The sequence below is a fragment of the Leuresthes tenuis genome, unplaced genomic scaffold (assembly GCF_036924035.1).
Source record: "Leuresthes tenuis unplaced genomic scaffold, fLeuTen1.0.hap1 SCAF_13, whole genome shotgun sequence".
In the NCBI taxonomy this organism is placed as follows: domain Eukaryota; kingdom Metazoa; phylum Chordata; class Actinopteri; order Atheriniformes; family Atherinopsidae; genus Leuresthes; species Leuresthes tenuis.
Window position 1 is genome coordinate 15966383 of NW_027325367.1, and position 68980 is coordinate 16035362.

General features: G+C 44.8%; 6 protein-coding genes across 9 annotated transcripts; 2 read left to right on the plus strand and 4 right to left on the minus strand.

Annotated features, from left to right (window-relative positions):
• Nucleotides 1–6302: 6302 nt before the first annotated feature.
• ppp2r5cb (protein phosphatase 2, regulatory subunit B', gamma b) lies at nt 6303–27229 on the minus strand. Of its 3 annotated transcripts, XM_072362248.1 has the most exons (16): nt 27126–27229; nt 26555–26611; nt 23299–23461; nt 13789–13988; nt 11159–11269; nt 10927–11019; nt 10710–10840; nt 10571–10630; nt 10383–10491; nt 10216–10269; nt 9603–9773; nt 9373–9500; nt 9198–9299; nt 8982–9054; nt 8683–8799; nt 6303–7405 (listed from the first exon to the last, which is right to left on the minus strand). In XM_072362248.1, exons 1-16 carry the CDS (start codon nt 27150–27152, stop codon nt 7271–7273), a joined length of 1731 nt encoding a protein of 576 aa, XP_072218349.1. In that variant the 5' UTR covers nt 27153–27229; the 3' UTR covers nt 6303–7270. The 3 variants fall into 3 exon arrangements, with proteins under 3 accessions (XP_072218349.1, XP_072218350.1, XP_072218351.1); XM_072362249.1 differs by lacking the exon at nt 26555–26611; XM_072362250.1 differs by lacking the exons at nt 23299–23461; nt 26555–26611; nt 27126–27229 and adding an exon at nt 17518–17739.
• An 815-nt stretch (nt 27230–28044) lies between these two features.
• Nucleotides 28045–33360, minus strand: hsp90aa1.2 (heat shock protein 90, alpha (cytosolic), class A member 1, tandem duplicate 2). Its single transcript, XM_072362251.1, has 11 exons — nt 33191–33360; nt 31650–31799; nt 31177–31543; nt 30955–31088; nt 30397–30735; nt 30113–30278; nt 29819–30009; nt 29424–29571; nt 29040–29308; nt 28606–28939; nt 28045–28484 (listed from the first exon to the last, which is right to left on the minus strand). Exons 2-11 carry the CDS (start codon nt 31797–31799, stop codon nt 28375–28377), a joined length of 2208 nt encoding a protein of 735 aa, XP_072218352.1. The 5' UTR covers nt 33191–33360; the 3' UTR covers nt 28045–28374.
• A 345-nt stretch (nt 33361–33705) lies between these two features.
• hsp90aa1.1 (heat shock protein 90, alpha (cytosolic), class A member 1, tandem duplicate 1) lies at nt 33706–38101 on the minus strand. The gene is made up of 11 exons (XM_072362252.1): nt 37930–38101; nt 37034–37180; nt 36580–36946; nt 36337–36470; nt 35928–36233; nt 35654–35819; nt 35304–35494; nt 35054–35201; nt 34677–34945; nt 34229–34562; nt 33706–34127 (listed from the first exon to the last, which is right to left on the minus strand). Exons 2-11 carry the CDS (start codon nt 37178–37180, stop codon nt 34018–34020), a joined length of 2172 nt encoding a protein of 723 aa, XP_072218353.1. The 5' UTR covers nt 37930–38101; the 3' UTR covers nt 33706–34017.
• A 2032-nt stretch (nt 38102–40133) lies between these two features.
• wdr20b (WD repeat domain 20b) lies at nt 40134–45572 on the plus strand. The gene is made up of 4 exons (XM_072362254.1): nt 40134–40405; nt 42155–42337; nt 42710–44095; nt 44359–45572. The coding sequence occupies exons 1-4, from the start codon at nt 40157–40159 to the stop codon at nt 44413–44415; spliced, it is 1875 nt and encodes a 624-aa protein (XP_072218355.1). The 5' UTR covers nt 40134–40156; the 3' UTR covers nt 44416–45572.
• A 2911-nt stretch (nt 45573–48483) lies between these two features.
• On the minus strand, nt 48484–53539 carry mgat2 (alpha-1,6-mannosyl-glycoprotein 2-beta-N-acetylglucosaminyltransferase). Of its 2 annotated transcripts, none has more exons than XM_072362259.1 (2): nt 53388–53539; nt 48484–50298 (listed from the first exon to the last, which is right to left on the minus strand). In XM_072362259.1, exon 2 carries the CDS (start codon nt 50030–50032, stop codon nt 48629–48631), a length of 1404 nt encoding a protein of 467 aa, XP_072218360.1. In that variant the 5' UTR covers nt 50033–50298; nt 53388–53539; the 3' UTR covers nt 48484–48628. The 2 variants fall into 2 exon arrangements, with proteins under 2 accessions (XP_072218360.1, XP_072218361.1); XM_072362260.1 differs by having other exon boundaries at nt 53383–53539.
• A 1199-nt stretch (nt 53540–54738) lies between these two features.
• On the plus strand, nt 54739–55724 carry rps29 (ribosomal protein S29). The gene is made up of 3 exons (XM_072362261.1): nt 54739–54849; nt 55293–55392; nt 55619–55724. Exons 1-3 carry the CDS (start codon nt 54788–54790, stop codon nt 55625–55627), a joined length of 171 nt encoding a protein of 56 aa, XP_072218362.1. The 5' UTR covers nt 54739–54787; the 3' UTR covers nt 55628–55724.
• Nucleotides 55725–68980: the final 13256 nt, after the last annotated feature.

Genomic DNA, 68980 nt, shown 5'->3' on the forward strand with positions numbered 1-68980 from the left:
ACTTAAATCTCTACACCAAACCCGCCTAATCGGTTATCACCCAGGCCGAAAAAACCTTTGAGGACAACGAAGTGCAAACTCCTCAATTATGAAACGGAACCACTGAATGCAATATTAGAAAATACGAAACAGCGGAGGAGCATAAAATCATGTAAATGTTCGGTAACGTCACTGCAAAAATGACTTTTTCTTTTCTCTCCACGAATCTTGCCCCTTGCCAGAACACACACACAGACACACACACTTCTCCATGCATTTGCTGAGGAAAAAAAAAAAAAGAAGCATTTTCCAGGGCTGCTCAGACAAAGAAACCTCAAATGAACATCTCGCTCTGCAAAGCCTCCTGCATATCCGTGTGTCGCTCAGCCAAGTGGAAAAAAGAGCAAAAGAGTATGTAAGAGCCCCTCAGCCCCTCTCCCTCAAGCCTTCCTCTTGCTTGCCTTTTCTTTCCCCGACACTGCTCTCAGAGTTTTCTGTCCACCGTGTCCCTCAAATGTGCGCTGACCGCAAGCTGCGAGCCTCCAGACGGTCAGGTGAGTTCGCCCCCCCCCCCTCTGCACTGTTCTGGTTCATGTGCCCCACACACACACACACACTCAGACGGTTACCTGTGTCTCTTGTGCGGAACGAGCCTCTGTGCGTTCGCTCGGCCTTCGGCAGACAATGGCGTCGTCCCCAGGTGCCCCAGATACTGCAAGATAATAAAGGTTTGGAGCGCACATGTTCCAGACTGCCACAGAGGAGGGCTGTCCTGGCATGACTTTGCCGTGCCCAGACTGACAGGCAGCAGTATTACTGCAGTTTGTGTGTGCAGAGGGGGTGAAAGCACGCAATCTCTTTGGAGGGGAGCAAACTAATGATTTCAACGCTCCAAAGCATTCAACCCGAGATGCTCCTTGATCAGAGGGACATGGTGGGACATGGTTTTGTTTGTTAACCTCAGACCTGAGCAGTCTGCATCATCGTCATGGGAAGATTCACATGCAAAACGGCATCCCAGATATCAATGACCGTATGTTGTTTAACTACGTTGTTGTTAAAGGGAGGTTACTGCATCGTAATGAAGCTGTGTGTAATTATAGATCATTGGAAACGATCAGCGTGCTCTCCAGGCTGCCCTGTGATTTGCACGTGTGTGTGTGCTGAAAAATGATGTCGTCTTTGTGTGTTATCCTCCCCATCGTGTCAAGTGACTTGTTTTATGAATCACCAGCCCCCCCTCCCCGTTATATTTTGATCCCATATTTGAGTCACAGATTTTTCAGTATGTCCCTTATGACCACATTGATATAAAAAAAAACACTGAATAGTCAGAAAAACTCAGTTTTTTCCAGACTAAATTGACCAGTTATTCAGGTTACGACTGATATTTGAGCAAAAACCTTCTCAATACCAGCATGAATGAATCTGAAAGGTTTGTTTTTAAAAAGTGCAATGAGTTCAATTAAAGGCTTTTAGCCTATTAGGATATGCTGAAATTGTCATTTTTGCAGCTGTCGCGTCACATTTCTTCTCTGCTTGAAAATAAATAACCGTTTTACCAGCTTTGTCTTGCATCCCCTGTAAGGAAGTTAGGTTTCCCCTTAAGGGGATATCGCTCTGTGTTTGTGTGTGTGTGTGTGTGTGTGTGTGTGTGTGTGTTCATAACAGGATGCCGGGCCGCTGCTGGGCCTGATCCCAAGTCCTCTGCTTTGATGCAGAGGACTTTGAAGCCGAGTGTGAAGCATCAAAGAAAGCAGTACTGGGCTGCATCCCAGCAAGGGCCGAGGTGGAAGGTGTGACTCGTCACTTCACTCGAGGAGGGGGGGGAAATGAAGCAGCGGATACAAGACCCCGGTGCTTAGCTGGATCTCAGACCCCCTTGTGTGGTGTGATGAGTCACTTTCTGGCTACCGCTCCTCACAATCCCCACACGATCCTCCCTCAGACGCAGTCTCAGGTCCACACAGATGCACCCACCACAGACTGAAGTAATGCAGCACTGAAAGCTTTCCCTAAAATCTGATTGGATGTAGTCACAATAGGGGTCGACGCTTGAAACTTTTGAGCTGTTTCCATGGCAATAGGATCTGACATCTCCTGTCGTGACATGTTTTTTCTTTTTTTTCGTAGCAGCGGACCGGGAGGGGTGGCAGTAGGGGGGGGGTGCACACAGTAAGATTTGAACACCGGCAGTCAGGGAAGAGCTGTTAGATCATCCTGATCTAAAAAGAAAAAACACGCATCATGTTTGATGGTTAGCTGGTCTAAACTAGATGAACCCATGTGACCCTGTCTGAGGGGAGAGAGAGAGAGAGAGGGATACACAGAGTCTTTTAGCCACCCTTTGGAGGAGGAGGGCAGTGTAGCATCCTCATTAGAGGAGTCATGTAAGGACAAGGGCTGTTGTGTGTGTGCTAGGTTTTGTTCTTTCGCGGTAAATATAGAAACCGATGTTTGATCCCGGCAGCAAGAGTGAATCCATCAAAGAGAACATGCACTAGGGGAAGATTTTTGCATGATCAAAGGCCAAATCAATGAGCTGACTCGCTTTATCGTATCCCTATCTCAACAACAGGCCCACAATTTGTGCTTTAGGGGGGGAAAAAAAAAGGAAAGAAATAAGAAGAAAAACAAACAAGCGAGCCCATTTGTTTTCTAAATCCCCGCGGGTTCATTTGGGTTCAGCGGAGATCCCAGCAGGGGTGCCAGACACAAGAGGGTGGGCGGAGCACAAAACATCACTGTTGTCCTCACATGAATAGAGAAACTTAAGTGACCTCGGATGAGCCAATTTCGAGAGCGTCGGGGCAGTTGTGAATGGCAGCACCCAGCAACATCGGAGGAAAAAAGCAAAGCAGTGTCCTTCAAATGATACTGTACGAAAATACGGGCTCTGTGGGATTCAGGCCAGAACACGAGGCCGGTTTAGTCAGGACTGCGTTACGATGCCAAACCGCAAACACGAGCAGATGCAGACGAGAACATAAGATAAGCTACTCAGAAGAAATGCTACAAGGTTGGTCTTTATAAGGTCTATAAGGAGACACTGACCGGATTTGTGTAAAACGGGTTAAATGTTCCAACAGCACATGAGCTTCATTCCTTTTAATTAGATCTGACATCACAGGTGATGTTTATCTATCATCATTTCTTAATTAAATGCAACGAGAATGCTTCTAAAGTGCCCAATAAGCTTTGAGAAGACTCATGAAAGGTTTGTCTGCACATAGACTGGATTTAAAAAAAATAAAAAGTTAGTGAACTTAGGAATACGTCGAGTAACGGACCGACACAGCTCACCACAATGCGGTGACAATTATTAGATTAAGACAAATGAGACCATATCAATCATGGGGTTTCAAATATTGAATGTTCGCCCTCTTTAAGCCAGCAGGTGGCAGCAGAGAATCGCATTTTCATTCCCACCTTTTGACAAGAGAGACAGATCACATGGGCAAATTACTGTTAGGGAAAAGTAATGGGTCCTCTGTTAATGTGTTTGATTTTTTCCCCCCAAAGACAAGTTATTAGTAAGAGTGATGTGTTAAAAATTAAATGAAGAAAATCAGCATAGTGAACCAGCTGCGTAAAATGTTTTGTTACGTTTCTTTTAAGCATTTAAAGTGATGACTTGCTTCGTCACACTGAGGCGTTGACGTACCTCCTGTGAAAAAAAAACGATCCGAGGTCAAAATTTACCGTAGTCTACTCGTCTTGGATCAGTTTCCTGAAAGCACAATGCGAGCAACTCTCTACAATAGGCTCATTTGGAAGGACCTTGGCCGGTTTTCCCGCACAGATTTACAGAGTTGATTTCAATAACACGGGAAAGATGACAGAAAGTGAGACAGTCTGCCGTTTCATCAAAAAAACATCAGCCCAACAGGGAATTCGAGGCCAGCGACGCATCTGTAGAGTTGGGACAGGTGAGGAGAGGACTGGAAAGGTCAGCGGTCCTAAAAAAAGAAACTTCAGCAGGCAACGGGTCAGTAACGTGACTGGAAAGAGCACCTTAGAGAGGCAGAGTCTCTCAGAAGTAAAGACGGGCAAAGGTTCAGTAATCAGCAAAAAGTGGCAATTCCAGCATAATGATCCTCAACATAAGGTAGAGAAGACCCTACATTCAGGAAGATCTCATTTTTCATGAAATAAGTCATTTGATGGAGTTTTTTATGATCATTTGTCAATAAAATATTGGTTTGTGAGGGTCGCATTTGATTGGACTGTGTCTAATGCAGATTTCCCACAGTGACCCATCCTTTTGGAATGAGGGGTTGAAAAGAGGAAGTGACTGACCGAGCTATAGGATCAGTTTAAGCTCAAAGTTGGGTCGTTAGTTGCCATAACTACAACAAACGCTGTTGATGACTCAATGCTCCACAGGTAGAAAAAAAAATCTGAAGCGATCTTTTGAAAGGCCTTTCAAAAAAGTTTCCATCGACTGGTTTGAAGCAAGTCGATAGCCAGAGAGTGGCGGTACGGGTGCGTTGCCAGTCGCTGTAACCAGTAGAAGAAGTAGCTCGCCTAACCCTGAAACAACAACAACTGCGGTGGACATCCACACGAGGGAAAGGTCACTCATGTCTGGGAATATCTGGGATATTAGATCCGATCCAAGAAGGTCAGTCACGGAAATGTACTGCTCACTGGCTCAGATGAGAAGGAGCTGCTGTGTCACGTCATTCTGATCTTTTGTGAAGTGCGACACCTCAGAAGCAGCATAGAAACATTTTTTGTTTGATTTTTAAACGTTTCCATTGACATTTTGTCATTCGTACCCAAATGCGAATCGAGAACAGCACTGGAAACCCGGCTAATAACCCGAAACCCAACCGAATGTGACCAATAATAACTCACAGGAGTCTCTTTTTCTTTTTTTATAGGATGAAAATATAAAACTCACAAGTTCTCTTTATTTGTTGTATATAGATAGATGTACACCACTGGAGATTTGGATAAAAGCACACACAAAAAGCTAACGTATGTGGGATCAACACATGTTGAAACAAACGGGGACAAAAAAGAAAAAAAAACTGCCAAGGTGTGGAATTACAAAGATAAAAAACTATCCAAACTCTATTTCTAAATGTAAATCGTTACATGTGTTGAACTTTGTGCCACATACCAACCGTCTGCAGTTGCTAATATCCTCGGAATTCTGTACACGGCGTATTTTGTACAAAATATGAAATCTACCATTCAATAATAGATATAACGTAAAAGTACATCATATGTACAATATTAGATGAAGCCATTTAGTACGAGTTATATACTAAAGGACACTTGCAATAATAACTCTTTTAAAAGAAAAGGAAAACAAAGCTTATGTCAAATGAAGAAAGCTCCAAAGAAGCCAGTATTAAAGCCATTTTGAGAACAAAAGTCACCAACGTTGCCGCAGCAGCACAACAAGACCATTATTGAAGGGATGGAGACGCCTCTCCCATCATTAAATCCGAAGTGGGAGGCAGGAGTCGAGCTGGGTGGGGTTTTGGTACGAGCCTTTGGTGACTGTTGTTCCTCTAGACCGACGTGGAGAGAACAGAACAAGTGCGACTGCAGTACAATTTACAATTTACACATTCAGTTGCCGACAAAAAGAGGTTTCAGCCGGCGAAGGAAGAGTAAAAGCACAACCAAAAGAACCCGCAGGCGTCCAGAAGCAGAACGGATCAAATGACGAGAGAAGGGGTGGGGCGGGGAGATTAAGATGTGGGCAGACGTGGAAGGGGACAGCGGGGAAGAGACGGACAGCATCGCGGATTTGAACTCTGCACAACTTTGCTTTTTTGTTCTTGTTGTTGTTTTTTTTCAGTTGCGTTTCTGTTTTTCTTTCAAGTTTTATCAGGAAGTGCTTAATTGCTGAAGTGGCTCGAGGGGAGGGGAAAAAAAAAACCAAAACCCCGCGCTGCCTCGACTCTCCTGGCTACAAAAACGACGGCGCAGCTCCAACCTGTGCTGGAGTCCAGATGAGCGACGAACAGAAACCGGAGCACAACTGACTTCATGTCTTTTGGTTGTGGTTTTTTTTTTTTTTTTTTTGAGGATGAAGATGAGATCTTCCAATCAATCTGGCTTTTTCTTTTTCTTTTTTTTTTTAACTCATGCTAATCTTCCCTTCTCCCAAATGTCCCCCTTACGCTCCAAAAGGCACTGTGAAAAAGAAAGGCTTACGTTTGACCTCCTCAAACTAAACACACTTCCTCTACCAAGCAACATATTCTCTAGCAAGTGTCCCGTAAATACAAAGAGTGTTGGTTGAAAGGAGCAGATTAAAAACAACCCCCCCCCATCGGGAAAGCGTGTTTTCTTTTTTCCATTTCTTTCACTTCTCCCGACACAGTGTGCAACTCCTCCGCGATCTCCTTAACGCCACATGAGCCTCACATGAATGACAGCGACCTGTTCTGAATGCCGGCGACCGCGTTCAACGCGCTCCAGCGATGGCTTGACGTGAGCGGCGGGCTAAAAATAAACCCCACAATCGGCTCTCGTGCGTCTGAAGCAGGGACCACACTGTGACCTGTTCTGAGTTATTGCCTACACGGTCAAAAAATGCGAAACGGAGCGGGTAGAACGTGAGGAGTTGGCACCGAGACCGTTTTATTCCAGAAAGTCCACCGGTGAGTCCTCTGTGCACCCCGTCTGTAGAGAGAATACCAATGAATCCTCACTAATGGCGGCAACAAAACAGCTGGACACAAGCGCTCTTACAATGCTATGTATGCAAAAATATAAACAGCTGTCTTATTTAGAAGGTATGAGAAAAAATGGCTAATACTGAATACACAGACAAAGCTGAAAATGTCTCATCCATGTTTGGTTTTTTTTTTCTCATCGTTAACACCGAAGATGTTCTCCGTGGAGGTTACGGCTGGGGCCTCGTGTTTGTGCAAGCACCTGACGTCTCTAAAGAGGCGAGAGGAACAGAGAACACCTGAGAGGAATGACCAGAAGGGGGCGGCACAGTACCCCAGAAAAACACAAACGAGAGAGAGAGGGGGGGGACAGAAAAAGAGAAAAACTCGAGAGGAGAGGAAGATAAAAGTTGTTCTTGGGTAAAGTTTAACAAGTGGTGCGTGTCTCGGTCATGTAGGAGCGCCCGAATGAGTGGCTTTAGACATTTTGGGTGTCAGGCGGTACTGGGATAGCTCTGTTCTGCGTGGTGCTGGGCTGGACTGAGATACCAGAGTTGTGTTGCTGTGCTGGGCCTCTGTGGGCCTGTGGTTCCTCTGTGGATGCTGCTGCTGCTGCTGCTGCTGGTTTACACTGGATCTGGGCTGCTCCGTTAATGGCCGTCATGCGTTGTCAACATTTCCTCAGCTCTTCGGTGCAACTCCAACGCTGTGACGGTGGAGATGTCTTTGGGAAGCTCAGATTTCCTCCTCACAAGTGGGCGTTCCCTCCGCTGCTCTTTTAGGACCTGCACACAAGGCAAGGCAAGGCAAGTTTATTTGTATAGCACAATTCAACAACAAGGTGATTCAAAGTGCTTCACAGAGACATTAAAACAGAAGAAATAAAAACCATGATTTAAAATTTAAACAAAAGAAGGAAATAAGAACAATAGATAAAATCAGAAAAAATTATATATATGAAAGATAAAATCAATAGTTAAAACATGATTCCGTTTTGAAACTCAAGCTTATTCAAATGCAGCTGAAAATAGGTGTGTCTTCAACCTGGACTTAAATACACTGAGTGTTTCAGCTGATCTGAGGCTTTCTGGGAGTTTGTTCCAGACATGTGGAGCATAGAAGCTGAATGCAGCTTCTCCATGTCTGGTTCTGACTCTGGGAACTGATAAAAAAAAAAAAAAAAAAACACGGAGATCAGTAACCCACACACACACACACACACACACAGATTAGATTAAAGTGATGCATTTTTCCTGATTCAAGCCTTTTCCTCTTGCATTTTGGGCAGCTAGGCATAGAATAAGCAAGAATAGCAGCTAGAATAAAGACGTGTAAATCACAATGTCTGTTTCAATAATCTGAGTGGAAATTACTTAGGAGACAAAGTGCAGCGCATAACGTGACTTGAAATAGCCTCCGATGTCTGAGCGGTGCGTGCCGCTAAAACATTTCCATCTGGTGCCCAGTTGCATCTAGTTGGATCGCTCTCTGTGTGCCGTTCAGATGTGGAATGTAATAAATGCATATGCTGAGTGTCATGTTGTCAAACTGTGCGTACAAACAGTGGATGGAAGAAAAAAACAACTGTACATTAGGTTGAGTCGCGTGCTGCATGTGTGGAGATCAGTGCCAGGAAAAAAAGATTCATGAAAACAAACAACAAAAACCAAAAGCAGGCAAACATCTGGCGATCAGCTGAAAAAGCCAGAACACAGATGGGAAAACGGTTTCTGAGTTTGATGCGAATTCAGCCTTGAAAATCAACTTGCGCGTCTCCTGGTGTGCGAGGGGCTGAAAGTGTGCAGCGTGACTGCGGCCTGGACAGAAAACGGTGAGCGATCCGGCACATTCAGTCACTCCTCCATCACATATATATCTACTACTGGTCTATGGATTTTATTGATTTCTACCATTGTGTTTTTATAGGATGCTGCTCTACTTTGTTGTTTTAAAGGGGCAACATGAGTAAGCCTGACACCGACACAACTCCGTAACTTCAACCGCGCCGGGTGCCGCTTCCTCCTCATTAAACCGCATCGTCATTGCTTCACTGCTCACTGACCTGTGTGGCTTCCTCCTCGACCTTTTTCTTTAGTATGTTGACATCGTCTAGCGCCGGCCCATCCGTCTCCACGTCCATCGGGCTGCCCGATCCTATGGAGTCGACGTGAATCAGAAACTGAACGGTGGAAACACAAAGAGAGGAACTGTGTAAGGAACTCCATTTCCATTCAACTGAAAACGACCGTGCTAATAGTTTCATCTTCTATCAGAGCAAAAAAACCTCAGCCCTTGTGCGAGCATCTGTGGGTGAAGCATCCGTAGCGCTGCCTCAGCTACCTGCCGGGCCGTTTTGCTCACCTGTGGGTTTGACTTTGCGAGGTTCTCAATCTTCACCCAAGCTTCTTCTCGTTCTTTCCATTTGGCTTTCTCTCTGACAGACAAAACAAAGACACACGAAGCATTTCCACTGTGAGTCAGAGGTGCTGATCGGTTTACTCATCCCCCCCCCCCCTTCTGATCGCTTTGCATGGCTGCGCTGGAAATATCGACGGCACGTCTCGCTCGATGACTTACTTGCTTTTCTCTGCCCTGAACTGTTGGGTGCAGTCATCGAACAGCTTCTGGTTCATCTCCATGAAGAGTTTCAGAGCATTGTAAATCAAACCGTGGATCGTCCTGCAAACAGAGACGGCTTATTCGTTTCATCTCCTAAAAACCGCCGCCGACACAGTCCTGTGCAAAGACTCACTTGTTCCAGTGGGTCTTGGAGTTGCGGTAAAGTGCTGGAAACATGATGGGCAGGATCTTGGCGGCGTTGTCGCTGATCAGGCTCATGATGTACTCGTTGTTCCAGTAGTACAGCGCTCGCTCGGCCACCTGAGGGCGCAGCATGGAGCAGAGTTACACGTGCGCACAGGCAACCAACGAGAGAGACAGACAGAGCGAACACGCCCGAGTCAACATGGACGGGATTCCGACCTGAAAGTGCGGGCTCGACACACACTTGGCCAGCTGTCGGAAGAGGGGCTCCATGACTTTAACGAACTCCGAGGGCTCGATAACGTCGAGTATCTCCTCCAGCTCGTTGAGGAACATCACCTCTTTCGGACTGTGGGTCTTGGGCCAATACTTTAACAAAGCCATAACCGTCTGCACGCACACACACACACACACACACACACACACACACACACACACACACACACACAGGGCTTAATATAGATTAATATAGATTGTTTGTTTAACTGCTAATCTGCCGATTACAGGAGATCAAAACAAAGACCAATGAGCAAACGCACATATCCAGAGACAAAATCGGATCTTTTTCTATGACATTAACATCATTTCAGTTCTTCTTTACATTGGAACCCAATAACATCTAATAATTCTTGTTCTCCTTTCCGCTGTGGTTTAAAAAAGCTTCAGCTGACAAATTTCCTGCACATAATTTTCGTCTCTTCTTGCCCTGCTGTGGTTTCTATCTAACTCTCTCGCTTACACCTTTCCTGCCCCTTATTCCGGCTGCACTGTAAGACAGCAAGAGACCAACCAGCGATATGGGGAAAAGAAAAGAAAAAAAAAGAGATCTTACCGGTTCTGTGAGGGTGCTATCCTTCTCTAAGAACTGTACCACACAGTAGGCCAGCTAATACAAAGAAAAGCAGAATTTCTTTCACAATTTCACCAGAACACTGATGTCATAATGCTTTATCTACAGCAGGAGAGAGGAAAGTGGAGCACAACGCTGACAGTAGTTACCTGTGGGTGATACACACTCAGAGACTTGACTTTGTGCAAAGGCAGCAGGACTTTCAGGAGGAAGATTTTGTGCTCTTCCTTCAGTGGCAATGCAAATCCATTGATTATGCTGTGAGGAGATGATAACTGTGGTTATTAACGAAAAACACTGCTCCATTTCACTGGGAATCGGCCAGAGCAAGTATTACCTGCCAAGTATTTCCAGTAATTCAGCTATTCCGTTATGATGCTCCGTCTCATAAATGAACCTGAAAAAAAAAGGAGCATTTCAGCCACACGAAAAAGACTTTGCAAACACTAAAACGAAACAAAACAAAATATACTCACGCGTAAAATATGTTATTAATCTGTTTCCTAATGTACGCTCGCAGCCCCAGGAATTTGCCGTAGATGCGGTGCAGAGTGGTCTTTAAAAAATCTCGCTCTCTGGGGTCTTCGCTGTCGAACAGATCAAGGAGCTGAAAGCATAGAAAAAGGTTACGGAGACACTGCTCAGGTCAAACATCTACAGCCGTACGCGCAGACTTAAGTCTGAGGAGCTCACCTGCATTACAAACTTCTGGTCAATATACTTTTTGGCAATGTTGGGCTGAAAGTCGGGAGACTCCAAGAACCTCAGGAAGAATTCATACACGAGCTGTGGGAGAAGAGCAGAAGCTCCACATCTTTAGACGTAATATTCGTGTGGATTTGTTCTCAGCAGCTTAGAGAGGCTGCATGTGTGTGTGTGTGTGTGTGTGTGTGTGTGTGTGTGTGTGTGTGTGTGTTCTGTGCACCTGTAGATGCGGCCACGCCGCCTCTAGCGTGGGCTCATCCTCCTCTGGGTCAAACTCGGCGCCGGTGGGGTTGGATGACGGCGGCAGCGTCCGGAACATATTCACAGCAAACTGGGGGACAAAGGAGAACGAGATCTGGTCAATGTTTCGATTGAAAGAGTTGGGTTTTTTTTTTTTTTTTTTTTTTATATCTAATGACATTTCCATTTCTGAGACACAAAGCGAAACATTTAGAAACCCGGGGGCCGATCTAGACAAAGGATGAGTAATTTAGCAGCTTGTGGGCAGGCGTCTGTTTCGTCTCTCCCTTCATCCTTAAAGGGGAAAGGTTCAGCCAGTATACAGTGTTTGAGTTTAAAAAAAGCTCCCATTCTGTCCAAACGTCAGCCGACTAATCGTGTGTCCGAGTCGAGGTTAAATCTGTTCATTTTACAGAGTAACGGATATATTTTGGTTGCCACGATGCAAGAGTTTCATGGTGTTTCCCAGGAAAAGAATCACCCCCGGCCTCCCAGGTCGTCTGCCCTATATATTTCCAAAAATAGGTTCCTTAAACCAGAACGGAACGCACCTATCGGAGGCGGCGGCCTTTTAAACACGAAGGACACCTACTTCCGAACAGCTTTCTGCACTGGCCTACAATTGCATTTGTGGCCTGATAAACCAAGTCGTTGAATGAATACAACTTTAAAAAACTCCCCTTTAATGGTCGATTGTGCTGGTAAGAAATAACAGCACATGTCAGTGGACATCCAACACACACACACACACACACCATGGGTCCATGGGTGAAAACGCAGCCACTCACTGACATGTTTATATTCTGAGCAGAAACCATTTCTTAGTTCCCTCCAGAGAAAGAGAGACTAATGGAACAGCGACTATCGTGTCATCCAAACTAAAATATCGCTGCAGAACTTGAACACTGAGGCGGCGGGGGTTGGGTGGGGGGGGGGGGGTGGTGCACCGTGAATGGACACGGGCTCGTGAGAAAACTCCATGCACAGTGTTAACATTAGAATACAGTCTTTATTGTCACAGAGGAGTTTGTCGTGTCCGTCTCGGCACTTTGATGATAAAAAGCCATTAACGGACTTCAAAGCGCCCTCGTCTTTAAGGGGGTCAGAGAAAAAGGGCTGCCAGGAATAAGAGCATATTTTCATGCTGATTTGGCAGCTCGGGTCGCATTTTGTGATCAAATAGAACGTCGACGAGGAGGAAAATTTGCACCTTGATCATCTGCAGTGTACCGCGTGGCACGGAGGCTGGGCTTTGATTAACATCAAAGGCTTTTTTTCTTTTTTTTTTTTTATTTGTGGCGCCGTGCACGGAGCCAGACCGCGACCCTCAGAGGAACATGTTTCTGGTGAAGGCGGCACGAGCTTCACGGCAGGTACGCGGCCTTTCAGGCAAAATGCTGCAAAGTGATGGAACAAAAGACAAAAAAAAAAAAACCTTTGAATTCGGTTTGTGTTGCAGTTCGAGCCGACATCGATGAGGTCATGCCTCGCACCACCTGGCGCCGCAGAGAAGACGACTCCACGGTGTGTTTACACCTCGTAAGTTCGGTGATCTACGCCCCTTCTCTGAGACTTCATGGTGCATTCAAGTACACCGATTAAAACCCAGAAATATGTACATATATAAACGAATGACTGTTTAAAAGACCACATCTTTCATTTTTATCATTAATCTTTGCTGGAAAAAAAAAAAGGAAGCGGTTATGTTCTTCTTGTTCCTTTATTCAGAAATGTCTCATACCAGCGATGCCAGAACTGCTCTCTATCACTAAAAAGAAAAAAACTGACTAGATGGATTACTGTGAGACTTTATTTGGAGGATTTTTCCAAACAATCAGCAGGACGACTTGCACTCCACTCCGCTGGCTTCCTGTTCAGCACAGAATCCCGTTTAAGAACCTCTTACGAAGCACTCAGCGGTTTGGCACAGCGGAGCATCTCTGACTTGCCCGCTGCGCATTACCCGATTGGATCTCTCAGGTCATCTCTTGAAAGTTGTTCCCAGAATTAAATCCAAATCTGCTGAGGGGGCTTTTTGTTACTGTGGTCCGCGTCTCTGGAACAAACTGCCTTCTAACGTGTGCTCCATCAGAAACTAAACTCAAAACATCTATTCTCTCAAGCCTACGAAGAATAACTCTGTGTGTGAGAAATATTGTTTAAATTCATGAGTTTAGACTTACCTTTTAAACTGAAATTCTACTCTTGTCACTATCGAGAAGCTAAAATACCCCAAATGTAATATAATTTCGGCCACATCAAGACCTGGAAATAGTGCGTTAAGTTAAGCAAACTAAGCTAGCAGGGTGAAAATCCTGAATACAAATACTGACTCCATCCAGGCCACACTGCTGTTCGAGTGCTTGAGAGACACTAATCGAGTAATGCTGTGTCTGTTTGGGAAAATGTCGCTTTTCACGGCACAAAACAGCCCAATAAAACCCAACGATCGCACTGTGTTACGTGCGGGGGCCACATTCCCAGGAGCTCAAACTCCTGGCACACACAAGTCATTTCATTCTCTGGTCGGGAACATTTAAATCATGTTGCTGCCTGCTTGACGTTTACGATACGTCCAAAGTTGCTACTTTCCCCCGTTTCCACACTGACCATATGAACCACCTCTGGGTAGATGGGTTCGGTGATGACGTTCCGGTTGTGGGTGATGTACTCCACCATCTCGCTGAGCGCCGCTCGCTTCACCTCCTTCCATTTCAGGTCGCTCAGTGGGTCCAAGACGAAGTCGAAGAGGACGCAGCACTGACGCAGCTTCTGGATGAACAGCTTCTCCTGCTCTGCGGGGGGGACGTCTGGGAAACAAAGGGACGACAGGCTGGAATCAACAGGTCTGCATTTTTAACCTTCACCAGAGAGAACAGAAACACCAGAGTGCTGACGTTGTATCAGAGAAACTGACAATCTAATAAACACAAAAGGCTAAAACTGTTCGATCGACTTCATTTTTATTTTGGTGGGTTATCAAAGTTGTTGGCGCTTTTTCTTTGATCTCTGTTGCAGTTGACAGGGTAATGACTTGCACGCTGCCATGGGAATCGTTAGCTAAATTCAAATGTAAATGCTAAATCAATCATTTAGCATTTCAAAGACTGTGCCATCAATGATGCAGAGGCTCTAAATCAGCCCCAGGGAATATGGAGCCACACCTGTCTGTGCATCATCATTAACCTCCAGTTTGGGAAAAAAAAAAAAGACTTTCCAGCAATGTTTCTACAGAATCAGTTTTAAAATATGTTCTTAAAAAAAAAAAGCACAGCCAAGAGTCAGAGGGGAAGAAGCTTTTTTGTTCTGCACTTTGGAAGCTTTTCAAGTGAGTTCTCAGGGCTCCTGAAGGGCTTTCCCAGAGCATACATCAAATCCTTTGCACGTATAAAGAAGATATAAAGCCATGTGAGGCTTTAAAAGCAAGTAAAAGAAACCTAATGCTGAGAGCCGCAGGCTTTGTGCAGCCGTCGTTGTGATTTTAAAGTAGCTCAAATGTGCCTCCGTCCTTTCAGCTCCTGTCACGAAGCCCTTTGCGCAAAATGTAATTGACGTGCAGCGTTTTTTTGGGGGTTTTTTTTCCGGGGAAGACCAGATGCAACGCCGTGATAAGAATTAGAAAATGCTGCAGAGAGCGACCAGAAATGATGCACTTTGGTGCAACAGTGACGCGCCTCTTTCAAATAAGGAACAACAAATTGCTTTCGCTTTCCAAAAAAACGTCAGCGGTTTATGAGAAATGAGATTAGCCACAGAAGCAGCTCATTTGGATTGATTCGAAAGCTATAAAGTGAAGCATGAAATCAACAGAAACGCTCGCTCCCTTTCATCCAACACGGGCTACGGCGATGAACATTAACCCTATAAAACCTGCCTCTGGGGTAGCGTTTATGTACACGTCACAGCCTGCGAGTCATGACTCAGTCTCCACTTACAGTGCAAGTGCATCACACGTCACCATGGTAACTATAGGCACAGAGAGGACTTTGGACAAGAGGCGACCGCTGCTAATTAGACATGCAACTGCTGCCGATTCCATCAGCTGAGGGACGAAATAATTCTAATGTGGAGTGAAGAGACTCACAGTTCATGATGTCCACCTCTTAGAGAATCTTATCAATCTTGTTATTGGGAAAGGAGTTTGTGTGGATATTCACAAATGAAGATCCCCGACTGATTCCTCGTCAGAGCTGAGCCCAGTCAAAATCCTATTACTTGAGACCGATAAGAAATCTCAAGGTTGTGCGCACGGTCACGGACCTGAACACAAATGTGAGCCATCGTAAGGACTGCCTGTGCATTTCCAGGCGGGTCACAGCAGCGCAGCCGCTATTCCACATGAAAAGAAGCTCCCACTTCAGAATGCTCCGTTCTCCATTTTTCTGTCAATCATTCATCGATTGGTTTGAAAAACGGAAGACGAAACATCTGCTTTGCAATCGCTCGTTATAAATTAAGTCTGCAGAGTGTTAAAGAGAATTTATAACTGGAGTTTCTATGAAGTGCTCACAAAACTTGCCCGTGTGCAGACCTTTGAGTTAATCCTCTTGGCGGGGAGCTGTGTTTGTTGTCCGATTCCTTACGGAGTACGATACCTTGTCACAGCAACTCAACAGTCCGAATTAAAACTACCAGCGACAAACAGGACCCAGCTGACCACATTATGGGATAGAAGGCTGGGAATCTGCTTCCCCTCTGAGCTTTGGCAACCACATCCGTGGAAAACCACGGTGTTGACCTGTTTTATGTTCATGTGAGACAGAGGGAAGTGGATTGTTGCAGTTTTCACCTTAGAAAGAAACCCTAAATGTCAACATGAAAGCCCAATAATGACGTTAGAGAAGCTCTAACTTCTTGGATCAACTCTGACCCGTGATTGGCCGAGTTACTCCTCGGAGGCATCTATTTCGGTGCCGGTTAAATTTACACAGGAACCTCTGGGAGGTTCAATCGGCGACGTTGCAGCCATGTTAATAGAGATAAAGCTTCCGCCTGCAAGATAAAACAACACAAAGCTTAAAGTTTATTCGACTCTGTTGAACTCCGTTTGGCAGACGCAGAAAAAAACAGAGAGCCGCGAGAAAGAGCAGCCTTTGTCCCTGAGGCGTGAAGCGCGCCACGCTTCCTTCAAAAATATTAAGATAAGGGAATCCCAGATAAACCATTCAGAAACAAAACTGAAAACACGGTGACGCATCTTTCCAAATGTCACAGCAGACCATGAGCTACAACTCGTTCTCATCTTAACGGTCCACCCTCCGAGGATGCCTCTTTCCATGCGAGATCGAGCAAAAACAACACTGGTTGTTGATTTCATTTGAGCAACAAAAAAGCTCTGAGCAGGAACACTGAACACAGAAAAAGTTCAGTTAACTTATGGGATTTGCAACAAGATTGGGGGAGGGGGGGGGCATCTCAACACATCTCAACTATAGAAACTTTTTTACCCCCCAAAGAATACCAAACCGTTTCAGGACTGCTACGTCTGTGTGTTGAGGGTTTGTGTTTACTCCTCAGAAGCTAAAACACAGCACCTTGAGCACCTCGTTTCCTCTCATCTCGCAGGCGGTGCCAGCAGAGCCGGCAGCTCCTGTTACACAACAGCACTGGGGTTTCTGAGCGGGCCTAAAATATTAAGAGACGTGCTGTGCGACGGCAGACTTCACACACGGGCAACTCTGCATGGATAGGAACGTAACCTTTACTCTTCTAAAGGCTCCAGCTTGCACACAGGAAGCAGGTCACGAACACAGACTGCTCCCGAGTACAGATCTCCAATCTCAACTACTACTGAAAATGTGTCACATTTATCAGGAATGTGTCACCAGTGGCAACAACGGGCGCACCAACCCCGTTACAAGGCTGACACGGGCTGACTGATGCAAGGTAAAGCAGAGGGAGGGGGGGGGGGCATTTTCTACAGACCCAGATTCCCAAACACCTCACAATACAGACAGACAAGAAACAAGCTTTGACCTCACTTCCTACATATGACATCAATAGTAAAGATGGGGGGAGGGGAGATATTTAACTAACACTCCCCCCCCCTCACTCTCCTGACTGACGCGAGCTCTGCAGCGTCTTGGCAAAAGCTTTCCTCGTTGACATACAAACACAGTCACCCGCCTCCCTCTCCCAAACAAGCCAACAGATGATAAAAACTCAGCTGATAAATGCTCTCTGTCCCCTGCACTAACTTTATCACAAGTCACATGATACTGTTCATTGTAACAAACCAAAGAAAGTCAATAGGCAGCTGCTGAACGACAAAATTTTTTACCAAGCTCCTCTTGAAACACAAACACAATACAGCAGAGGAGGCAAATTTCCTACTCTCACCTCTAAAATGCATGAGGGCCACAGGCTGGAAAGGCCCGTTAGAGCTCGGTGCTTCCAGAACCATCCCGCTGGCAGGTCTAGTACATGCCAACATCGGTGTGCCGAGGCAGGAGGCAGAGGAGAAGAGGGCAGCCCAGGCTAAGGCGAGGAGCCAGCCTCCATTTTAGCACGAAGACTGAGCAGAAAATGAAGCTCCCCTGCTGCTGGAGGGAACCAGCTAGTTAGTGATGTCATCCCCCACAGCAGCCACCTGGTTGGCTGGCCTCGATCACATGGGCGGGATGTCAGCATAAACAAACAGGAGGGAAGGGATTGGCTGGTGGACTGAAAGGGAAGGGGTGGGAGAGTTATTGTGATTGGGGCAAAAGTAGCTAGATCTGTGGAGAGTTTTAAAGCTCAAACCACAGTATAACAAATAGATTAATACCAGAAAACACATTGTATCATCCAACACATAGGCGACTTGTAAAAGCCACCAGGAGGGGTTCAATATTTTCATTCAGTGCAACTCGACTCAACACAACAAATAAAGACGCCGCGAGCGATGAAAACACTTAAAAAACAACATGCATCGGTCCCCGAAGCAGTGGAAGGAGCAAAGCCAGGGGGGCAAGCATATACTTAATGATTTTCTCTCTTTTTTTCTCTGTTCAAAAACCTGCTCAGACACAAGTATGCTGCGCGTGCCACCCTTCAGCGTGTCTGCGTTTGCGTGACAGATGGCTCTCGAGGAGCGCGGCCCGAGCCCAGGTGTGTGCGACTGAGAAACAGGAAGGCAGGAAGTCTCGGTGCGAGCAGCACAGGATGTGGAATGGCAGTTAGCTGCACTCTTGCCTCTGCAGAAACCCGAGGACTGTGCAGGAAAAGGGCAGGTCGACGATGATGCAGACAGCTCAACGCTACAAAAACACACTCGTAATTACATCAGCAAATCAAGTGGCACCGAGATGGTTCCTCTCTCCAACTGCACTTGAAAACGCAGCCGACTTTGCACCGTCACTAAGCAGTAGGGTTGAGTCAAGAGTGTGAACCCACATATTACACTATCTTGATACTACTAACACAGCCTCAATTGGACCGCAGGCGTCATCACACACACACACACACACACGCATACACACACACACATACACGCTTTAGCCTGAATGCTTTCTACTTTTTGACCTGTGATCTGAATCGGCCAGTTTTCAGCTCGATATGTTGAATTCAAACTTAAAGACGAGCCCAAAGATGGTTAAAGTCACACCCATGAGAACTCTTTTCTGCAACAGCAGGGGAGCAAACGTTATTTGTACTTTGTTTCTGAGCAGAATTGCTGAGAGAAAAAGAAGTGTTTCCAGCACATGACAGCGTGTCACAGATCATCCCCGTGGGTTTGCACTTCTGCTCTGGTGGTGCCTGCGGTGGCTCGAGTGCGGACTCTCACAGCTGGTGTTAAACTCCCACAGGTCTCTGATATTACCAACGCCCAATCTGTCACACCGCCTCCGGCGTGTAATCCGTGTTCGCCAAGAAGTCCGAAGGTTTTATTCTCTGCGGTCGAAGGAGGCTCACGTCAGTGGAGCTGGTTCGGTGTCATTTCAGCAACGGGACCGAGTCTAAGAACACGGAGCGCTCTTTCGTGCCATTCTGCTCCCCGGTCACGGGGGAAACCCTCTCATGAAACGATGCATTTTCTGGCAAGAGAGGCGTAAAAATGGGGCCTGTTCAGGATGGATCGCTGAGTGCGCGTTTGCTTTTACTTATCAGTGATAGCATTTGGAAGAGTGTGAAATACACAGATGAGTGGGCCCTTTACAGGTCTGCTGAGCCTCAATGTCACCATCTTCTGTGAGTGCTTAAGGCTCAGATCTATAAAGAGAGAAACGGGCGAATCAGGGCAGCGGATCTCTCCGGACTATAGATGGATAGATTCACCTTTATCGGTTTACCCCCGACACAAAGCGCAGAGCAATGCTTTTTTTTTTTTTTTATTAAGGAGACCAGGTTCATGTTAAGAGGTGCTTCCGGAGACTTGCTCAAAAGACTCAAAATGTCGGAAATATTAAGTTGGACAAAGTTGCATCAAAAGGTGCAAAATGACATTCGACTCATCTGTCAATGGCAAACTCACACATGCATTCATGAGGCTGACGGCAGTCTTCTGATTACTGAATATTAGAACTTTTTCAGACTCAGTGAATATCCCCATAAATACTGGCAGTAAAACTACGTTACACCACAGCTGGAGGGATGTCTTTACACATCAATATTCATAATGATGTCATGTGCGCATGACATCACGCCAAAATGTCCATTTTCCAGATAAGTCGAGCATTAAGCATTCTTGTCCAGAAGGATTATCGCTGCCTGTGTGCAGACTGCACATCATTAGCCTCAATCACTATCCTACACTCGCTGCCTTAAACAAACAGCGTTACCGACACACTGTTCTATAGCGAGTTACGCAACTTTCAACTGATACAGCATGGAGGTCGTTCCCTGCAAAGTGCAGGAATCTGCAGCATTTTTATCTTGCGTACAAAGACCGCCTCCTCTGCCCCCTTAAACGTACCCTCCAAAAGCTTTTGGAAAATACAACTTTTCCTCTAACAAACCTTTAGAAACTTAAAAAAGAACATTGTCCTTTAATGTTGGACGTTATTGGACGTTATTGACCGTATCCCCCCCCCCCCCCCCCCCCCCCCCCCCCCCCCCTTGTCGGGGCTATTGACAGCAGCAGTCAGGGAAAAAAATTAATCAGTTTGCCACATCGAGCGAGGTTTATCCTTCAAAACGGAGGGGACTGGACACCAACTGACCACAGCTGTTGGTCTTTGGAGCGCAAACTCGGCAAGAACAGACAATGAAAGATCTCTGGATCGTCAGTTACTCCCTCACAATAAGGTTAAATCAGGTTTATATACCTGTCCATTTCTCTTAGCTCAAGATTGATTGTTCGCTTCCATTCCAGACTGTTGCATTCGCTGTTAAACAAAAACCTGAATGCATCTGCCCTTCCCTGTGGCTTCTAGGCTTTTTCCGGAATCTTCCTATTTATCTTAAGCTGGCTGTATGTTCTTAGAGCCTTTCAAGTGAAAATAACACGTTAATCCAAACTATCTAATATCACAGCAAAATAAAGTAAATATGATACATTCCTGTCAATAATAATAAAAAAAAGAAGCCAAAGACTCCACCCTGCCTGCCTCCACCCAAATGTTCTTGACTTGATTAAATGTAGTGAAGAAACTGAGGGAGAATTCTGCCGCTGCACGTGTTGTGCTCCAGGCCTGTGATGTTCCAGGACTTTTTACATTCAAGAAATGAACCAAACTGCTGCTTCAGCCATTCCTTCAGTTTCTAAACAGTTTGTTCAGCCCAAAACGACTTCCGCTACAAGGTTAGATTAAAATGTTTGTGTCGCGTCACTAAAAATGAACCTCAGTTGATGTTTCGGTGCCATTTCAACTCTAACACGTTATCCTTTAACCAGCAGATGGCAGCAAACCCTGGGACACCGACACTCGTGGCTGCTTCCAAAGCTCCAGCTCAGAAACAGAACACATACAGAGGCGACAACTGTCGCGCTCCTGCTCGTGCTGGCATGTGCATTTTGAAATGAGACCGCAAAGACATGGACACTTGTAGGGAATTTACCCTAGATTGCAGCCATTTGTTCGACACCATCTGACTGCGGCATGCAGTCAAAAGTCTGGCGAATGCGTGTTTGATTTGTTTTTCCTTCTCTGAAACGACAGAAACAACACTGAGGAAAACCAGATCGCAACACAAGGTCTCCCACAGAAAGAAAATGTCACTGTTTTTAAACAGATGCGGAGGCTGGAACAGTCCAAAAAAGAGAGAAAGACTAAAGCGCACGTGGGATTTGGGGTGAGTTCATGGGAAAGGGCCGCTTTTGGTCAGGGTTTTTAGTCTGGCCTCAACTTTGTGGCTCTGCAGGACAGGCTTGTGGACATGTGTTTCCATCAGGAGGTGGCAAACATGCCTGGAATGAAAACAGGCCAGAGCGAGGAGGCTGTTTGCACAGAACCGAGAGACAACATCTCCGAGGCCACTGTGGAATAGCGTTTAGCAGAATGTCATCGTCGCTCACGTTGGGGTGTGGGAAGTGAGCGGGGTCTATCAGAAATTCGGTTTGCCGTATTGCTTTCCTGACACAGCACATAAGTCATTTTTTCCCCTCTTTTTTTGGAACGACAGACTTGCCAATCTTCCTCAAAGACTGACCAGAGAGTAAACTGTGCATGAAGACCACAACAACTGCAGCTGTTCTGCAGGTTGGCACTCAGCTTTAATCCAATCTGCCAAGTCCTTCCAAGTGACCAACGCGATCATAAAAGTTCGAGCCGAAAAGAAAGGCTCCGTTTCTTCAAGTGCAAATTTCTCACTGTAACGCAAAGAACTGAGACTAACAGCCTCAGAAAGGCCAAATCAAACACAAAACTGCCAGACATTTTATTTAGTAGCTAAAACCAAAGTGTCTCTTGAGAGAAGTCAGCTCTTAAATGTTTCCTTTCTAAGTCACAGGACAATTTATCCTCTAAACCGATGTGCTGATGACGTTCTGCTGGTTCCACCACGCGTGCTGCAACAGTGTTTCAGCGTGCAGAATACTGACAAGCACAAGACAAACTGCACAGAACAATGCCTCCGACCATGCAAACACTCCCATATAGACCCAGCTGTTAATCATACTGATCAGCGAGATTACAATCAGCACAGTTCAGGTTATAAGAGTCCCATAAAGTCATCACTTCATTTGAAAATCAAGGCCTTATCTGTTTATTGGGGGAAGTGTGCAAATTCTCCCCCACTCCCTCTTTATGCTGCCAGGCATAACTCCAATGTGACAACTTTGGATCATGAGTCGGGATCAAGAGTCACTTCAGGACATCTCTGTTGTTACCATAAGCCTTTTTCTTGTTCCCTATCAGAACGCTGTCTCGGATCTTTTTCGTCCTTCGTTTTTTTTTTACTAAAGTTTGAAAAATTCCCAGGCTGTTCTAACCCTCTGCGTTGGACGGGGTCACCTTTAATTTGCGGCTCAGCGAGGAGTCAACTCTCGTCGGTCTTACCGCCAAAAACCCGTTTTGTCTGTCCACGCGCAACAATGAGCTAATATATCTGTTTGGGTCGTTTCTAAAGCAGCGAGGCGGCGGGCAGAGCTGTTGTGGGTGTCCATGCATGCATAAACGGAAACATGCACTGACAATGTGCCCACAGGCCTGTGTCCACGCCTTCCTTTTCCATCTGGTAATACGCTGGCATTTCGCTTAGCCTTTACAGTACATGTCAATGTACCTCTATGCAGTTCAGGAGAAAAGACGGCAAAGGGAGGTGTGGTGAAGTACCAGGCATTTCTTTTGCTTTTTTTCTTTTCATCCGGTCAGTGCCAGCATTGTAGAACAGAGGGACCGTGGAATTAAAGCTTTATCTCTGGATTACGACTAAATATAGACACTTGGGTTAAATCCAGCACAAAATCCATGGCATGTATGTCCTCTGTTTGCTTCTGCTTATTGCGTAACCTCGTGCTCGGCTTAGTATTAAAAGGAGGCCGATGCAGCCAGGGATGTTCCCGGGGAAAGTGTGAGTAGATGACTGCGTGTAAACAAATTCGAACACAACCAGGCAGTGAATTCGCCTGTTTATCACCTGAACCACATACAAAAACCCACCTGTATGGAAACAGCTGAGTTCTATACGTGGACCCGGCTGTGTGTCAGTTCGTTATGTGATTAAGCAAAAGGATTCTTGAGTTGTTGTGCATGGAAATACCTTTAAAAGGAGGCAGTTTCTGCAGCTCCCTGTTGTTGCTCAAGCTGAAGCGAGAGGAGCTCTGCCTCTTGTCCTTTTTCACAGGTGTCTGGGAACCTGGCTGCTTCCCCTTCAGCAGCTGAGTGGTGGGAGGAACGCTATTGCTGGTCTTCCTGTTAGAGCTCTGCCGAAATGAGAGAATAAACTGCATTAGTTACGCTGCACTAAGGGGGAGCACATGCTAAACAGAAATGGACAGAGTGTAAAAGAGACTGCATGCAACCCTTTAGGAGCCTCATAAAATGCCTCGCAAGCAGCTCTTAGTTAAGCCACACACGAGATGGGTACATGTTATCACAAACGGTATGTTACTGCTCCCTCAACAAGATGGATTCTCCGAAGTGATAAAAAACACAATTGGCTCATTGTTCGGACGCCATGAACAGCATTGCACATATCAGAACACATCGAGTTCACAAGAGGAAAAAAATAAAAAAAGGTCTCCTCTGCTCATCGAGCTAACCGGCTGTAAATCCAATCAGGGTAATAAAAAATTAATTAATTAATTTAAAAGGTACGAGCAAAAGATTAGCAAGGTTTGATCTAAACCTGCACCCCGAATGCAACACGTCCATCCGTTAACACACGTCTGATGGCACAGGAGCTGCCTCCAGCACATTAAAGTGTGAACTTAGATTTCTGAAATTCAATCCCAGACCCGGCTAAAGTCAGCCACCGTCTGTGTGGCACTGCGAAACAAAAAGAAGGAGACCGTGCCGCCAGAAAGCTGTCGAGGAAAGTGGAAAATAAAAGCGGAGCTAACCTCTGCTATGAACCACATTACACATAACCGCACGACAAAGATTGGAATTAACTTCTGCTCCGGGTAAACCGAAGCGGAAACATCTGTCGTCTATTATTTACACATCTATCTGATTCAACCCGAGACCTCTCTCAACCAAATCCAGCCCGTCTTTACATCACATGAACGCCTTCAACTGTAAGGCAACTCTGGCTACAGTGTATTGGAAACGGTAACAGATGATTTTAATATGACACAATGTCTGAGTGCACGCAGATCTGCCACATGGCTGCCGACACCGACAGCAACAGCATTTTAAACCAGTAATAGGTTGGTGGGACGCGAGAAGCACCAGCTTGACATCTTTATTTCCAGTGAGCGAGCAGAAGAGACCTGTGCCATCTAAATTATGAATAAACAGCTTGCATTTAGGCAAATATTCAATTATGCACGCGTTACTTGGAATACTTTTAAGAGACATTCAAATGAAACGCAGTTTGGTTTTAAACAGGTCAGAAAAAAACAAAACTCTTGTCCAGAAAAGCATTAAAGTACTTGAGCCTTTATTCAACCAACACAAGCCTGAAGAAATGATTCATTTAGAGTCTTGACTGACAAACTCTAACTGTGTTCAAATGGTATCCTACTTCAAATGTGATGCCAGAACAAACTGAAGTAACATTTGATTTGAACAGATTGTTTTGGTACTCTCTAAAGGGTGTCAGGATTGGGTGATAGAGTGTGAGAAATCGTCACCGTGGTGAATATACCAAAGAGAGACTTTTATTCATTTATTTTTACTCAACACAGTCAACTTCTGCATCCAGAAATGTAATGTGACGGTATTATTACACGAGGAGGAACTCTGCGAAGAAACGCTACAGATTTCTCATCTAGAATGATCGTATTCTGTGCTGAGGCCAGTTCACAGTTCAGCCGGTCTTTGAGAAAAGCTGACATCTGGCTCTATGAGCCCGTGATGAGAAAGACTATCCAGTCTGGGGCAGTTGGGGGTGCCATCAGTGTCCATGGCATTGATGCGGGGGCATATTTGGTCATTTTGACTCCATCGAGGTGACAACTCTTCCGGAGATTCCTCTTGCAAAAACAACAACAATTAGTAAACTCCGTTCCAAAATAATTAAAACGTGTAACTGAAAAGAAGTATGATGATAAACGAGCCTGCATCCCAACATTTTCTTTGGGGTGGGTGGAAGGAAGAATCGACTTTTCAATTTCTTTATATTTTCTAAATGCAACAAAACCTGTCAAAGAAGACTAAAAGTTATAAATGAATAATAATAAAAACATGTTTACGTGTTAAAGACTTTCACTTAAGTTATTTTTGCATGTTTAAACATTTCCCAACTCATCTGGAAATGGGGGTTTGCGGTTGGAAGGGTTTAAGAAAAAACATTGTTTCAGGTATGTTAGGGCATCCCTTTAACCCGGTATTGTGCATCACCGCCGCAGCCAGCAAGATACAAAGAAGTGAAGTTGACGATCTAGTTAAGAATAGAGCTACTTAGAGCACCACAAAGCGCTGTCAGCTGGGATACCAGACCCAAAATGAGAAAAATCAACATGTTTGGAAAGAGAGAAGCTTCCAGGTTTCTACTGACTAAAGGAAGTTGGAACTTTCTGTAATGGCTCAATGTTCATTTGTGGTGTTTGGAGGTCAATGGAGCAGGTTTATCTCGTTTCTGAAGTACTCCCTCCTCCACCCCCTACTCACAGGTGCCCTCAGACTGGAAGAACACTCCATCAACCATAATGCGTTTGGATACATTCAATGCCCTTGTGTTTTTTTCTCTTATACTGATGTGGTTCGTGACCATTTAGCAGTGTGACATAATGATCCACACCAGATGTCTGCGTGATAGCAGATTCAACGCAATCTGACGTGTGGGCCAAAGGACTTTACTTCCAGATGCGACCCAATCCAGATGTAAGCCAAAAGTCAAAAAGCAAGTCTTTCTGTATTACTATTTTTAATTTGATTTGTGGCACACCATGACACACTCGCAGATGGCGCAATAGCTTCTGAGACAAGCGGTTTCTACATACCTCTCAGCACTTTGCCTTTACAGGCCACATTACAGGGACTTTCAATTCAATCGATGCATTATGTCTTTAAAACATTTTATAACAAGTCAAGAGTCCAAACTGGGGAGAAACACGTTGATGAACTCCACTTATATGTACGTGCCCTAAAGCAATCAACAAGTTTGCACTGTGCTGCCCTCAAACAAGGATCAGGATCCACGTGCAACCAAATTTGCTGTCATAGTGTGAATAAAAAACACTGAATCTATAATAAGTCTATGAACTGTAACAAGAGAAGAATATATATATATATATATATATATATATATATATACCATGCTCCAAATATCTGCTGGCTTTACCACGTCTTGTTTATCACTCTGTGTTAATTCACTGATTGTGTGATGGTACTCTTCTGATTTTCCTTACCTCATGCTCCGAATTTTCCTGTCCTCCGCCCTTGCCCATTTTACCAGACTTGGACTCCTGCAAAAATAAAGTTTATTAACTCGAGTCGCATTGATATTGACGAGTATGCCGGCAACACCAGTGGGCAGGCATCAAGAGAATGCTGCCATGGTAAGCACCGAGGCTTCCAATCATCTATGAACGCACCAAGTCCCCTGTTAGCTGGCTAATGTTAAATTACCATCACTGTCATTCACACGAGCCTAGATTTTAGACATAAAAGTCCTGCTTCTTTACAATGAAATAAACACACATGTCTGGAGAGGCACGTGCCTCTTAAGTGCACGGTCTCTTTTCACGTTAACGTCCCTGTATTCAAACAAGACAGCAAGGCGTACCAAGTGCTAACATGTTGGCAGGATAGCGGCTAGCTTGTAATGATTGCTGCTTGGCTAATGTTAATATGATGGCACACTGCGCTGATAGCTAGATGTCTAGTTATGCGACCGGCTTATCGATAAATGCACTATTATGCACCTAATGCAAAGTTCATTAATAACCAATACGACCGCTTCATAGTTCTCGAACTCACCTTGTCTTTTTTCGGTTTATTCGGCATTGTACAACCGTGGCCGCCCTTGCTCCCCTCTCGGATAGTCCACAACCAAAACCTTGACAACTCTCTGGGCACCACACAGCAAGGCGGCTCAGCCCGTTCTCAACACCTGATTGGCTGCTGTCTGTCAGCTGACTCTCGCGTCTCAGACAAAGGGTTTTGGGAGCTCCCTGCTGGCGACAGCTGGGCTACTACAACGCAAGAGACAACAGGAACGAAACGGGTTGAACTGGCAGTGTCCTCTCAGTTTCATATCATTCACTTTTTTTTTCTATTGGACTCGTCATAGTTTCCTTTCATCCGCTTTGGACTCTTTTTGCAGGAGCTACAGTGACGGAAAAAAAAAACACGGATTTGTACTACAACGAAAAACCATCCAGTCAGTTAGGCCAATGAAAACTATGGACAGTTTTTTTTTTTCTGAATAGGACTATTTACACGATATTTGACAGACTGCATGCATGTTTTTTTGTGGCTCTACATTCTATAAATGTGTGAAGCAGACTGGTTGGACTGATTGATATTTGTGTCCCGTCTTCATCGTAAGTGTGTGAGACTTGAGACTTTCTCTTTACATTCCCTGTAGCAGTTCTAGCTGGTCACCACCCTTTGCCACAGAAACTTTGTGGAACATTTGATAGACCCTTGCAGAGCCTGAAGCGTCCTTATCGCTGCCATCTACTTAATAGTTTTAGCCTTCATGTTGCTCCATTTCCCCTTAAAACAGTCATTTTCAGATCATTTTCTTGATCAGTGAGCAGCTTGATGCTTACAACCCCTCTTACAGGCCTCTTATATTGAGACTGTGACTTATGATTAATTTGGTGACTTTGAGGCAGTGTTTGCTCCTAAAAAAACAAAACAAAAAACAAAATGAATTGTTCAACCGTTTATTTATTTCCCTTGTTCAAAATGACAGTATCAGCTCTGATATTTACATTTACAGAACACAGACACGTTGGAATGTCAATAAATACAAAAACAAAAGCAGGGTTATGACAAAATACAAAAAAAAGAAAAAGAAACTAAGAACAAAGAAGAGGACAACTTGGAAGAATTAAGTTCAAAGCAAAGAATCTTAACAGCATGTGCGCGACGCAAAGTCAAACAGAAGCTGGTGGGAATGGATATGAATGGAGCGACATTCCAAGCTCATTTACATTTATTTCAACTTTGAACTGTACAATAAACTGCTTCTGAACGCCAGCAGGAAGTGGGCAGAGGCTCAGTCCACCTCCTCCATTCTGGAGGTGTCATCGTCCCCTTCAAGGGGAGGCATGTCCTCCGTGGGAGCAACGGGGTTTTCTTCTGTCATCACGTCGTCTTCGTCGATACCTGGAAAAGTGGAAAAAAAAAAAGAGCATGCGTCTGGGTCATTTTGATCATCTTGCACAGATATGGACAAGAGGAGCTGGTTTGAATTATTACAGTCAGCCCAAACACCCCAAACACTCACCGAGACCCAGTTTGATCATCCTGTAGATGCGGTTGGCGTGCGTTTGTGGGTCCTCCAGCGTGAATCCTGAGGACAGCAGGGCGGTCTCGAACAGGAGGATGACCAGGTCCTTCACCGACTTGTCGTTCTTGTCGGCCTCGGCCTTCTGCCGCAGAGTCTCCATGATGTGATGGTCAGGGTTGATCTCCAGGTGTTTCTTGGCAGCCATGTATCCCATGGTGGAGCTATCCCTCAGTGCCTGAGCCTTCATGATCCTCTCCATGTTGGCCGTCCAGCCGTAGGTGCTGGTGACGATGCAGCAGGGGGAAGAGACCAAGCGGTTGGAGACAGTGACCTGAAGACACAAGAATTCAGATCAGTCTCCATCAGGGAGTTCTACAGGGTGTGAAGCTGTTAACATCCTCGTGGGTTGATTCAATTCACGATCAGCTCACCTTTTCCACCTTCTTCTCCAAGATATCTTTCATGATCTTGCAGAGGTTCTCAAACTGAGCCTTCTTCTCCTCCTGCTTCTTCTTCTCTTCCTCATCCTCAGGCAGCTCCAGGCCTTCCTTTGTCACAGAGACCAGGTTCTTTCCCTCAAACTCCTTCAGCTGCTGCACGCAGTACTCGTCAATGGGCTCGATCATGTAAATGACCTCAAGGCCGGCTTTGCGAAGGCGCTCCACGAAGGCAGAGTTGGCCACCTGGTCCTTAGTTTCACCTGCTCACAGGGAGTGAAATTTTGTCAGAACTCATGCGTTTCACAGCACGTCAAAATGACTAATTTTGACTTTCGTCTCACGTCGACAGGCTCCAAGTTGGAAAAGGATTCTCACCGGTGATGTAGTAGATGTGTTTCTGGTTGTCTTTCATTCGCGTCACGTAGTCCTTCAGGGAAACCATCTCATCTCCGGAGGCTGAGGTGTAATATCGCAACAGCTCTGACAGCTTCTTTCTGTTCTGGGAGTCCTCGTGGATGCCAAGCTGGAGAAACCAAAAACATTCAAGCTGTCAGTGACCAGCAGTCAAACGTACTCAGTTCGAGCTGCATTCGAGTTTGTTAGCAGCTACAGTTTCAACATTTATGCCAGTATGGCTAAAAGGCTAATTATATAGCAGCACTGGCCCTTTTAGGTGTTCAGAGTAACTGGAATCAAAGCTGGAAGTCAGAGGCTTAATATGGCATTCAGGAGGATCAGAACAGGAAGACTTCAGGCATGTGGACACACACCTTAATGTTCTTGGAGAACTGCTCGTAGTACTTCTTGTAGTTGTCCTTGTCCTCAGACAGTTCCGTGAACAGCTCCATGCACTTCTTGACCAGGTTCTTGCGGATCACCTTCAGGATCTTGCTCTGCTGCAGCATCTCTCTGGAGATGTTCAGGGGCAGATCCTCAGAGTCCACCACGCCCCGTATGAAATCTGAGATGGGAAAAGGACAACTTGGTCACGTTTCACGCTTCTGTACGACTTGACCGATGCGAGCACCTCGGATGAGCTTGTAACGCGGCACTTTGACACTTACTGAGATACTCCGGGATGAGCTCGTCGCAGTTGTCCATGATGAAGACCCTGCGCACGTAAAGCTTAATGTTGTTCTTCTTCTTTTTGTTCTCAAAGAGGTCGAAGGGAGCCCGACGGGGCACAAAGAGCAGGGCGCGGAATTCCAACTGACCCTCCACTGAAAAGTGCTGCAGGAAAAACAACATTTCTCTTTAAATCCAGAAACTATTATGGTTCAAGAATAAAAATGTGCCTAAAAGGGCTAATATAGATGTTAAAGGGTAATGAAACATAATCGTAACCAACCTTGACAGCCAGGTGGTCCTCCCAGTCATTGGTGAGGCTCTTGTAAAACTCTCCATACTCCTCGTTTGTGATGTCGTCTGGATTGCGGGTCCACAGGGGTTTGGTCTTGTTCAGCTCCTCCTGATCAATGTACTTCTCCTTAATCTTCTTCTTTTTCTTCTTTTTGTCTGAACACTTGTCATGGTCGTGGTCGTGGTCGTCCTCCTCGTCCGACCCAACATCCTCGATCTCGGGTTTGTCCTCGTCCTTCTCCTCATCCTTCTCTTTATCCTTCTCCTTTCCTTTCTCCTCCTCCTCTGCCTCGTCGTCGCTCACCTCCTTGTCTCGCTCTTTCTCCACCTGAAAGGTGGAAGAGAAGATTAGCCACGGGTCCATTCAGTCACCAGATCTGTCCTCATTTCCGGGCCCACAGGATCTCCCGAATGGCTTCTTGTACAATTTGGTTGCATTATGCGTTTAACTGAGAGCTTTCAGCCACTTTGCATCTTGTTAAGGTTCTAAATGTGGTTTTCCTGAGAGGAAAATAAGTTAAACTGTCAGTTGGTTTAAAAGACTTACAAAGAGTGTGATGGGGTAGCCAATGAACTGCGAGTGCTTCTTAACAATCTCTTTGACCCTCCTCTCTTCAAGGTATTCTTTCTGGTCTTCTTTTAAGTGAAGGATCACCTTGGTGCCACGCCCCAGTGGCTCAGCTGCACAGGAGAAGCAGAAGTCAGCGCATACGACAATAAGAAACACACTAAACGTACCGGCAGTTTTCACAATGCCACCATTACTCACAGTCGTCAACTTTAACAGTAAATGAGCCTCCGGCAGAGGATTCCCAGGCGTACTGCTCATCGTCGATGTGCTTTGTGATCACGGTCACCTTCTCGGCCACCAGGTAGGCAGAGTAGAAACCCACACCGAACTGTCCGATCATGGAGATATCGGCCCCGGCCTGCAGAGCCTCCATGAAAGCCTTGGTGCCAGACTTGGCGATTGTGCCCAGGTTGTTGATCAGATCGGCTTTGGTCATGCCGATGCCCGTGTCGATCAGAGTTAGGGTGCGCTCCTCTTTGTTGGGTATGATTTCGATTTTGAGTTCCTTGCCAGAGTCAAGCTTGGAGGGGTCGGTGAGACTCTCATAGCGGATTTTGTCCAGCGCCTGCATGAAGGAGGAGGGGAGAAGGCACAATTAAGGTATTTTCTATAGAATAAAAAAGGTGGCTCCTAAGAGCACAGCCTTCCATTTGTGGAATGGTGCAACTTACATCTGAGGAGTTGGAGATAAGCTCCCGAAGGAAAATCTCTTTGTTGGAATAGAAAGTGTTGATGATCAGGGACATCAGCTGAGCAATCTCAGCCTGGAATGCGAAGGTCTCTGCCTCCTCCTCCATTGGTTGGTCGTGGAGTTCAGGCATCTTAATAAGAGGCACAAACACTGACTTTTAGAATGAGCATGTGTCATGAGTTAAAAATGATAACAAACACACACACAGAACATTACATTTCTAACCAGACGCTTCAGTTTCAGTTAGCAGGGGTATGCTACGCTCTCACTGGTCCGTGGATCAGTTTGCAGCGCAACACACCAGCAACGAGTGGCTCCAATATGACATGGAGGCGTCCTGCTTCCTTTTTATCCTCAATAGGGATCTTTATAATCGTCACATGGAATCACAACCCGAATGAGGCTCAAAAGTGACGCCAGCCAAATCTGTGGCAGTTTACAGATCATTCAGGGAAAAAAATTAATTAATTCTTTATTTATTTATTTTATAAAAGGGAGGGGGGGCAGCTTCTGAAAATTGTTCAGAATTTCTGCCATAGTTAAAATGCTGGCTAAATAATCAGCAGACATTTAAAAGCTTTTTATTTTAAAACACAAGGAGGGATGCTTTATCATGACAGATTATGCCAGCATGCAAAGCTTGGAGAGACAGCTGGCCTGACAGATTATCCAGCTCTTCAAGGCGTCACCTGCATTCTGTGTCCTCTAAAAGTGAGACTAAACCCGCCTGCCTCTGCTCTCCCCCCTCTCAATACCTGTAGTTTTATCTCCAGCGCGTGGCAAACACAAAGCTAGGTGAAAACCTTTGTTATTTTTTACTTATTTTACGTTCAGTCATTTCTAAAGTAGGTCTGATCTTCTGCACTAAATCCTACTTGAGTTGAACACGCCGTTATCCCATCCTGCTCGGTTATTGGTCGATGAGAGGAGCACGTGACTCGAACTGCAGATTGGCACGAGGAGAAATGCCACCACCTGCCGGTTTGCCGGCTTAAACGCAAGTTTCTAGAAGGTACCAGGATGCGAGCAGAAGTCTCTAGCAGCTTCCACGGGGTGGGGGTTGGAGGGTTCCTTCTCAACCATCTGTACAGACTGCGTGAATGCTCACCTACACTGAAACGTTAACTCAACAGCAGACAGTGTGAACTACACCCGACATTTAACTGTGCATCATTCGTGCTGCCAAGCGCCCCATGACAGCATCGTGCATCCACGCGACCGCAGGTCTGAACAGATTAAAGTCTGAGGGGGGTTCAAATCCCACTGCTAGCCTTTAAGAACCTTCAAAACATGCGTGCACAACCATGTGAAACCAACCAAGAAACACGTACATTATACAGATTCCACGACGACTTCAGTATCGCAACGCGCGTGACATAAAATATAAGCTTCGACCGAAAACAGACTCGATAACAGTCAAGCTAATGTTAACCATCATTAACCGATAACCTGAAAGTGTGTCATATGAAACTTTTGAATGGCATCTCACTTCCATTGCAATAATTAAACCCATTCATTTACCTTGGTCCTCGGTGTATCGAAAGCTGCGGAGTGATGTGAACGCCAGCCACTGATATCTCGCTCGATGGGTAACTTCTATTTTGACACAGTGAGTTCGTGCGGACTTTATATGCTCTTGGAGCGTTCGAGAAAATCCTTACCGGAGCTTCCAGAACCGTCTGGAACGCTTCTCGCCTACAGCTCAGTGGTGGATGCTGATAGGCCCGGTGGGCTGTCAATCAAAGGGATTGTACGCGCCTCTCTATCCTTTAATGGCAGAAGGAGGCGGTATTAAAGAGGGGCGACTTTTTTTTATTAAGGAAGAAGGCATGTGAGAGTTCACACGCTGTGTTCACTGAAAGTTCCAGAACACTGACTAAAAGTTCCAGAACACTAAGTAAAAGTAAAGAGTTGGTGAAAAATACAAGTTGCTGTAGTTGAATAGTGCTGCCATTCTTAAAATGAGCCATTAACCATTATTTTGAAGGTGGGAAACAGGCAAAGTGAAAAAAGATTCAGCCAGCAATAGACAGGGAGCATTTGTAAATATATTTTATTACAAATTTTAATGCTTTACATATAAAAATGTAATAGTTACAAAAAGAGAAACAATTCAAATCTCCAGTGACTTTATATCATTGATATCATGTGTATAATATTAGTTTTATATAAATAGCCATTACTATGATATAAAGGCAGATTATAACCTGCATTAACTCAGTGAATTTGTAGAGAGGGTTTGGTTCTACTTGAAAAAATGAGATGTGTTAAACAAATTGCAAAATGAAGAGGCAATATAACTTACAAAAATAAAAATTAAGAAAGCCAGGGAAAACGCGTTCAGTGTTTTAGTCAACTTCCTCCATTCTTGATGTGTCTTCATCTCCCTCCAAGACTGGCATGTCTTCATCAGCCGGCTGAATGAGGTCCTCAACTGCAGAGTCGTCGTCATCAATTCCTGAGAATGGGAACGCATTTGTCAACAACCCAAGTTCCTTGTAACTGTGCGATGTGAGGGATGAATCTGATGTGAGTGGCAGAGTGAAGAATGACACATACCAAGACCCAGTTTGATCATCCTGTAGATGCGGTTGGCGTGCGTTTGTGGGTCCTCCAGCGTGAATCCTGAGGACAGCAGGGCGGTCTCGAACAGGAGGATGACCAGGTCCTTCACTGCCTTGTCGTTCTTGTCGGCCTCGGCCTTCTCCCGCAGAGTCTCCACGATAGGATGCAGGGGGTTGATCTCAAGGTGTTTCTTGGCAGTCATGTAACCCAAGGTGGAGTTGTCTCTAAGGGCCTGAGACTTCATGATCCTCTCCATGTTGGCCGTCCAGCCGTAGGTGCTGGTGACGATGCAGCAGGGGGAAGAGACCAAGCGGTTGGAAACCACAACCTTCGGATGACACGGTTCAGTGTTATTTCAGTGCCCAAAGTCCAGGTAACTTTGTTGGTGTTATAAAACTGACTAAGATGGTAATTATGTCATTTCTAGAAGGGTAGACATTACCTTTTCAATCTTCTTATCGAGGATGTCCTTCATGATCTTGCAAAGGTTCTCAAATTTATTTTTGAGCTCCTCCTGCTTCTTCATCTCGTCCTCATCCTCAGGCAGCTCCAGGCCTTCCTTGGTCACTGAAACCAGGTTCTTGCCATCGTACTCCTTCAGCTGCTGCACGCAGTACTCGTCAATGGGCTCGATCATGTAAATGACCTCAAGGCCGGCTTTGCGAAGGCGCTCCACGAAGGCAGAGTTGGCCACCTGGTCCTTAGTTTCACCTGCAAATATGGTTTTGAGTTCAGTTAATGAATATGTTGTTCAACAATTGATTTTGTAGGAATAACTTGACAAAAATGAAAGAATGGAAGTCAAGCCGAACAACCTACCTGTGATGTAGTAGATGTGCTTCTGGTTTTCCTTCATGCGAGAGACATAATCTTTAAGAAACACCATCTCGTCTCCAGAGGCTGAGGTGTAGTAACAAAGCAGCTCCGACAGCTTCTTTCTGTTCGGTGAGTCTTCATGGATTCCAAGCTAAGGCACGACATAATGTGTTACTGCGTGCCACTGAAATTACACCCAGATGGGAGATTGACCAGAGAGTTTTAGCTCCTCAGCTCAGACCGATGAACCTACCTTAATGTTCTTGGAGAACTGCTCGTAGAACTTCTTGTAGTTGTCCTTGTCCTCAGCCAGTTCCGCGAACAGCTCCATGCACTTCTTGACAAGGTTCTTGCGGATCACCTTCAGGATCTTGCTCTGCTGCAGCATCTCTCTGGAGATGTTCAGGGGCAGATCCTCAGAGTCTACCACGCCCTTGATGAAATCTAAATAGATAAACAGATAAAGATGAACACTGCTCAGCCATCCAAAGCAAGACATATGTATTTTACAAAGTGCATGTCCTTATAATCTAACCAATCTGGATTTATGGGAGGTAATCGGACAGTACAATCAGTGGTACACGTTTGTTATGTGCTACTTACTGAGATAATCTGGAATGAGCTCTTCACAATTGTCCATGATGAAGACTCTGCGCACATAGAGCTTGATGTTGTTTCTCTTCTTCTTGTTTTCAAAGAGGTCAAATGCAGCTCTTCTGGGGACGAAAAGCAGGGCCCGGAACTCCAGCTGACCTTCCACTGAAAAATGCTGCAGGTTCAAGATGTATGTGCATTGTTATTAGCTAAATTGTAGACTAATTAGGGGTGGTGATGAAGAAGCTGCAGCTCTTTGACATGCTTTTCATCTCTGGCTTACCTTGACAGCCAGGTGGTCCTCCCAGTCGTTGGTGAGACTCTTGTAGAACTCTCCATACTCTTCGTTGGTGATGTCATCGGGGTTACGGGTCCAGATGGGCTTGGTCTTATTCAACTCCTGAGCGTCCATGTACTTTTCCTTGACCTTCTTCTTCCTCTTGTTTTTGCCATCCTTTGTGTCTTCATCCTCATCCGAGCCCACGTCCTCAATCTTGGGCTTGTCCTTGTCCTCGGCAGCGTCTTTCTCAACTTCCTCTACCTTCTCTCCCTCCTCGAGGTCCACTTCCTTCTCTCTCGTCTTTTCCACCTTGAACATGCGAGAGGGTTCGTGAGCATTTGACATATGAGCAACATTACTGTTGTTCTCACGTGGTTGTGTTTAAGTTTTTAATGCGGTGAATACTACTCACAAAAAGTGTAATGGGATAGCCGATGAACTGGGAGTGCTTCTTCACTACTTCCTTGACGCGCTTCTCCTCGCAGTATTCTGTCTGATCCTCTTTAAGGTGAAGGATCACTTTTGTGCCTCTGCCAATGGACTCTCCTGAAAGCAAATGTCAAATTGGAAATGAGAGCGGTGTCAGGTAATGAGTCAAATTGTAGTGATTGTGCAAAGTATCGAGTGAAGGGGGAAGGAGGACAACGAAACATACCGTCGTCAGATTTGACTGTGAATGAGCCTCCAGCTGCAGACTCCCACACGTACTGCTCATCATCGTTGTGCTTTGTGATCACGGTCACCTTCTCGGCCACCAGGTAGGCAGAGTAGAAACCCACACCGAACTGTCCGATCATGGAGATATCGGCTCCAGCCTGTAGAGCCTCCATGAAAGCCTTGGTGCCAGACTTGGCGATTGTGCCCAGGTTGTTGATCAGATCGGCTTTGGTCATGCCGATGCCCGTGTCGATGATGGTGAGGGTGCGGGCGTGCAGGTCGGGCCTGATTTCGATCTTCAGATCTTTGCAGGACTCCAGTCTGCTGGGGTCTGTCAAGCTTTCGTATCTAATTTTATCCAAGGCCTGTCCAGATGAGAAACTTGCATTAGAACAGCGGCGGTTGCAAAAATGTCAGAAGATGGGACAAATGAAATCACTGATTTTACTTACATCTGAGGAGTTTGAGATAAGCTCTCGGAGGAAGATTTCTTTGTTCGAGTAGAAAGTGTTGATAATAAGGGACATAAGCTGAGCAATTTCAGCCTGGAAGGCAAAGGTCTCCACCTCCTCCATACTGTGTCCCGCGCTCTCAGGCATCTAAAAGAAATTTAAAAAAAATGTAATTGTATGTGTTGGTTTAAAAGTTCATTGAACTCCCCCTTTTTATTACATTCTAAACATCTTCCTCTTAGCTGAGATCGCCACATGGCATACGTGAGGTGGCCAGTGCTAATGGTAGAGGAACATGTGCTCCATCTGTCAATCAAATGATTGGAGTTTAAAAAAGAGTGGGTGGAGCTCTGATGCTTTCTCAACCCCAAATGTCTCTAACATGTGTCTCCTTTTTGCCAAAGGAAGTAACACCAGCGAGCAAAAAGAAAATCCAAAGACCCCCATGAAAGAGAAAATGATCTCAGTTTTATCGATAGAGCAGTCGACTTTTGGATTTTTTTTTTCTCTCTGTGTTTAACAGATTTTACTAAAGTTTTTATCCAGGTTCCTTTCATATATATATATATATATATATATATATATATATAAATATTAATGTTGCTGAGCTAAGATGTGAAAATGCTACATCTGCTGTTTTCTGCCAGCCGGCTTTCCTGCTCACCCAGCCACTGCTTTTGGGGTCAGGGTCACCCTGCTCGCCATGTGCTTCTTACATGTTACGCTTCACTGAGCTACTGATGGTAAAGAGAAACTATTCTTCCATTCTACAAGCAACTTGAGCCAAAAATTAAATTTGAACACTTTTTCCTTACGTGAACTTACTTTTAATCATGCCGGGGCAATCCACTGACCGAAGCTGTAAACTGTTGCGGTACAAAATGATCAAATCTTACCTTGATTATACTCTTGTCACTTCTTGAGGATAATCTTCAAATGAATCGCTGTGCTTCTCCTCTCCTCTTGAAGAGCTTCAAATGTATGCTTCGCAGCTGCTCCTGTGGTCAGTTAAGTCTCTCCTGGCTGTGTTCGAGCGAGTACTTTTTGACTCTATGCAGACCCCAGGCCGTCCTGGCGTCTTTTTATACTTTAGGGGGGGTTTCTCGAAGCTACCCTTCGGAAGCTTCCAGAAGATACGTTCACTTTCCTGTAGTAAGGGGAGGTGTTAAGGAAAGGCCGGGAAGGGGGTTGCGAGCGTGGCACCATAGCTCTAAAGTTAATGTGCCCTTATAGGGCTGCACAGTCACAAGAAGTGCCTGTCACTCACAACCAGAGCTTTCCTGATAGCTTGTCTAGCTGTCAGGCCCCATACCCCCCTTGTAAGCGCCACAGCTGTGCATTGCTTTTGCTATCAGCTGCTGTCTTGTCGCCACTACAAACTCGCACACACTCCACAGGACCTCCAATGAACAGCAGGCCCAAATCTTTTTTTTTTTAACTTGCGAGATAGGGGGGGGGGGGGGGGGGGGGATCTCAAGCTTTTGCCCATCTTAAACAGTCATAATGACCACTGCAAGTCGTTTAATGTGTACAGTCTGAGAGAATCAAAAGGAATTTGCCCCTCAGATTAACTGTTTATGTTGTTTTGTTTTTTTTAATTCTGACCTCTAAGATAACTACATTTCTAGAGTTTCCTGGAAGAACTTTTCCAGCACTTTCTCGTGCGCCTCGTGTTCACTTCTTTACATCTTAGTATATTTTAAGAGGCATTTTCTTTACCCCGCTTCAGTGAACGTGAGTAACATGAGGGACACTAAAGACTGACAGTAAGCGCTCAACAGTCAGGCCCAACTTTTGGGCAGTAAATGGATTAAAAGGGTAGCAGTTTAGGCTGGAACATAATTTACAATCTGAACACACACTGCTGCAATGTAACTGGGAGGATATACAGTAAGAGCATGAATCACAGGTTCGTGAAATGTGTGTAAATTTCGAGACATGGCATTTCACGAGGGAAATGCGATTAGGTGTGTTTTACACAGCGACTGTCCGGTCAAACTGAAATTCTGGCACACTGGTGTGATGACTCTTGATAAAAAAATCTGCTTTTATATTTACATAACAATACATTTGTTCTGGACACACAGTATGTTGATGGGAGGCCATGAGAGGAGGAGCTTAAAAACAAAGATACTCACTCAATCTTGATAAAGATTGTAATATACAAGATCAACTGCGCAAGGAATTGCAAATGCTCAAGAGTTGTGACTGAGAGGAGCAGAATTCTCTAGTTCATTGTGGGCATTCGTGGCTTGATCAAACCAGAGGATGGCAGTGTATAACACTTGCATCAGCTGTTATGTAATAGGAATGTTTCCCGCTGATAGGAGACGCTACTAGAAGCTGACTGGAGACCTACCAAAGAAAGATGAAGCACTGTCGCAATCACTGTAAGGTGATATTTTCTGAAATAGAGAAGCCAGGAGCCTCATAATTGGAATATCTGTCCGGAATAAAATCAGTGCTTTTGTGACTCAAACAGTGTTATAGAGGTGGATATCTCTGGAAAGTCACGCTGGAAAGAGGAAGTGTATTCATCCTGGAGTTTTTCTTTAATAATTCAATTTGAGGGAAGCACATGATTTCCATTCTCGGTTAGGGCCCTCAGCCAGGGTATGAGAAATTTCTAGCTTCTGTGAACTGTGTGGATTATTATACATGGCCTCTGGTGGTTATATAAGGATTGTCTAATACAGACACACACACACACACATATATATATATATGTGTGTGTGTGTGTATTTTGTCCCCGTGCCAGTGAGAGGTAATGCTTATTTTATTTTGTTCTCTCTAGGTTAAGAAAGAAAACAAGGTGTTTGTCTATAATTCTGGCATGAGCACACTATTTTGTATTTTCTATCAAATTGCAGCTGTTATTTAATTGTCTTATTTGTGCGAAAATTATAATAAATGATAGCGTTTATGTAATAAACAACATTACAATGTTGTCTTATTACGACATGTTTAAATCTAGGTGTTTTTAATGCCACTCATAAAGGTTCTATGATTCTAGGGTTTGACTCTACAAATCCCCGAACGTATGGCTACTTGACGTCGAAGCTCCGACGCATGCGCCGTCTGTAACATCCGGGGTTGGAACAAGGATGAACGCCAATTTCCAAGATGGCGGCGGAGGGAGGAGGGAAGGAGATGAACGAAATTAAAACACAGTTCACCACACGAGAAGGCGTCTACAAACTCCTCACTCACTCCGAATACAGCCGCCCGAACAGGGTGCCTTTTAACTCACAGGGCTCCAACCCCGTCAAGGTCTCCTTCGTCAACGTAAACGACCAGTCCGGCAACGGCGACAGGATCTGTTTCAATGTGGGCCGGGAACTGTACTTTTATATCTACAAAGGCGTGAGAAAGGTAAACAATAATGACAGCGGAGACACAGCCGTGACTCCCCGGGAGTAGCCCATTGCTTGGGCATCTTTAAACGTGTTAGACCTAAGCTGTCATTGAAGTGCGCAGGTTGTCAACCCAAGGCCATGTAGCAGACCCAGCTAAGTTAGGGACTAATTAGCATTCTTGGCTAACATCGTCACAGTTGTTTTGGCCTCGCTAAGACTCGTCAAAGTCCACCAGTCGTTTGACTTCTCTGTCACAAGCTGTGACACGAGATTTCAAATGAGCAGGAAGAGACGAGAAAAGGCATGTCGTGTCATATGATGTGTGTTTATCTCTGTTATTTACATGGCAACCGGAGCCTTGTTCAGAGTACGAGTGGCAGGTTGTCCTCAACAGAGGAGGCAGCATTGGCGTTCATGTGAGAGATCCAAATAAGAGTTCATAATTGAAACCACTGGACTTGAAGTAAAGGGTATTTGTTTCTCGCAGCGTAATGGTGTGCACGCTTGACTCTGAGAGTTTGGATGTGATGAAATGCGATCCACTGTTTGGTTGCTTACGGTCACGTTAGGTCACGTTGAGCAGGGATGCTTTCTGTGACACTGGCGATTCTGCTGCTGGTGTGTTTCCTGAAAGCATTATCCAGTGGCAGACTAACCCCCTGATAAGAACTCTGTTCACGTTTTTCACCCTGTAAACTGCCGCTTTGAAAAGCATGAAAAGAAAAAAGTAGATTGTAAACAGACCACTTGATTTTAGAATATTCAGTGGGAATATACAATCGTGCACCAGCTGGTTCTGCATTGTCAAGCCATGTCACAAGTGTATTTGTATCGTTTTTGACTCCTGCTGCTGCAGCCTGTGTACATAGGTTGGTGAACACTGATCTAATCACTCACTGAGAACAGTTCAGACAGCTTGTCCTAAAGATCTGATCTAAGAAACATCTGATTCATCCATTTGCACACACACGTGTGTGTGCTACAAGCCACTACTCTGACCCTCACAATTGATTTGAGCTGGAGCGTCTCGCTCATAGAGGGCCACAGGTCAAACTGACAATCTTCCAATTAACCACCTAAAACCTTAATTAACATTAAGGTATACTTATTACGGTGTTTAGAGACCGTTTCAGGTCTTAACAAGTTGATTGAAGACCTACCTCACCTCTGATAAGGGACACTTGGAACTGACACTGTAATGTAATGCATATACACAGATGAAATGTGTTATGACCAATTTTCTTAATTACTTTTGCCAGATTTCCTATACCTCTTGCACCTTGCGGTCTTTAAACATGACAAAAGAAAAGCGAGTGAGAAATTGCACAGTTGAAAGCCAAATATGACCTCACACATGGACAAAAGTCAAAAGGAGATCATTGCATGAAAATCAAAGGGAGCTTATGAAGGGATCATTCATGCTGCCTGATTGTTGCACAATCTGTGGACCAACCCGTTTGTGTCAACAGGTGAAGAGACTTGCACAGTGTCAAACTCTCCTATGTGAGCGAAGACCCAGCTTGGGTTTGTGTAGTTGCAGTCCCGTAACTTTTTTCCCCTTTAACCCACAATGATGGACTTCTTGGGAGCCGCAGCAGCAAAGCGTACAGCTGCCACAAATGTCAAATTTTCATTTGTCAGACTTCTTCCGCATCTCTGGCTACAGATTCTTAGTTGTCTCATTATTAAACTGCGCTGCAGTAGCAAATGCTCTCTGGCTACATTTGAAATCTTGACAACCTGTGTGCATTTGTTGTCGTCCCAGGCTGCTGATCTCAGTAAGCCCATAGACAAGAGGATATACAAAGGAACGCAGCCGACGTGCCACGACTTCAACCCGCTCACGGCGACAGCAGAGAGCGTCTCCCTGCTGGTGGGCTTCTCAGCAGGCCAGGTGCAACTCATAGACCCCATCAAGAAGGAAACCAGCAAGCTCTTCAATGAAGAGGTGGGTTCAAGTCGGTTTTGTTTCAAAGAGAAATCTCCTCCCCTGCAGAACACTGTGTGGCACCGTGGGTCAGACAGATGATTGGTTAGTAAATAGATTATCCGATTTTAAAGTCAGTCCTCATCTCTGTTGGGTTTTCAGTTGATGTGAAAAGCAGGACAAAAGCTTTGTATTAGCAGACTTCAGACAGAAGATTTGATTTGTTCTCGTTTTAATGCATTCAGATCGGATGATGGAAGTTACAAAACACATATAGAAAATAAAAAAATAAGGGCCTAGATATTCATACATTTTTGCATTGTTTACATCTAATTCAGGAGTATTAAGTAAGTCGCTAACCACGCCACTTGTTTCATCTCTTTCTCCTTCTAGAGACTTATTGACAAGTCGAGAGTCACATGTGTACGATGGGTCCCTGGTTCAGAGAGCCTGTTTCTTGTGGCTCACTCCAGCGGCAGCATGTACTTGTACAACGTGGAAAACACCTGCGGCACCACAGCACCTCACTACCAGCTGCTCAAGCAAGGTGAAAACTACGCCGTGCACACCTGCAAGAGCAAGTCGGCTCGTAACCCGCTGCTGCGCTGGACGGTGGGCGAAGGGGCGCTCAACGAGTTTGCTTTCTCTCCGGATGGCAAGTTCCTGGCTTGTGCGAGCCAGGACGGCTTCCTGCGGGTATTCGGCTTTGACGCTGCGGAGCTCCACGGCACCATGAAGAGCTACTTTGGTGGCTTACTGTGCGTGTGCTGGAGCCCAGACGGACGGTATATTGTGGCAGGAGGGGAGGACGACCTGGTGACTGTGTGGTCGTTTCTGGACTGCAGAGTAATTGCACGGGGGCACGGTCACAAGTCATGGGTGAGTGTGGTGGCGTTTGACCACTGCACCACCAGTATTGAGGATGGCGACCCCCCTGCTGAGTTCAGTGGCAGCGATGAGGACTTCCATGAGCAGATTCACTTTGGGGCCGGCAGAGACAGAGCTAACAGCTCTCACTCACGGCTCTCTAAAAGAAACTCTACAGACAGTAGACCGGTCAGTGTGACCTACAGATTTGGCTCAGTGGGACAAGATACTCAGCTATGTTTGTGGGATCTTACAGAGGACATTCTCTTCCCTCACCTCCCTTTGTCACGCACAAGGACTCACACTAATGTTATGAGTGCCACAAGCCCTCCGGCCACTGGACAAACTACTACTACTACTACTGTATCCATCACCACCAATTCCAGTGGCACCAAAGACAGTGTGAGCAATAGTAGCACCAGTTGCAACCCAATTAATTCCCTCCCTGGCACCCTACCTCGGTCCAATAGCTTGCCTCACTCCTCCAACCCCGCAGGGGGCACCACCCCCAACAGCCACACGGGCAGCAACAGCAGCACCAAGGGCAACAGCATCATCGACAGCGCTTTCATCGCCACCGGCGTCAGCAAGTTTGCGACGCTGTCTTTACACGACTCGCGCAAGGAGCGCCACGAGAAGGACCACAAGCGAAACCACAGCATGGGCCACATCAGCAGCAAGAGCAGCGACAAGCTCAACCAACTCAGCTCTTCGCGGACGGCAAAAGCCGAGGCAGCTAAGACTTTGGGCACAATTCTGTGCCCGCGCATGGAGGAAGTGCCGCTGCTGGAACCGCTGGTGTGCAAGAAGATCGCTCACGAAAGACTCACTGTGTTAATCTTCCTGGAGGACTGTCTGGTTACAGCTTGTCAGGAGGGTTTCGTTTGCACATGGGCTAGGCCTGGGAAAGTGGTGAGTGACTGGCCTCTTGAGGATACTGTCATGTGACACCACCAAACTCGCTTAGTGTCGAGCGCAGGCATTTGTCGGCGTTCCGAAGCGTTTATCGCCACTGTGAGCAGGCAGAGGTTATTTCTCTAAAGCGGCAGCATTTTGATGGTTAATAGGACGTCTTCTCTGACAGTAAACCTCATGGCCTCGATGTTCTGCCTCTTGTATTACATTCTAGTAACGCTGCAGTTTGCTATCAACATGTATTGTCTGTCTCTTTACAGGGATTGCTATCATCTCAAAACAACCCAGCCAGCTCCCCCAGTGGAACAGTAGTATAGCCCCAGTGCTGGTGCTGCTAATGACAGCTCCATGCAACAGAGACGGGGAAGACCAAGGCCAAGGCCCTGCAGCACTTCTTCACACGCTGTCGCACACGACATGACCTCCGTGTCACCGTCACTCTCATCACTACAGCCACTTAGATACCGTCTTTGTCTGACTGCTAGTTTTAAGAACACCGACGTTGGCCAAGCCAGAGTTAGAGGCAGAACTCCTGTCGGCGGGGATGTTGAAAAGGTGCTAGTGGCAGGAAGAGGACGAGCTTTAAGTAATCCAGGAAGTCTGTGGGAGGGTTTAACTCGCTCAGTGTTGCATCTTTTGGTCATATCAAATCGTGTCTAGTCTGAAAAATAACTAACTCTAATTCCCCATCTCTTGTGCCTGTAGATCTTCGGAGACTAGACGCAGTGTAGTGACGACGCCTCGGTCTAACCTTGCGTCTGGGTTCAGTTCGATACCTTTTGCGTCTTATACGTTCATAGATAAAGGGAATAAGATGACGGATTGTTTTTGGAGTGGCGGCAAAGCTCCAAAACCAAGCCTCTGTCTTTTGTTGTTGTTTTTTTGTTTTGTTTTTTTTGCCCCCCCACACCTCCTGGGCGATTCCACATGTCCTCGTCCGCTGGCTCAAGAGAAATATTTTTAGTCCCCTGAAAAATCCGAGAATCACACTTTAGGGTGAATTTTGCACACTTTTTTTTTTTTTCTCTCATTTATCCCCATTTTTAAATTCATGACTGTGGAACACAAGGTTAATTATTATTTTTTTTCCTGGGGGGGAGGGGGCTCGTCATTCATCGCTGGATGCTGCAATCATAGTTTTTATATGAAAATTGTTTGCACTTAAGAGTTTGTTAGAGGAGAATGGCTTTACAATTTTTGGAGTGTGTCAGGACTCCTTGACAAGGTGTGTGTGCGCGCGCGTGTGTGTGTGTATATAAAATAGAAAAAGAAAAAAAAAAAAACCTTTGTATCTATTGAACATTTATTTTAATATTGTTTCAGATTAAATGGGCTCTGTAATATATGTAAATACTGTACTTCAATGATTTATGGGTGAAATGATCATTATTACAATAGTTTGAAGATCCTCGTTTCAGAAGATAGTGATATTTCTAATACAGAAAATCTAATATTAAAATGAATCTTGAATATGCAGGTGAACATGCTTCGTTTCTGTTGTACACGCAGAGAATTCAGGTGTATTTTTTTTATTAACGAAACAATTTGGTATTGGGAAATGACTTTGAAATCCTCTCGTCTGACAGGTAGTGCTGAATGCTAGCTGGCCTGTCGCCGCAGGCTTCCTCTTTTCAGCGTAGGCAGGCGCAGACGCAGTGGTCTAATTCAGCCATCACTCCGAGCTCAGGTAAACCGCAGGAAGACTGACGCAGGCACCCCCGTAGGCTCTCGTCGCATAGCATCGACACCGTGAAGTCACTTTTTAACACATCCGACAAACGCGTTCTGAAAGTCTCTTCGACTCCTGTTCTTGGGAGTTTTGACTCCCGGACTTGGAGAACAAACTTTTGACACTGTGTTGAATTCCAACTGATTTAAAACAAAAAAAAAAGCAGAAACCGTCAGCGCTTGTTGGCGGTGTAGGTGATGGAAGTTAGGACAGGATTTTAACAATGGGAGCCTTTTCCTTCATGTGACGCCTATTAAAAACACCTTTGACAGAACTCCTGCTCCACTTGTGTTTACTGTTCATTCACCACACCTGAATGCGAGTTCCTCAGACGAAGATCTCTGGAAAGAGAAGCTTGACGTAATGTGTGTAGATGTGAATCGTGACATGAGTCAGTTTTTTCCCTTACTCACTTCTGAGATCTGCACAGGTCGTGGTGCGTTCACTTACCAGCTGATTCGACGTCCCCTCCACAAGCCTGGAAACAGCTTTTCAACTCCGGAAGGTTCTTTAACCGGGTGGAACCACCTTGAAGTATCCAAGCAGCAGCCATCATATGCGCTGTTTGAATTCTTGTGCCACTTTTATGATCTCCTTTGGCACCGGAAACACTGGACCATCTCACACGAAATAAAGGAAATCATTCCACCTCCACCCCTCAGTTTTTGTGGCCACAACTTTCATGGCTACATCATACATATCCAGTCATATTAAGCCAGTTAAGTAATAAATGGAACCTAAATCAATGTGTCCTGTCCAGCCTCCAGTCTGCTCAACAGTGAGTGGTCCGGTTGCTCAGTAGGTGGCAGCACCGCATCCCCCGAGCGTAAACTGTGGAATTCTCCCCGGCAATTTCTCACTCCATCAAACACTGAAGCCACTGCCCATATAGATTATCCTCGCGTCTCTATTTCTCCCTAACAAAGATGCACTCCTGCTCCGACATCCATGTTTTATATTCCTGGGGCTGATCGGAGACCACTCCTCCATAATTTACGCTTCCCGGGGGAGCACATGCTCTCCTCCTTATTAAACCGGCAGCTTGTGGGGGGTGTGATTAACGGGCTGAAGTGGCCTGATCGTCCCGTCAGGCTGTCACTCAGCAGCCGATCGTGATTGACGGATACCTCCTCGCTGCTGTGCGGAGCAGGTATCTTTCAGACGGGTACAAAGTGAGAGATCTTACCTTATTTACATCTCCTCTCTCTCTCTCTCACACACACACACTGACCCAGAGTTTTGTTTATGTTGCAAATGTGCGCAACGGCTACGAATGATTAATAAAGCCTCTCAGCGCTGAGCAAAAAGTCGACGGTTTGAGTGGATGAGGCATTAAAAATAAAGTGTGTGTTAATGACTTTGCAAGCTTCAGGGATATCTGTGAGAAAGACGGTTTTCTTTAGAAATGATTCCATCCCTGAAGTGACATCCCTGTTGTCCCGGAGACTGCAGCTATCGAGCTGTTGCACGCGCTTTCTGCTCGTACAATATGCCGAACAGATCCGTTCGACCAAGTTTTTTACCGCGGTTTTCTGAGGCCCCAGCATCAGTTTGCCATCAGTCACCAAGTACGAGGATAAAAAGTGTCACTTCCTCTTTTTTTTTTTTCTTTCTTTCTCAAGTCTATTCTGGGCCGGCACGTTCAGCCCCCTCGAGGTGCGGGCCCAATTATCGAGTCTCCACCGCGAGAGATGCGATGTGGCAGTCACGTGACCTCGACAGCGCCACATTAGGAGCTGATGTTCACACGTTAGAAAATGAACTGGGACTTTTTTACCGCAGCGGTAGCTGCCAGTCGGGCTTTGTCGTCGTTAACGGTTGAAAAAAAAAAATAATGTGCACGGGACGTATTCACGTTTGAAATAGTTGGGGAATTTTGTCGAAAGCTGAGACTGCCAGAGGATGTTTGTCTCATGAACTGCAGCGAAAGGCGGCATCAATGAGAGCCTGTTCCTGGTTTTAAATAAGGGGCAGAACAGAACGGCACACATGACCAGGAGGGAAGGGAAAGAAATAAAGGGGGGAGGGATAAATCAATTGAGCTCAGGCCTCAGCGGAAACCATCAATACCGAACCGTGGTCGAAGCACTTAAAATGTAAATGCATCTTCAATAGCAACAACAGAGGCAAGAAAGTAGTATCAGCCTCCGGGGATCTCTCCCTCGCTCTCTTCGGCTGTATTGTGTTTATTCATCAGCGAAAATCTCCGCAGAGATTCTGCGGCCTGAACTTCAGAGCTCTGCCTTCTGTTGTTAGACAGTGATGTATGGCAACAAGCTGAAACAATGCCCCGCAGGCTGCAGACCTCAGTGAGAGCGCCTGACTGGAGTTTCTCTACCAAAGGTCCCCCCCTCCATCCCCATCCCCTTGCAACAAGATCATTGAGCTGTTCGGATTCTCTAAATGGAACGAGGTATTTCGACATATCTCCTCTGATCTCAGCAAAAAATTTGTGCGCTATTAATATCGTGCCCAGTGGGACTGTTCAACCCACTGGACAACTAATCTTATGTTTGCCCTCATGGACACCTGTCTGCATTTCCCAATTTACTGTCTATTTAAAGACGTTCTACTTTTTGAACTCTGACAACCCGGTGTATTATTCGGGGTGTGATGGATCCAAAGCAACAGCCACTTAAATAATAGCACGTATGCGTTAAAGAGGCAAAAATCCAACATTCGTCTTTATTTGGAACAGTTCAAGAAAACAGGCAATATGAAGAATAGTCCATAAAGAGTTACTTTTTTTCTTTTATACAGGATGCAAAAGAGACAATAATATAGAATAGTAGCAATTAAGGTCACTGTAATCGAACATAGCTCTTGCAGAGTTCGTGGTCCCTGATATCTCCCCACCCCCCATTTTTCACGTGCGGGGCCACGCCTCCGGCCCCGTTGGCTGGCAGTCTCTTCGTAATCAGGAGTTTTTTGGGGAACAGCTGGTTTCCACTGCTCTGCAGGATGTTTTCGATCTTGGTTTTCTGACTGATCGGCATGCAGGAGGCCTTCTTGTGGTGCATGCCGCAGTCGCCCGCGTGGAAGATTCTCGGCGCTTCGCTCACCATGACCTTCCAGAAAGAGGGCAGGCAGGCCACGGTCAGGTGCTGCAAGGACCAGTCCCAGTTGTAGTCGTCGTAAGTGCAGAACGTGTCAGTGCATTGGATGAGTTTTTGGTACGTCTCTCTGCTCAGAGCCATCCCCATGTTGTGCTCTGTGGACTTCCAGGCTTTCACCTCCACCCTATTTGCTTTGCTGGAGAAGCTGATGTGGCTGTAGCTCCCCAGGGAGAGAATGTCGCAGTCGGTGCACTGCTCCCTTCTGAGAGCCGTCATCAGCTTTAAGAGATGGATGAAGTCCGGCGACAGGTAGTGGTCCTCCTCGATCAGCAGAACCAGACCTTTATGACCGTTGAGAACTCGGACTCTGTCCCATACAAAGTGCAGCTTCCACCACCAGTGGTGCTTGGTCTGAGAGAACTTGGCCTCGCGGTAGTGGCCAAAGGAGTCGGGGTACTCTGCATTGATGCAGCCCTGCTTTAAGGCGTCTTTTTTAGGAATGTCTCTGGGGCAGTCCCTGGGGTCATTTCCTGGGAACTCTTGGGGATACAGCTGGATGCTGAAGGGGAAGAAGATCTGAAGGACTTGACAGAAGTCAATTGAGGTCACCACCTTATTTATCTCTGGGGACCAGTAATCGTGGCTGAATATCAGCAATATGCTCTCCACGCCTCTAGCCTTTCGCAAGCTGTCCACTAACAGCTTGAGGTAGTCTGGCCGGTTATGGACCTGGACCACCACAACCAGATCGTCTTTCTGCCGCGCCGTCTTAAACTTCTCCTCGTTCCTTATCGTCTGGTCAAAGTTGAGCTGGAAGACAATGCCACGATAGACTAAAGTGGTATTATCTACCTCTGGCTTAGTCATTTTGGCTTTCTCCTTTCCTTTTTCCTGGTGCGTGTCATTAGCTTGTTTAATAATAGGCGGCAGAACAGGTGCCCTGCTAACTGCAGGCGTAGCTTGCAGCTGAACGTGACTGTTGATGCTACTGCTGCTGATGCTGCTGCTCCGCCTCACAATTTCCGCCTCCTTGGGGAACGATCCGCTCTCGTTCTTCTTTTGCCTTCCGCTGCTCCAGAAAGCGAGGCCACAGACGACAACCACCAGAGTCAGTATCACCACCTTCCTCTTGTAGATTCTGAATCTCATGATAGAGGTTCGGCCTCTTGCAAAGAGAGACGAGTTAAAGGTTGAAAAAAAAAAAAGAAACAAAATTGAATAGATAAACTTTGTCGAGGCGTGCTTGTGCTTCTGCACAGGGGGGGAGGGGCTGATTAAAAATAAAATGTTACGAGGCTAATTGTTGTCAAAAATAAACTGCTGTTGTAAACATTGATCCTGCTGGAATGTCATTGGTGGTTCATGAATATTCCATAAGGCATGATGGTTGCTGGGAGGCAGTGTGCATGAGCCACCTGGATGAAAAATAAACCAGGAGACCGAGTTAGCCGAGGGGATCACAGCAGTCAGGCCTGAGCAACATGGTTAAAGACAGCATCAAGATGTTAATGGGAATATTGAACAAATATAGAATACATCAGAATTACTTATATATGCACAATTACGTTAATAAATAAGTGTGATATTTGAGACCATGAAGGATGCCACATCACACAAAGCTACACTTTTAACGGTCTTCTAATCACACAGCCATACATGTTTGGTCAGCAGTAATAAGGCAATCATTTCGCTTCAGTTACCTGTATTCAAACATGCTGTGTAACACTTAGCAAAAATGTGATAAAATGCTTTCCACATAGATTTTTCTCCTCGACTCAGAGCCATCTGGAGGAGGCATTAAACTGGTCCTGAATTCATTCTGTGGCATGAAGCAACCGGCTCATATCACTCACAGGGCAAGAGCCACTACAAAAATAAAATAATAATAATAACTTCAGCAAAAAGGAGAAGGAGTCCCACAGCAGATGGCACGTCCCTTCCAGAGACTCACTCGCAGCTTGTTCAGTCTGCCCCAGTTTGATCAAACACGTCTGATATTTAGGAGTTAAAATCTGGACGCTCGAGATCCTGGAGCAGTTGAGCAGATTAGTTGCCAGGCAACGAGAGACATTTGAGCCCTTATGGCAAAGATTAGCAAACAACAGTTGACTAGTTTTAAAACTGACAGTCAAAATCTCCTCTCCAGCTTTTGCTGATGTAAAGACCCCCCCCCCCCTTTATAACTGCACCTCCCAAACCACTTTACTGATGCAGACCCCTTTACTGCAAAGGACTGCTAACGTCACATCGAGCTGATGCACAAAAGTATCCATTTTGTTTACATCTGCATCCTGAGATCAAGCGAGGTGGTGCATTGTTCCGAGAAAGCACGACAGGGCATATTTCACTTTAAAATGTCCAGTGGTGTGTGATGCACCATTACTCTCAAATCTTGTCGAGTGTGTGCGCTTCGAGAGAAATAAATACTTCTCCTCGTTGTGAGCCTGGCAGGAATTTACACGCATTGCCTCTGTGCATTGCTCTTGTTAAACCTAATATGAGAGAAGTTTAAGCTTGCTGCCAAGTGGATGTAACATACTCGATAAAATAACCTCGTATTATATCTTTTGAACCATAACCTAGCTTCACCCCCCCAAAAAACTGATATCACTGAGCACTAAATAAGCAAGATTAATGAAGCACTGATGGGAACATTTTGGGTTAACAGATTGGATAAAACGGATTGCTGTGACTTGTTAGTAAGCCAAATGAATCCAAATCAACACAATTATCAGCTCAGAAGACGACCAAAGCCCTGTTCAGACGCAAGGTAATGTGTTCATTAACACAATGAATCCACAGTGTTCGGGCAGTGGTCTTTTATCCGTTTCTGTTCCTCACCTGTCACTCACTCTTGAGACTTTCTTAAGACAAAAAGTCACAACATCGCTACAACTCGTAGCGTGGATGCCAAGCGGCAAACAGCGGGAGTGGAAGAAAGCAGTTGAGGGGATCGCTTCCCCACATGTTGAAGCTTGTTGAACAGTCAGAGTTATACAGTGAAGATTTACCTGCACTAAAGTTACAGCATAACTGTAGCTTCACCTCAGGAGCCAGTGTGGCACTCGTCTGAGTTTAGAAGACACAATTTGGCAGGCTCACCCTCTGCAGAGTAAATGTTAGACCCGGCTACTTTTCCACTAACAGAATGGACGTTTCCTCATTTGCTGGAGCCATCTTAATTCATTTGTAATGGAGATGTCGTTCTGCAGGAGCCGGCCACATACGTTACACTGTCAGCGTAGTCAATAGCCTCGGGGGTAAGAAGCTGTTTTTGGTGCTAAAATGGTTTCACTGAGCCAAAGCTTTTATCTAAAAGCACTTAGAAAGCGAAGAAAACTGGTAGTCACAGATTTGACATGAACTTTGTTTAGTTTTTTTTTTATCAACCTCTGCTTGAAGATAACATTTCAAATGCCTGTCCGGTTTACTTTGAATGCCTGACACTTCTGCGCTGCATTGTCATAATGTGAAATAAAACAATAACCACAGAAAGAGAACATTCTGGCCTTTGATAAATGGTAATCTTCCACTCGTACAGGAAGCATAACGATAGCAATTATTTTTCACAAATCGGGCCACCGGTCTGCAAACGCTAACATTATTACTGAATTAGACTCGACGTCCTCTTGTTTCCCCTCCCCTGCATTACATTATGTCCTCAATTACATTATCAACATTGATTGGCCCTTTCCACACAGATTTGTTGAACAAACCTCCAGACCTTATTCGTTATTAAATTAGAAATCTCTGAGGCTTTCTACCATCTGTCTTCTGTCTGCCTGTAGCATCCCATTAAGACCAGACGCCGAGGCACAGGTTTGCGAGATCTGCGCCAGTACAGTCTGTGGAAATGTAAGCACAAATATTATTGCTAGAAATTCATAGTCGAACCTTTATTGATTGTAAAAGTCAGCATAGATAGAGAAATACCTCACGTGCATCTTAGGGAAGGCAGTTTGATAGGATGCTACCTAACGCTTCTTAACTTTACGGAGTACACGTTCCCGTCTTGTTTGTCTGTGTTGAACGGTTTGCACACACTAGCAACTTGCCAAATTCATTGCCATGATAGTCACCCTATGCATTTCACAATAAGCCGAGGCACTTCATTCTAACAATGCCTCCGGTGAACACGTTTCGACACTCGGAAGGCAGCCCACCGATATTTTTTTCTTGTCCTCAGCTGGCTGTCAGCCGCGCGCACAGACACAGCCTCGTTCGACGCTACCACCAGTTTACTGTAATCATAATTTGGCACCCTGGCATTAAATGCTTCAAAAGAAACCGCAGATAACAGTACGTTTTTGGGTTTTTTTTGTTTTGCCCCCCCGCCAGCTTCGGTCCGTTATGACAGCAAGCAACACCGAACATGCTAACGCTTCGTTAGCAACCGTTTCAGCTAGCAACTTCCAAGCAGCCAAGTCCAGACCCAACCTCTTCTACAACAGCGTCCATGGCGAACCACAGCAACAATAAAAGGGTATTAATTACCTTACCTGACCTAAAACTAGAGCAGTCCGGGGGTCCTGTTACGGAGAGACATTAGAACGGAGGCTTCCCGTTCTCCCCCATTCCTTCCAGCAAGCAAGCTGCATGGAGACGCAACTGACGGCTAGCTGTAAAAATCACAAATAAGGAACCGCCGCCTACCACCGTCCCACAATGCATTGGTCCAGCGGGGGGGCACCCATAGTTTTTATACAGCCTCTGTGCCCACAATGCCTTCAAACCCACTGCAGCTCCACACTGACTCTCTGAGTCCGTCTCATGATTCAGATTAACATTTTACCAAGACCATTGGAAGGGAATACACTGAAACCGTGTTTAGCCCACCTTGTTCACCAGATCTTCAACAATCACTAGATTTTTTTTTTTTGAAAATCGCACACCCTGTGGAAGGATCTATCGCTCTAATACAGGAAGTCACAATCTTATAGGTGTTATTGGCGGCTGTTGCTTTGTGGAAATGTGTTACACTATAAGGAAGTCCCCTATATCGTGACAGTCAAATGTTATAAATGTTAGAAAATGTAAAAGGCCATGGTTCATGAGGCATTCAAAGCCTACATTTAATTAAAGCATATTTATGAGAGCCATGTCATCAGACGTTGAAACTGAGAAAAGTTGCAGGTTTTTTAAAAGCTAATACTCAATTGGAATTGAATGTGGTAAAGATGTGGAGGTTCTCGCCTTGTCTCCCAAACTTAAAAGGTCACCCAAACGACAACTTCTTTAAGGAAGGACCTTGTTGGTTTCAGCTTGATGGTGCCACATTTTGCACATATTCAAGCTAATCTGACTGGCCTGCAGTCGTGTCGCCCACTGAAAAACACATTGCAAATTATGACACATAAAAATATGATAATGGAGTCAAAAGTCGTTTTAAATGTAGTTTTAGGTTTAAAAATATACACATTAAAATTATTGATCTAGAAAGTATTAACCTATGCTTGCAATTGTATATTATGAAGCAAAGTCATCCCCAACTTCTTTTTCGAAATGGTGATGTGGTTTCTCTTCAAAGACGTACAAAATAAATAATAAATACATACAGATATTACACACATCTGTCACCAGATTTCCCCAAAAATGACAACTCCTTGTATTTCTACCCCACGTTACTTCAAAATAGCTCTTTCCTTTGTAATTACTGGCGATAATCTCATGACAAGAGTGCACATTCAAAAGAAGTTACGAAACAAATATTTTCCACCACTGTCAGAGTTTAAACTATGGATTTACCAAAAATATTTTCTGCTTTTTGTCCTGCAGTTCTGTTCTCTGCCAGCAGAGGGGCGCAACAAAGCAAATCCCCAACCGGAAATATAGCGTCCACAGGCCTCTTCCGCGCATGCGCGCCCTTCTTTCTTCCTTTCCGACACTCGAGCGAAAAGAGACAAGATGGGCCATCAACAGCTCTATTGGAGTCACCCCAGAAAATTCGGACAGGGATCCCGCTCCTGGTCAGTTCTGCCCTAATTGTATCGATGATCGAATAATGCGCCGAAGCGGGTGACTTTTAAAGTGTTTGTGTCCTGTTTGGCTGTCAAAAAAAGCAATCAAACCGACACCGCATGGGCTATGATCCTGAGCTAATATGGCGGTGAAGGATGCGCCTTGCTACCGACGTAGCACCACCACCGTTGAATACAATTAGCCTGGCAACAGCCACACATTTAGAATATATATAGCATGGAAATTAGTTTAGTTTTGGACATAATGAGTACGGTTTGGGTAAACTGGCATGATCTTGCGATTAATAACTGCTAATCCTGCTAAAGTGGAACCAAATGCTAGTCCGCCAGGAGCAATTTCCTGTACCGGGTTTAACGATTTCCTTGGACTAATTTTTCTTTTGATACAGAAATATTAGGTGGCTAATACTTTGTTTTTTTTTCCATTTCAGCCGAGTGTGCTCAAACAGACACGGCTTGATCCGCAAGTATGGGCTCAACATGTGCCGCCAGTGCTTCAGGCAGTACGCGAAAGACATCGGCTTTGTTAAGGTGAGTCAACAAGGCTTAGATTCGCAACATCTCGGAAGCCTGTAAAGATTCGCATGTGAAGCCCATGGAAGAGATTAGATCGGTGTAACATAAATAAGCATCTGTTTATCTATGAGGTGGCAATAGCGATGCCCCTGATGTTCTGTAGTTTGGATCATTTTCTGTAATGATGCTGTGTACCTGTCACCTCACCTGTACTAATGTCCTTTTTTCATGTTTTGTGCAGCTGGATTAAATTTCCTACGCTGACATCCTCAGATGGGTCAAAGGATCGTTGGATGGCTGGCCAAAATGGGCTGATTCAGCACTGCTAATAAATGTTTTTTTTTTTTGTTCAACTACATTAAGCTGTGTGGTTATTCATGGGTTGGAAATCTCTTAATGTTTCAGAATAGATTTTAAAATGGTTAGTAAGAGACAAGTCTCTGACTTGTTCTCTCCCACAAAGGATGCTGACAAATTGTTGGCTCATGCATTAGATTTTAAATAAGCTGGTCCACTATAAATTTCACTTAAAATGTATAAGTTTGAAGTGAGACGGGTTTTTATTTCAAAATGGGGGAAACGGTCACCCATTTGATTATGATTTGTCATGCAATGTTTGTATGCTTGAACCAGTGTGCTACAAAGACATTGCAGTTAATATAGCTGCGTTGAGATAAACATTTAATCGCGGTTTAATTTACAGGACCAGCCAGGTTCAAGGTAGCGTTGCGACGGAGTGCTCGCATTTAAAAACCTTTAGAAATGGAGTTTGCTAAGCAATTCAGCCAGAAGTCAAGTGGTGCGGTTAATGATCTCGGCTGTACATGATAAAGGCCCCGCAGTGTGCAGCAACAGACTCATTCTAAAGTCAGCGTGCTCTCACAGGAAATAACACGTCCATCACCTTCAAGGATAGGTAACGTGCTGAGATTGGTCTCGCTCAAGGTTAATGGAATGTGATAGATCTCCTGTAGTTGTGGTTAATTGTGCAGCGCCTTGGGACTCGAGTGACCAAACTTTAAATAATGAATAAACCCAACAAAAGCAGCAGCAAGGCGGCGGGGGGGAGGATTCCACACCGTCCCATGTAGAGACCCGGGCTAGAACTTATAAAATCATGGACTTATTTTTTCTTTTTTCTCTTGTAACACATTTGAAACACTAGATGGCAGCAGCACCGTGTGATGGCAACACAAAGCCAATGACAAATGCACAGCTGGAGGATATTTAAGTTAAAAAAAAAAAAAAGATACAGCTTTTATAGTGAATAACAGACCTCTGTGTGCTGCATAGTGAAAGTAAGGTTCCTTTGGAAACATTTGAATAGTTTGAAATAAATAATCGAGGAGAAGGTTACATGCAGAGACGTAAAAACCTTCAGGTGAGACACCAGACTATGCTATTAAAAAAAAAAAAGTACCATGCAAAAGATTTTGCATCTCAAGAGATTGAACCCCTCAGACCTTCAATAGTGTGGTAAGGCTATTACATGTTCCCATTCATTCTTCTGAAGGCTGGGAGATGTAAATTTCAAAGTCTTCTGAATACTCACCCCTCATCATGTCTCGGCAGCCATGGGTTGCTCCGAGCAGCTGCCTTCTACTCTGAGGTTTAAAAGACCCTGTGCCCGCGAGGCAGGTGAAGGCTAAACGGATATATGGAAAGTGTATCCAGGTAGCTACTCTTCGTGTAACTGCCAAATGTGAGCTCACAGGAATGGCGAGAGGTTGAGATCTGGAACGTCTCATCGACAGAGGGAAGGACGGGTTCAGTGTGTGAAAAAGATGAAGGCGAATAGAGGATGCCTTCTACGGCAGGATGAATGCCTCAAGGTGTTCAAGCTGAAGGTTTTACCACGGACCTCGCAGGACCTCCACTTTAATATCTTCCAAAAAACCCAAGAATATCAAAGCTGAAGCCTTTCTGCAAGAAAAATGTGCCAAAAAAAAACGAGAACCGCAGAACTCTTTGCTGAGCTTACTTAACGTGAGCGTCACTAAGGCCAAACTTGCGCATCAGGCAAGTCTCTTATGCTCTTAGCTTTTCTTTTTTAGAAAACAGAAGCTCTAACAGGTGCTTCCATGTGTTGTTTCTGCTTGTAGAAAAAAAATCTAACATGAAAAGGGCGGGGTGTACTTAATTCTGCTGAGGTCAGCTCTACTGTAAGATGGACATCACTGTACTGTGTATCAAATCTGTACAAACGGGTTTTATGAATCCTAACATATGCGTACAGGGGAGCGTTGAGTCAGGAACCTTCTTTTAAGGTGCGGCTGCCAGAGGCCGGGCTGTTTGGACAGATGGAGCAGAGCGCACAAAGTGCTCCATGTTGCATCACCGTGGAGGCGGATGGAAGGTGTCGTCTTTGATGCTGGAATCAGCTGCAGTTCCTCTTTCTCCGGTGCATTAATGCCCTTGTTATGCTGCCTCCCCGGTCCTGCTGAGACAGCCGACTGACAGGGACTTGTTGAAAGGTCTGTTTCATCCGCCACCAGCCCGTTCAAGAAGACTTTTTGTGGTGAGGACAGTTTGCTGGGGCGGTGTGGCCCCAGTTCCTGCCTTACATCATGGAAACGGAGCAAGTGTCAGCCTGTGGCGCGCATCTCTGCTGCTGCTGTGTTGCAGTGGGAATTTAGCCAGTAAAAGAAAACGCTTTAAGGAAAGAAATACCAATACTTTCTTCCACCTCAGACGTTATTTTACATTTGATTTATGTTTATGTATTTAGCAGACGCTTTTATCCAAAGCGACTTACAAATGAAGATTTAACAAGCTATATAAAAAGCTAACAATAAACTACATAGAAGGAACCCACTAGTCTGACTATGTCAGAGGTGACAGAGTAGAGATAGGGTGCAGGCATAGAAAGAAGTGCAGAAAGATAAAGTGCAGAGATAGAGGGGGTAGGGAAGTACAAGGTAAGTGCTAGGATAGGAGATGCTCTCTGAAGAGCTGGGTTTTCAAGAGCTTCTTGAAGATAGACAGGGACGCCCCTGTTCTGGTAGCGCTCGGTAGGTCATTCCACCATCGTGGGACGACACATGAAAAGAGTTTGGATTGTCTTAGGCGTGGTGTAGGAGCTGCTAGACGACAATCCTGGGACGATCGGAAGGACCGAGTTGTGACATAAGCCTTTGCAAGAGCATTCAAGTAGATGGGAGCCGTTCCATTAAGCACTTTGTGGGCTAACATCAGTGACTTGAATTTGATGCGGGCGGCTAAGGGTAGCCAGTGGAGTTCAATGAACAGAGGGGTGACGTGTGCTATTTTAGGCTGATCGAAGACCAGACGCGCCGCCGCGTTCTGGACCATCTGCAGAGGTTTCATAGCACAGGCTGGGAGACCAGTTAGGAGAGCGTTGCAGTAGTCAAGGCGGGAGATGACCATGGCCTGCACCAGGAGCTGGGTGGCATGTTGAGTCAGGTATGGTCTGATCTTTCTTATGTTTAGTAATGCAGTAATGATTTAATGTATGTCAGTGAGTAGTCTCTTTTAAGCTCATCCACCTCATACGAGCGTGGGTCAGTAATAGCTACTTGCCATCACTAAACAATGTTTCAGGTGTTATTTAGACCCATTTAAACATGTTTTAACAAGGTACAAGGTGTTATTCTTTCAAAATTCTCCACATGCACCACCGAGGACAGTTCAGGCACAATGTAGTTTTGCGTTGTCTTTGTAAAACAACTCGTCAACCTCACCTAAAACGAGGCTTCCACATCACAATCACCTGCAGACGCCGCTTTCACAGTCACTGTTTTGGAATGGCACGAGGTTTCTTCCTGTCAAAAAGGAGTCATTTCTCTTCACAGTCGCCTCGTGCACGCGCAGAACGAGAGATTGGACCGAAGAGAAGTTTCGGTGCAATCTGTTGGTTTCCTGATCTAGGAAATGGTTTTTGAATTGACTCTTTAAGTATCAATCAGACTAATTTTGAATTTAATTAATTGGATTATGATTTAAACGAATTGAACTCTAATTGGCTTGAATTGGACTGTATTACTGAAGTGCCTCGAGAGGACATTTGTTGTGATTTGGCGCTGTGTAAATAAACCTGAATTAAATTGAATTGAATTGAATTGACTCTTTCCCTGAGAACAGTGCTTCCCCTTAGCCTTCAAGGAGCTCAGGCCCAGAGAAGGCAGCGGGGTCTTTGAATATTCTTTGCATGTGCCTCTTTTTTCCACTGCATGCTAGAGTTTTTCCACTTACATCTGCGCAGCTATCTTCACTATCGGGGGTGTTCCCGAGTCCATGCGCCGAGTCCCACAACGGAATTGTGTCTGCTTTTCATGCAGTGAAGCCCGAGGGCCTGGTTTACTTATAGTCCATTTTTCCAATTAATTCCACTTTTACAGTGAGTTTGCGCAGAGCCCATTTGCAGTAAACACCAGCCTCCTGCTGGGAATGTTGCTGAAGGGGCACTCAAGCAATTTAGTCTCGCATTTCCACCAAGTCAGGAGAGTCACCAGATAAGAGAGAAGAACAATGGTCAAAATCAAAGCATTAGCAGCTGAGAACTTCTTTTATGGGCGAAGCCATGACACAGACGACAGTTTAATTATATTTAGTTTCTCCTCCTTGCTTTAGTGCCATGGTGAGGGTGCTGCATTTCCACTGACAGTGAAAGCTTGTGGGTTACTGGGGCACTTCAGTTTGGTGACAGTGGCAGTGAGACGTGCTCTTCCATTTTGTTATCCCCAAGCGACACGCATACAGCAGCAGAGGTACATTTGCAATAAATGGATTTTCTGTGCCTCTGCGAGCACCTGCATGCGCAAGTCAAGCTAGTGCATGCATATAAAAGTATGATTGTGTGTAAACTGAATAAAACACGAGTCTGGGAGGATCAGAGGGGAGCTGCCACGTCACTGTTTGGGGCCCAAAGCCCCGGCGCGGCTCTGTGGCACTACCAGGTACAATCCAGAGGTCTCACCCCTGTATCCTGGATTATGGAGAAAAGGAGAGAATTGATAATGTTACAGCGCACTATTGGCGTGAAAACATTCCTCTGGGCTTACCTGCTTTCAATTGTTTGAGCAAGAAGCACTTCGGTAAGGTTTCCCAAAAGGACTGCAGGCAAACACACCGCTGATTCATTCCATTCTAACTGAGAGGGATCGTTGTTTACTTAGAGAAAGAGTTTTTTTTTATTTTTTGGGCAAAGTGCTGCAGTCAGACACATAAAGAACAAATTGAAAGTTTGATTGAAAAGGAGAGGAAGCAAAGGAAGGAACAGTTCACGCTGGTACAAGCGTCGTTGAGGATTTTCAACACAAACGTTTTAATCGTGCAGCTGCCGAGGTTCAGAGAACTAACGTTTTCAAACCCAAACGTCTGACAGTACAAAGACTTTGTGACAGGAACATGGCTGACTCAGTCGCTCTGCTATGTAAAATGATAAAGTAACACAGCGCAAAATCATGAAAGACTTAGCCAAAGGTAAAGCGTTTGCCTAGTTCACTGCCACGCCACAGCACGGAATACGCTCGTTAATATCGCTAATGATGGCTCATCTCCATCCTGGTGATGTAGCCCAAGGGTCTTACTGCATTTCTGACTCACTGGCATGGCATACCGGGGATTTTCATGCAAACACATCTGCTGTCAGTGTTGTCGTATTTGCTGTGAAAAAGAACAACAGTACGGTGTGTTTTCTTGTCCCTGGGAGCCTGACATCAATTCACAGTGCATTCACTGTGAATCTGCAGGGACACCAAGTCCTCAAGGTGCAATTTGAAAAACCGTCTGAAAGGGCATTTTTCACATTTGTCTTCAGGTTTTAAATTCTGACAAAATGATTCCCCTGTTAGATGCTAGTGAGTCCTGCCCACTCCACCCCTGCTAATATGCTGCCAAGGCCGCCTTCAATTAGACTTCATATGATAACACCTTTACTGTTCCACTGACAGTTCAAAAGACCTGTTCGTGCCTGCTGGCAGCAGTTTAATAAGGTGTCACGCTGTTAAACCGAAGAGGAGGACAAACAAAGTACAACTATCACGAAATAAAAACGTCTTCTTTTGAAAAGTACCCAAATTCCAAAAAAGTTGGGAAGTTGTGCGGATGCAATGGGAGCAGTGATTAACAGAATCATTACTTTATCTTGTCCATAAAACACAGAAAACATGCTGCTATTAAATGATAAATATTAGCTCATCTTGCACTTGATGGCAGCAACACGTGTCAAGAAAGTTGGAACAGGGCCATGTGTACCATTGTGCATCATCCCCACTGTTTTTAACAGCCCATAAACGTCTGAACACTGAAGAGACCAGTTGCTGGACCTTTGGGAGATGATAGTGCCTTTCATGATGTGCAAGTTGCCAGTTCCATGGGCACAAATAACAAGGCCTCATAACAAGGTTTTAGTCTGGAGGATGTGGCATCCATGACGTCCATAAAGAGTTTCAAATTTGGATTAATCTGACCACAGAACAGTTTTCCGCTCTCCATTTGAAATGAAATTGGGTCCAGAGAAAACAGCAGGGTTTCTGGATCATGTTCACATATGGCTTCTTCTCTGTATGATGGAGCTTTAACCTGCATTTGTAGATGGCGTGCTGAGCCGTGTTCACAGGCAATGATCTCTGGAAGTGTTCCTGAGCCCATGCAGTGATTTCCATGACAGAATCCTGCCTGTTTTTTAAGGCAGTGCCATCCGAGGGCCTGAAGATCACTTTCATTCAGTATTTTTGGCTTTTGGCCCAGTCTCTTGTCCACAGAGATGCCTCCATTATAGTCTCTGGGTCTTTCAATTAAACAATGTTCTGTAGATGAGAGAATGTACAAAGTTAAACTTGATTTTCAGTCAAATTGTGAAGCTGTGTGTTTAAAGGCTCTGTGCTGTTTAAGGAAACTTTCATACTTTCACACACGATTTTCAACACAAAGGACAACTTAGTAGTTCTTCTCTAATTAAGACTCACTTTAGAACAACTCCTATCCTTTGTTCAATGACTTTTGGCTTCTTTCATCTGGATGAGGGCTTTAGTCCCAAAAAATACAGAAGAAAGCACAACAAAAGCAGAGTGTTTCCGCTGAACAAGCTGCAGCTTATCTGCACACACACCCTCACTTATTTTCAAAGTATTATATTCAGTTTGGAATTGTTTTTTTTATTCTGTCTTTATACTTACTTGATGTTATTGGCTGAGCTTTTGTATATGCGTCCTGATTTGTGGAACCAGAGCACTTTCATTCTTTTAACTCACTTTTCTAGCCTTTTATTGCATCTGTACACAGTGTTGCTTTCCCTAAATTTAAGATGAGCTCGACTGTGAATAAAATGTTGGTTGATGATTTGCAAACCACTGCGTTCTGTTTTCATTTATATTTTACACGGAGTCCAAGCTTTGTTGGAGCCGGGGTTGCATGTCAGATTGTTTCAAAGCTGTATAGCGGACAGTGGAACTTCACATGTGTGTCTGTTCATTCAAATTCTGCCACAAGCAGTCACAACGCTGACTCAGCTTTAGTGTGAAAGGACAAAGACGGTTTACAATGATGCAGATGAATGTCGGTGGAGTTGGGTTGGAGGTGTGCTGCAGGCCCAGAATGGGCCATGGGCATGGGTTGAATGAGAGTGCAGAAGAGAACCGGGCAGGTCTCGGGTAAGAAGTGGTTCCCAGACAGAGAGACAAGCAATGTTACAAAAAAAGCCAAACAAGTTCAGTGAAGTTGAAAGACTTGGACAACGCAATACTGTTTGGATCATGTACTACCAAATAGGTTTACACAATGAGCTGATGAAGAGTGGATGAGAAGCCAAGGGTAGGTGTAGCCAGGGCTTTTGAGGTAGATAGGTGTTCAATCAAGAGGAGATTGGAGTGCCGAGCCCAGACTCAAGCATTCACAAACACAGAGAAGAAAAAACAGGGACCACAAAGAAAACACCACTAAACACAAAGAATGCTGAAGAGGTGCAGCCAGGACGGTGTAATTTCAGGATGGTACAAAGGCGAGAAGATAGTTAACAATAACATTTCCAGGGATGAGCTTGAAACACCACTAATACTCCTATAGGCTTCTTCAGTGCAACGCAATGAAACAGAAATTCAGTCAGTAACTGAAGGAACTTAAATCATGCAGCTGTAATACAAGTTAGAGAAAAGGTCAAACAAAAGAGGATGTGCATTCCAATTAGCTTTACGTGTGCAGCGCACACCTGTAGCGACTTGAGAGCAGCGTATCGACCCATGAAGCTCAAATGGCTGTATTGTGCAAATATAAAACTGACATGCTGAATGTTAAAATTCAGGAGCCGTTGGATGACTGAATGAATCTCAAATCCCTGCAAGTTAAGTGGATGATCTGCATTTCTTGTGCCAGAGAACAGGAAAGACAAAGCTGTTTGATTACCAGATAGGACAAAAACAAAAAAAAAGTGGCTTTGCACTCCTGTGATTTATGACATTTCAAGTTGTGAAGTCAGTGAATCACTGGCTGCTATCGACCAGGCAGTCAAAAGATGCCGCAAAGCTCACACACTCCTGCGGGGGCAGCGTTGCCCCACAGTTGAAAGCAGGAGCAGCAGTAGGAGGAGAAGGTGTGGAGGAGTCGGCGGAAGATGAGGTGACAGAAGGTGTCGAGCTGTTCCCTTGAGAAGGAGCTCAAAAAGAGACACGTAGAATGCTTTCAAGCAGCATTGATAAGGCTGTCAGCTCAAGCTGTTTAATTAAACACGCCATGTCACTGAAGTGGAGTATGACCGGGGCAGAATAGGGAAGCAGGAATTGGGTAGACGCAGCAGGAGAGCAGCTTTCATCCACCACAAAAGGAGAAAAACAACAAAACCAAACAAACAACAACAAATAAAACACCGAGAACACGTAAGATGTTAAAACAGATAGTCTTGATCCTCCTTATCTTTATGCATGTGCTCTTGGTGGCAAGGTAGGAATGTGTCAGAGGACGACAGGTTGTTACTCTAACACATTCAAGAAATAAAAGAGAAGAAAAAAGACTCTGTATCCCTGCTGCCATCAACACATTTGGTGATAGAAGTAGTGGTTGCAACATAAGTTAGTGTTTTTAGGGCAGTTTGATGCACCTGCCTCCAGCGCTTTCTTTTTTTTTTCTTTAATCTTTTAACCGCTCTGTTCTGGAATATTGCGAGAAAGGTGCTGGGACAACTCACATGGACCGCAGTTAATACAAACTGAGTTAAAGATGCACGAGACAGTAGCCATAAATAATAAAACACCCCACTCTCGGAACCCATCTATACCAGTAATCATAAAGCATCCGTGTCCTGATCATTATTTTTGCCGTTTCCATTTTCAGAGACAAATGAAACGAAGCATCAACTTTGAGATAAATTCAAAAATGGTGCTGCAGACAGTCGCAAGAGATTGCAGGGGTCAGCCGTCGGTTCACCGTTTGACCGGCCTGAGATATGTCGCCGTGCACTGCGCAGTGCTTGGGGGTAGCAGGAGGTACTATTACTCATAAATAGATAAGACCAAATAGTGGCATTTAACAGTCTGCAGAGACATGGTGGCAGAGAAGACCTCATCTTTCTGCTCTCCTCAGGCTAAGAGGATGTGATGTTCTGTCTGGGATACAATTGATTTGAGTTGCTCGGTGCACTTTATTTCACAGGTTGGTCTCTTGCAATAATCCCCTCATTACATACATTCTCATATGTGATGTATATCCATCTAGCTCTTCTATGTAGTCAGTCTTAATACCCCTCAGTGACGAGACATAACCCTTTATGGAAATATGTCTGTCAGTGTCTCTTTTACACTGGTTTGGATGTTAACCTTTGAATTCTCAGTACTTGGGCCAAATATGAACCATGCTAGCACATTTCATTATCCACATTTATGAAACTCTGAGACCTCCAGGATGGAACTGCATGTTGAACATGATTTGCCTCAACATCTCACTGACACTGATATTAAAGAAGGAGCGGGCGCCGGATGCAGTCGCAGGGAAAGTCTCAGGAGGAAGAGGAAATGAGCGATATGCGATTTCCATTTTTGTTTTAGCAAAATGAAAACATTTGTTCTGCACCTCATTGCAGAACCGCTCCCTCTGAATTATTGTGAATTCCTGAATTGTTTGAGGTAATAAACAGATGTTCAAGATGGTGAGCGAACAGCTGCCAGCCGCGGATCTTGTTAGCAGCTGCTAATTCATTCCACTGTGCCTCTAAGTTGTGGATTGTCTGTCTTTGCCATCCAACTGTCACACTCTGCCACTGCAGTGACTTGCCGTCTCCGTCGCGTCTCTAATCCAGGAGGGAAAATGAACTGTCACGCATTTGATTATTAAACGTGGCTGCTGGTTTCCTTGACAACACCTCTACCAACTGGCAAGACTTTCCGATCGGGACCTTTGTTTTGTTTCTCTCCACATTGTGAATAATTGAGGGAGGTAATTCAGAGGGAGGACTGCGAGCCAATGTGACAGATGTATCTGTGTTTTTCTGGAGCACTGTACCGATGCAGGCAGGAGCAGCTCAGACGGAGGCTGACTTTCCTGCTCACTCCAATTCCAGCCATTTTTACTTATTTTTTTATTAACCTCACTCCTCCCATCACCATTATGCCTCCAGCTATTACGCACAAAATCTCTGCAGACCAACCAACATGTCGGAAAATGACTGGCATTAAATATGACATACAGTGCTTATGCCATTTTTGCAGCAGGGCACATTTTCCTCTTGAGTGAAACAGAGGATGGTGTAGGGCGAATACATATATATATATCTTTTTTTTTTTTGGGACAAACATACAGCATTTATGTCATTCAACTTCCTCCCACTTGTTCAGCTTTCAGAAAACTGCAGCAAACTGCTTCCTCCTGAGAGGTGGATACACACTTGAGGATGACCTATTTCATGTAGTTGGTGGCCTTTGTCCTGGGGTAAAAAATCTTTTTTTTCAGTCAAACAGGTAGACTTAAAACTGCATTTGAATTTAAAAAAAAAAATCTTTTTTTCATTACGTTTACTTGCTCACTGTCGATCTGTTGGCAGCAGCGAGTTTAAAAACAAAAAGTTGGGACAGGGGCAACACAGGGATGGAAAAATAAGTGGTTTTAAAAAGAAACCAAATGGAAATCGGGTATAAAAAGAACACCTTAGAGAGGCAGAGTCTCTCTGAAGTAAAGTAAGCAGAAACTCAGCAATCTACATAATAATGTGTTTACAAATTGTGGAGCAATTTCATAATAATGTCCCTTAACATAAAGTTGGGAAGGCTTTGGTCGTTCTGATATCTACAGTACATAATATCACTAAAATATTCAGAGAATCTGGAAACATCTCCAACCACAAGGTACACAGACAAAAATCCATATTCAACCCCTTGGGCAAGGGAACGCCTGGAAAATGTGTCCATAATAAGCCAAGAAGACAGATTTTTCGTGAAATTGGGAGATGCTTCAGTTTCAACATTTGATAATTTGACATATCTATTTGACTTTTTTGTTTTGCTGTTCTGTTGTAAAAGAAAAAATTGGTTTATGAGATTTCCAAATGATTACATTCTTTTTTCTTTTGCATTTTACAATGCGTCCCAACTTTTTACATATTCTGCACATTTTAAGGGGTCTCACAACCTTAAATGATTCATTCTCTCTGAAACACTTCTTACCGTAAACTACACGGTAAAAGATTGTTGTTTTGTGCACTGTCAGTGTCCCGGATCTGCACACTTTTGTCTGCATGCTGCTGCTGCCCTATGGTCTTTTTAGATTTATTGATTCCAGCTTGTCCACCTACCAGACGATCCGATAACGGTTAACATGATGAGTCCACATATTTAGAGGCCACAGGGTATCAACAGACCAAATTCTGACCTGAGTGATTGGGAGTGATAGGGATCAGTTGGAGCGAGGTTACAATTGATTAGGTGTGAGTGTCTGAACAGATAGAGAGATCAAGAGAGACAGGTCAATAGAAATTCAACACATCTAAATAAGCACCAGTGAGCGACACCAGGCGTTAAGAGGCATTATGGATCAATGCCATGGCCTTGCTTTGTGATTAAACAAAACAGCCGGAGCTACTTCTTCAGTCTTGTCTATTCAGTCATGATGCCCTTGAAAGGATTCTGCGTTTCTTTCAAATTGTAGACATATAAGTTTTACTCAAAGAAACTCAGACTGCACTCAAATGAAATCCACAACTGATTGTTCTGACTTCATCAGCTCAAGGATCCACCAAGAAAGAGTGTGCTCCTAACTGAATGGTCACAACAAATGCAACAGAACTCTTCACAGCTTTACTTTCTATGAGAATTTACACAGCCACAATGCTTAGTTGCATGGAAACTAATGAGAAATGAGCTGCTAAACACTGAACAATGATCAATTCTTCATCGGATTTTAATAAAGGAGACATATTCTGCCCTTTTACGCCTTTTTTCAAAAAAACAATTCACACACTTTTCTAAGGTCTTCTTGAGAGTCTGACATAGCACGTGCGCAGCCCCGCCCTTTTGATGAGGTCAGCAGCCTGTGACAGCAACATCTTTCACTTTTGTGCCTTTTCATTCCTTTCTTAATCATGAACTTCAAAAAAATAACATCAGATTTGATCTGATAGCTTGTTATACTGACATGTTACATAATATTCAGGGTCCAGGTAACGTTGTGGTAAGAATAAAAGAAGTATTGTAGAAAATGTATTGAACAGCGGTAGTTTCAAGGCCGCAGAGCCATATCACAGCTTAGTGTCAGTGTGGTTGCATTCTCATTGCAACGTGATTGACTTAAATCGTAAATCCTTACATATTTTTCTTACCATCTTCACTTAACCCGGTGATGTTTTCCAAGAAAGACAAGAAAAAGAGCTCAGGAAAAACGACAGGAAGTAATTTTTTGGACTACTTGACCCATCATTCGTTGCACATTAGTTCACCAGTAACTGAGCAAAGCAAATTCGATGCTAACAACTAAATTATATAACCACTGGTGACCAAGTGACCAGTTGGGAGCCTTAGGATCGTTGAGGAACAGTTGGGCTGGTGTTCATTAATCCACTTAATCTGCTCAACATTCTACTTTTTATACATAGCCGTTAGAAGCATTTTGAAAAGAAGAAATGCAGCAAACAAGAGCTGAAAAGCTCAGGTGTGAAAAAGGTGAAAGGTGTGGATGAAAGGAGGGTGGATGCAGCAGCGCATGTTCCAAGAGGACAAACAAGCGCAGAACTCAAGGAAAAGAAAGACGATGATTATGATGAGCCAGGTATATTGTTCGCCTTTAACGTGGCACCTCTTAACCTTGTTTTATGGTCCACAAAGCACTTTACAGTGTATCTTTTTCACCAGCAAGACAGCCTCCGTGATGGTGGTAGCCTCATTTAAAAAGAATAATGTCTTTTGATCCTAATCATGATCGTTTTCTAACTCTAACCAACTAACGTTATCATCTAAGCCCAATCAAGGGGCTTGTTTTCAGTAAAGAGTTGTGTTATACTGGAACATCACTCAGAGGTGAAAAAACGGCTGTCAAATGTTGATCTTGAATCACATGTTGGTCAGTAAATCATTACATAGCCCCCAAACCCCCACATCTTTGTGAGGATTGTGTTGGTTCTTAAAGGAAATGCTTAAGAATGATGCTTTGATGTGACAATATATGAGTA

Bases quoted from the DNA above. Each gene is read 5' to 3' on its own strand.
- ppp2r5cb (XM_072362248.1), bottom strand. From the start codon at position 27,152: ATGCCGAATAAACCGAAAAAAGACAAG. The intron at 10,841-10,926 runs GTGAGCTCCTCA...CTATGCTTTCAG, and splicing joins ACCAGAAGTTTGTAATGCAG to CTCCTTGATCTGTTCGACAG. The intron at 8,800-8,981 runs GTGAGCAAAACG...TCCACCGTTCAG, and splicing joins TCGCAAAGTCAAACCCACAG to TTTCTGATTCACGTCGACTC.
- hsp90aa1.2 (XM_072362251.1), bottom strand. From the start codon at position 31,799: ATGCCTGAACTCCACGACCAACCAATGGAGGAGGAGGCAGAGACCTTC. The intron at 29,572-29,818 runs GTGTGTGTCCAC...TGGTTTCTCCAG, and splicing joins AGTTCTCCAAGAACATTAAG to CTTGGCATCCACGAGGACTC. The intron at 28,940-29,039 runs GTGAGCTGATCG...TTGTGTCTTCAG, and splicing joins TGGAGAAGAAGGTGGAAAAG to GTCACTGTCTCCAACCGCTT.
- hsp90aa1.1 (XM_072362252.1), bottom strand. From the start codon at position 37,180: ATGCCTGAGAGCGCGGGACACAGTATGGAGGAGGTGGAGACCTTTGCC. The intron at 36,234-36,336 runs GTGAGTAGTATT...CGCATGTTCAAG, and splicing joins GCTATCCCATTACACTTTTT to GTGGAAAAGACGAGAGAGAA. The intron at 35,820-35,927 runs GTAAGCCAGAGA...TTGAACCTGCAG, and splicing joins AGGACCACCTGGCTGTCAAG to CATTTTTCAGTGGAAGGTCA.
- wdr20b (XM_072362254.1), top strand. From the start codon at position 40,157: ATGGCGGCGGAGGGAGGAGGGAAGGAGATGAACGAAATTAAAACACAG. The intron at 40,406-42,154 runs GTAAACAATAAT...TTGTCGTCCCAG, and splicing joins TCTACAAAGGCGTGAGAAAG to GCTGCTGATCTCAGTAAGCC. The intron at 42,338-42,709 runs GTGGGTTCAAGT...TTCTCCTTCTAG, and splicing joins GCAAGCTCTTCAATGAAGAG to AGACTTATTGACAAGTCGAG.
- mgat2 (XM_072362259.1), bottom strand. From the start codon at position 50,032: ATGAGATTCAGAATCTACAAGAGGAAGGTGGTGATACTGACTCTGGTG.
- rps29 (XM_072362261.1), top strand. From the start codon at position 54,788: ATGGGCCATCAACAGCTCTATTGGAGTCACCCCAGAAAATTCGGACAG. The intron at 54,850-55,292 runs GTCAGTTCTGCC...TTTCCATTTCAG, and splicing joins GGACAGGGATCCCGCTCCTG to CCGAGTGTGCTCAAACAGAC.